The sequence below is a fragment of the Pleurodeles waltl genome, chromosome 7, assembly GCF_031143425.1.
Source record: "Pleurodeles waltl isolate 20211129_DDA chromosome 7, aPleWal1.hap1.20221129, whole genome shotgun sequence".
Lineage (NCBI taxonomy): Eukaryota > Metazoa > Chordata > Amphibia > Caudata > Salamandridae > Pleurodeles > Pleurodeles waltl.
The window spans coordinates 581,307,612-581,379,700 of NC_090446.1; positions in this window are offsets into that span (position 1 = coordinate 581,307,612).

Here is a 72,089-nt window from a genome sequence, read left to right on the forward strand (position 1 = left end):
AACTCTGGCAACTCACGTGGTTAGACGAAAGGGCTAGCTGATGGGTGCTGAGCCTCCGTCCTGATGGGGGCAACCCCATGAAGGACCCACAAGAAATCGTGAGCACTTTTGCGGCCTACTATGCCCACCTCTACTACCCCGTTTGTACGACTACAATGGACAAGTCTTGTAATCTCCTCCGAGACTTGCAACTTTCAATCCTCTCAGCGAAAGACAGATCCTTTATGGATAGTTACCTTACACAGGAGTAAATAGCCTCAGCGATTCATACAATAAACTCCAGCAAAGCAATGGGGCTCAACAGACTCCCCAGAGAACTTTTTGCACTCACTACACCCCTTGTAACACCGTATTTATTAGGGATGAATACGAAGAGTTGTGAGAAGGGTATGCTCCCCATGGACTGACTTCCACAGTTGTAATACACCAAGAAGGTAGACCTACAGGCCTGTTTCCCTCATTAATGTAGAGGCCAAAATCCTGGCCAAATTACTGGCTCTGCAACTTATGCAGATAATTGCCAAATTAATCCACCCTGATCAATCCGGCTTCATGCCGGGCAAAAACATGGCCCTGAATCTGTGTCGACTTTGTGGAGTATAGGGACGTGCGGGAAGGGTCTGGGAGGACGAAGTAATCCTATCACTTGATGCCTGTAGGGTATTTGACAGAGTTGAATAGCCTAACCTTTTTTAGTGTTAGAAAGTATGGGCTTCGACAATAAATTTCTAGCTTGGGTGCAGCTGTTGTATGCCGACCCCTTGGGGCAAGTAGTCGTAAATGCCAGAACCTCTCACATATTCCCCCACAGGCGAGGGACCAGACAGGGTTGCCCGCTGTCGCCACTCATATTTGCCCTAATTTTGGAATGACTTGCGGCCGGGGTCTGCAGAGACCCTTTGATTTGCGGATTGCACTAGACAGGAGAATGGTAAGACAGAATATCTCTGTACGCCGATGATATTCTTTTATACATTGCGTCTCTGCGCCGCTCTATTTGTAGACTACTCAACATACTCAACAGTTTTGGTGAATATTCAGGGTATGCTATTAACTGGTCTAAATCTACAGTATATGTCTTTCATGGGTGAGCTCCAAACCTGCCATCGAGTTTCGAGGCACAGGTGGTGTTTGACCGTTACCGTTATCTTGGGATCTATGTTACTACTGATCCTAATTTATTCAATAAAGCTAGCCTAAAGGGCCCTTTACACCGACTCAAGGGAGACTTCCAGCACTGGAAGACACTCCCACTCTTCCAGGTTGGGTGAGCGGCCTTGTTTAAAATTATGTCACTACCAAGATTCCTTTATGTGTTGCAAAACACACCATTCCTGGTCCCTGCCGCCTGATTCAAGACTATAGAGGGCAAAGTTAGAACCTTGCTGTGGGAGGGAGGAGCCCCACTTATAGCGTACAATAAATTGACACGGAACTGGTACGATGGAGGGATAGCCCTACCGGATATCCAAAAGTATTATTGGGCAGCGCAACTGGCAGTCATTAATCAATGGGTTCATCAACCCACAAATGAACCGGCATACTATATGGACCACTATACCCTGAGGCCTGGCGGCTACCGGCAAGCAATATACACTCCTCTGAAACACTTACCCCTCATGGGACCAATGGGCCTTACAATGCAGACCTGGCATACCGCACTTAAGTCACTGGGTTGGGGAGATAGGCTCACCCAGGCCACACCACTGTGGGACTCAGCAAAGTTGGGCAGGTTGGGGTTGCAACCAGGCTTTGATAAGGGATCCCTGGTCCCATTGAGCAGTTCTTTCATTTTCTGACTTCCAGAGGGAGTATGATCTTGCCACCATGGAGACTTTTCTATAGCTGCAGGTCCGACATGCTCTCCAGGTGGTGATCCCTAAAGGGGAGAAACTTCCAGAATCATCGCCACTGGAAGATAGATAGATAGATAGATAGATAGATAGATAGATAGATAGATACTGTATTGCTTGATTAATAAAAGACATTGCAATATAAAACGTGGTAAACATACTACAAAAATAAAATTGACTCTTAAAAAATGACAGAGGACAATTAAAAACTAAGGCTGCTGAAAGCCATTTTAAGGCTCATTACAGTCATTAATATATCTGCATCTACTATACTAGATGTGTTTTAAACAGATATAAATATAGAGTAGAAAACATATTAGCTTGTATTTATAACTTGAACAACTAGGACACTCTATTTTTTTTCAATGAGACTGCCTGTTCCAAGGGAAAAAATAAAAAAACATCCGTGAGCAGTATACTCATAGGTCATAGATAAAGGTTAAATCTACAATCTTGAAACATGATAAGGCATTTAAGCTGTTTCCTTATGAGCTGTCCTAAAGCAATTTTCCCTTGTCCACCTTATTCAGTTTCCTATGGAGCAGTTGTAAAAACTTTACCCCCCCCCTGCAGCAGAATGGAATTGCCTCACCCTTGAGCCAAATTATTACCGCCGGTCTACAAGAGCAGATATTATTGGCTAGAAAATCATGTTTTAGCAACTTCCTTCTTTCCAGACCAAGAGCTGGACAGATGCAAAAGGCGTGCAGCAATGATTCCTGATTGTAGACGCATAAGCTGCAATTTTGGTCGATTAGCTGATCTTTCCAGGATGGACGATCTTCTTTGGTGTCGAAGAATCCCATACCATAAAGCAGGAATTGATGTTTAATTTGAACAGAAAAGTGCTCAGCTAGATATCCCTGTGGGGACAAACTCAAATAAGACCCCAAGACTACCCAAGCATGCCGTCTTTTGGCCAAGACGGCTTTGTCTGTAATGAGCGAGAGGGAGTGAACAGCGATGTTGAGTAATCTATTAAATTCGGACTTCCCCATGCTGCATTTCCATACTTCTTCCATTCCCAGGCTAATAATAACCTGGTTTAGGTAGCTTCTCCAAGTTCCTTTCCTGTTACAGAGTTGTTGCGCCTGCACTTCTTGCCAGTAGTAGTGGAGTATGGCGGTATTCTCTGCCGCTCGTAGCCTCCATGATGCTTTAAGAAAGGCGCCCTGTCACTGGAAACTCAGATTTTTTAAGCCCATCTCCAATCTAACCTAGGCCGGGGAGGCACTTTTCGGGATTTTAAAAACAGCCTTATATGCTTTAACTTGACTGTTGTTTAATGCACGGATCTCCCGACCCTTCAATACTTCGGACCCATAAGAAATGGCTGGAAGCAGCTCTGCTGACATGATTTTTAAAAGATGGGACCAATTTGTACAATCCAGCTTCTTCTTAAGCAGCTTAAAACTATATGTTAATGAGTTGGCCTTTGCCTTGATCGACAATAGATGGTGCCTCCATTTCAGGTGTGGTTCGAGGTAGACTCCTAAGTATTTATATGACTGCACCATCTCCACTTTTTTCTGGAAGATAGATTATTAGACAATCATATGAGCCGAAAGGTGATTTCTTTAATGTATAAGAAATTAATTAACAATGCCCCTCATACTCTTCTCCTCTTACGCCAGCAGTGGGAGGTGGACCTGCAAGTCCTGATGGATGAGGACTGGTCGAAAGTACTCTCCTCCCCTAAGGAGGTAGTGATCCAAACAAAATTTAGATAGGTGTAAATTAAATTTCTACACAGAGCGTGCCTTTCTTGTAACACCATGGTCAAAATGGGTAAGAGACCAGACCCAGCTTGTAATCAAAAGTATGGGCTTGGGGGGTCCTTTTTCCACATTACATGGGGTTGTACAGTGATTCAGGCCTTCAGGAGACCAGTGGTGACCTGCATTAGCAGTGTCTTTGGTGGAGACCTGATTCCCTCACCAAAATTGTCTCTTCTGAATGTGTGGGCAGTCACAGACTTGGGACGCATGGAGCAGATTTGGGTTACCTTGGGAAAAATAGCCTGTGCATGGCCACACAGTCTGCATCGCTCCTCAATGAATGGAAGCGTGACATGGATTGGTGTATGGTGGCAGAGAAGGTGGTGTACGAGAGCAGGGGCTGCCTTGGCAAGTGGGGGTAAGATCTGGGGCCAGTGGAATGTTCCTGGAAGCAGTTCATGTGCTGCTCCACTGACAATGGTCTCGAACTTTGACACCCAACTTAATTTTACAAACTAAATACTCCCAAGAAATGGAGGGTTGGCAGCTTGGAACTGTACCTATGTGGGGCCGGTGCCCAAGGAGTATAGTGATGTACCTGTTCACTTAATTGATAATGGCTGTGGTAACTGTATTTTCTTGGATGATAACTATGTACCCAATAAAAAGATTTAAAAAAGAAAATTGGCTGCCATATTAAGAGCGGAAAAGGCACGAAGGCCCTGAGCTGGATGGTTCAGGAGAGTACCACAGGAATACAGAGCCTGGCACTGTTAGGACTAGATGACAGCCTGCGAAGGACTGAAGACCTCAGCACATGCAAAGGGCCTCAAGAAGCAGCAATGGTGTAGCACACACACCCATATTGCAGGCATCCTCTCCTTAGGACAGTAGACACCGGCAACAGGTCACAAGGCAAACGTCATCGAAAGGGAGAGGTTTCAGGAGTCACATGCTCATTGGTGAGCAGCCAGGTGTTCTGGCATTTGACCTAATCTGCTTAATTAATCTTTCTAAAACAACTTCTGAAGTCAATGTGTACTTGTATTTCAGTCAGTGCTTAATTTGAGCTGGTGGTTTCTGGTGCAGGGCACCGGCACTTATTTTTGAGGGCCAGCATTTATTTTGCTGCCTCAAGCATTTACTGCGAGCAAAAGCCTCATATGGGAAAGAAGGAGGAAGAGAAAAATTAAAAAGTTTCACAGAGGGAGAAAATGAAAAGCTGCAAGAGTGAGCTGCAGGGGCAGGTAGTGGCTGTAAATGAATTAAAGAGCCCCAAGATGGCTTCAGGTTTACACTGCCTCAGTATTCTGTACTCGCACATTTAATCAGTCGCGGCTCGTGGCAACCAGAAGGGGCGGGGCGGCGGACGGGGATAAATAACAATTGAATTAAAAAATAATTTTAAAAAACCACTTACCTTCTATGTTGCTGCCGCGCTGCTCCATCCGCTCTGCTCTCCTCCATTGCAGGCACAGGCTCCCAGCCTGCCCCGCGGCCAATCCTGATGCTGTTCAGAGCATACTGGGAGCCTGTACAGGATCTCTCCAGCCCGAGCCTACTGTGCATGTGTGTTTGGCCGGCCGGAGACGTACGGCTAAACACACATGGGCTCTCACTTCCCCCTCACTGCTCGTCACCCCCGTGGCCCAGCTGCTTTTACCAAAAAAACGATAATAAACAAAGGCCCATATTTATACTTTTTTAGTGCCGCATTTGCGTTGTTTTGTGACGCAAATTCAGCGCAAACTTACAAAATACAATCGTACTTTGTAAGTTGCACTGATTTTGCGTCAAAAAACGACGCAAATGCGGCGCTAAAAAAGTATAAATATGGCCCAAAGTTTATTATCGTTTTTTGGTAAAAGGTTTGCAGCTGCCGCCCTAATGGAGGAGCTGCCCCTGCATTTAATTGCAGCAGCTGCATGTTTCAGAGGAGAGCTTTGGGCACCGGCACGTTTTTATTTGCAAATTAAGTACTGACAGTCATTTCGTAATACAGCAGTCATTTAAACCTGTCTGCTAGTGCTACAACCGAAGCCACCATCATAAGCACAAGAAAACAGCTTTCTCGGTCTATGTTCCCAGGATCTGGAATAATATTCCCTCCGACCTCCGAACAGTAGCAACCCTCTTAAAATTCAGTAAAGAAAGAAAACTCCCATCTTCAAAGATCACTGCCTCAGATATGATGAATGTTCATCTACTTCCACTTCTTTTTACTATACCCAACCCTTTATCCCACTGGGGTCGGCCCAAGTACTGGACTCCGTTGCTATCATCTTGGTTTGCGCTTTTTAAATACCAAAACATACATACATATGAGCACTAGTCAGGGCCGTAACGTAGACCCCTTCAGCACCTTTGCCGCCGGTGCAACCCACTGCCAATAAATTCCTGGGAAATATGAGAGACTGGGGAGCCCATCATCACATTCTGCAGTGAGGTTCCTTCATTCTGCAAATTGTGCCCACTCCTACCCTGCCCAGGAACTTGTCTGTCAGCTGGTGGAAGCTACCAATGCAAAAATGTTAACAACTGGAGAAATAAAACTTGCCAAATGAGCACAAAAACACTTTTGCATGAGTTAAACGTTGCATTTTTTCATACAAGTGTAAGTCGGGTGGAAAAGCACTCCTGATACACAGCACAAATGTCATTTGTGCAGGACTGTTTTTACTGCATATTACACGTTGGCATGTTTTTAAAACTTGATGGCTCCAAATTAAGCTACAGTGACAGACTAGGGAATATATTTTATGAGAAGGGGACCTTGCATTCCATCCTAAGAGGCAGCCTCATGTTCTAACTAGTGACCACCGTTGCTAAATATTTAAACCACGCTAGACGGCACTGAAGTGTCTTAAAGCGTTCATTCTCCTTTGGCAACTCACACGGCTGTGAGCCTGCCACATTAATGTTTAACTGTTATTGTGGCAATTGGCTTGTGTTGGAGCGATCGGCCCCACAGACAGCCCCCACTGGGGTCTCAGCCCACGAGTTTAAGAAAATCACTATCAGGAGGATGCTTTTGTAAACAACAGTAGAACACAGGAGGCAAGTAGGATGTGCTGAGGGCAGCGACCCGGAACCGGAACACTCATTACAGGTGTGGGTGAGGCAATCCGAGAGACAGACGCAGCAGAAAGGACAAGATCTGGGTGGGCCCTGAAGAGGAGAGGAGTTTCTTAGCGCTTCCGAGATGCCTCAGAGCTGGGTGGGCTTGTAGGGGGATCAGCTACTCTTTCTGCCGACTGACGGGAGGTTGTGCCTGTGTTCCTTCTCTCTTATGCTCTCTTTGCCTCAGACTCCTTTGTTCTCTGTCTCACCCTGTTCTCCTGCCCATCGTACCCTATTCTCTCTCTCCACTTCACCTTTCTCTTTCTATGGCCCACCCTCCTCTCTCCCACTCTCCTCACCCTCCCGTCTCCTTTCAAGTGATCTCTTCTATTTCTCTCATCCTCATCTTTTATTCCTCACCCTCCTTCCTTCGTCACCGCTCTCTCTCTACACCTTGCCATCCTCTCACTGTGTATCAGCCTCCTCTCTCCACGTCAACCTTCTGCCTCCAGCTCACTGTTCTTTTTCCGCCTCACCTTGTCTTTCCTTCTCGCCCTACTTTCTTCTCTCCGCCTCACCGTCCTTCCTTAGTGTCCTCCTTACCCCCTGATCCTTCTGCCACCCTCCCTTCTCTTTGCTTCTTCTCCCCCCTCTCTCCAGCTCACCCTCTTCTGTCAGCCTGTAGTGTACAAGGCCTGAAGAGTCACAGAAAAGCTTTGTATTTCCTAAGAAGCCAACTCTGACACAGGGCTGCGCATCCACGGAGGTAGTGAGGTAGCCGAGTGATGCCACGGATGTCAACTTTACTGCTGAAAATGGTGGTCTGCTGAGTGCTCCTCAAAACAATCTTTACAAGAAGCAAGTCTCCATGCCTAACTCTAAGCTAGACACTAACAAACCCGTACTCCCCAGGTCACCGCCTCCTTCAACCTCCTTCAGTACAGTAACTAGGCCTGTACATTTGGACCTCCATGTGCAGCCTCTGTTGAGGTGACAACTAGCCCCGGAACCACCAGGTCCAACTGGTAGTGCAACAATATGCTAGGGCACTGTAAACCTCTGGGATACTCGCAAATGCATCAATAAACCAGTGTTCTAGAAACACCTGGATCGCCATCAGCAATCTGGTACTGCAGCCAGATATCAGTGTACTAGATTTACTTGGGCGAACATGTTCCACCAGCATATCCATGTATACGCCAGCATACTAAGATCACATGGACCATCGTGGTCACCTCACTTATGCATCTATATTCCCACAATGTATGCATCGGTACAGTGGCATTCTAAAACCCCATGTACCACCATGTCCAATCCGCTCATGGATCTCAATATTATTGCACGTGGACTTCCTGAATTAACCTTCTCCAGCCTTCTAATGCATCACAAACTTAATTTCTGGAGTAGCGAGGACCTCCATGTCCTCACTCTTGCATCACTATCACTGGACTGTGGCCTCATGGGCCACTATGTTCACCCCATTAACACATCTCTCTCTATAGTAATGCACTTTGACTCCCGGAACAGAATGTCGAGCCCGCTAATTCTCACTATATTAGTCTACTGCCACCCTCTATCTCGTCGTGGTATCAGGGTCTTGATATTCGTTTCCGGTAGTCAACTGGGACCCTCCCGATCATCCTACCCAGTCAGCTACAGTGGTATAAGACCAAGGCTATATAAAAGGAGGGTGGCTATTCGTCCAGCCCCAAACTCTCCCTTCTAGTCTTTCACGGTACGGGGGGGGGAGGTGCAGGGTACCTGAACTTTAACATTTACTGAAACCACACAACACTCTCCTTAATAGTCGATGTAGGCCCTGCTGCCAGCCGGTGCAGCCATCTTTTATGCATTTTGTGTGACCAGCTGTCAATGCACACTCAGTAGCTAATTGTTGGAAGTTTATTTAGTGACCAGACAATCATCGGGTTTTGTGAAATAACCCCTTATCATTGAAGAAACAGTGGTTTGGCTTGGAGATGCCCTTGCCGGGCCACTAAATGCAGGGGAGGTATTTGTCAGTTGGATGTTACATGTCTCCTGAAACTATAATCAAAGCATGGAAATAAGTCAGAAGATTTTCTGTTACAGACATTGCAATTTTTTTAAAGGAGATAATCATTTGTAAAGAACGTTCATTTTTTGGTGTCATCCATCATCTTGTTCTGTGTGTATGGATTACACACTAGGGTCATATATTCCACCAATTCACTACAACCATACATCCTTCGATTTCTATGAAACGAATTTATTATTGGTCAGGTTTGACTTATCGGAATAAAGTTTCACTAGACCTGGTCAGATTCAATCTAGTCCTAAGGACACATAATGCACAGAAAACTCACCCAGAGTCCAACACCAATGACCACGAGGAAGTAGACCACAATAACGCTGATGTCCGCTGGGTTTCTGATGGAGGCCTCCGACACATGATCAGTTTCATTCTTCATGTTCACTTGGGGACCTCTTCGGGTGTGGCTGCCCTGACTTCAGCTAGCCCTTCTTCAGGGGTTTGTGTATCAAGGTCTTGTTCTGTGGGTCTTGACCAAGTTAGGGCTCTTTGAGAGCTTTGATTCTTCTAGGGTCTTGTCTTTTCAGCGATCTCAAATCTATTGTACTCTCACATCTCATGGGGTCTTGATTTTGCGCGAGATGTCGGCTCCTCCTGAACACCCAGTGACTCTCAGGTTGATCGTTCTCTAAGACACTTTCCAACTCCCTCCCGAAGACATCCAGGTTAATGGTAAAGCTGTGAAGAGGCCAGCTCTAGTATTAATTATCCCTTTTCATTAATGGAAAAAAACATGGGGGACAGAGGCCAGTTCCAGTATTAACTATCCTATATTATTAACTGACCTGGTCAGCAGTTCTGAGGCAGGCACAAACAGTTCTGTGTGGAAGTCCTACTGAGTGTTCCCTAGTATCATCCCAGGTTGGAGTGAGTTTGAGGTTGTGGGAGGAGGCTGAGAGGTAGGTGAAGCCTAAAAACCGAGGGGCATATTTACAAGCCCCCTGTGCCGCCTGTGTGTCACTTTATGTGACACACTGGTGGCGCATAGTGCAGACTGATATCTACGAGGCCACGCAAAGCCACTTTGCGTGGCTTTTCATGGCCTCATAGATATGGGCCCAGATTCTGAAAGGTGCCACGCAGCACAGTGTTGCAGCCAAAAATCTAACTCTCTGCTGCGTGACAATGAGCTGGACAGTGCCATATTTGCAAAGAAATGGCACTCTCCTCCCCTCTCCCTTTCACCAGCACTGATTTCAGCTGTTGTGAGCCACACACACACCTTAGCGCCATAGTGCTAGGGTGGGTGCATGAGTCTAGCAAAAGTTTTGTACTGGAAGGGTACCCTTCCTGTAAAAAATACTCTGCCCAGACAAGTGGAAATGCTTTCCCTACTTTGTATGTGTGCTGTACAGTGCAGCACACATGCAAAGTCAGAAAAGCAAGGTGAAGTAAAAGCATTTCTCTGTTTAATGCCTTCTTTTCAGCTGTGTTAATTTTTGGCACTAAGCCCTTTCCTCTGATGTTTCAGAATAGGGCTTAGCGTCAGAAAGCATGGGTTGTAGCACGGGTACGCCCATGTACCACCCATGTAATGTCCCCTTGACGCAAAATAATCCAAAACAGCGTTTCGCACTGTTTTGCATTACTATGCCACACAAACCAACACAAATACCAATTTGCATTGGTTTGTGAATCCCTGAAAAAAAGTTTCACATGGGTTTAGCGTTACAAAAGTAACGTTAACCCGAAGCTAAACCTTTGAGAATCTGGTCCATGGTGTAAGGCAAAGCAGCTCAAGTTGCTACCTTGCCTTACACTGTGTCAGGGAGGCGTAGCATGTGCATTGCGGTGGGTGTTCCCACACAACACTCATGGATTTTGACGCATTCCCAGATTTACTAGAATCTGTAAGTCTGAGAATGGGTCAAAACTGAACGCCTCCCCAGGACAGGCGCAACAACGAGAAATATATTTTCTTCTCATTGTTTCCTCTTTCTACGAGTTTTCCATCTGCAGCACACATACAAAGAGGAAAATGCTTCCAAGGATTGTTTTTGTGCAGGAAGGTGTTCCTTCCTGCTCAAAAACAATCCTGCCAACAATGCAGACACCCTAACACAATGGTGCAGGGTTGGCAGTGTTGGCGCTCGGCAGCAATTTGTGCGCCAGTGCAAGGGAAAAGGACAGAAATGCACCGAACCTTGTAAATACAGGGACTTTTTCTGCCCTTTCGAATTGGCTCAGAGCAGCGCGGCAGAAAGGCTTTCGGCGCTGCCCTGCGACAGCTCCTAGAAAACATGCTGCTTACTTCGAAAAATTTCTCAGCAGAATTCCCGTCCTATCATGTGTCTATCCTGAGAACTTCCGTACACAGAACCTACCCTGTCCCCTGCTGGAGTGGCAGTCACTAGGGCTTCTTCTACTTCACAATAGACAGCGAGAAGTATCTACGCACTCACAACTTCTCCTCCTCCACTGGAAGTGGCTGTCTCCCACTTACCACAGAGCCCTCTGTGGCTGAAACTGGAGGTGGCTGACTCTTTCCTTCTCATCACCGAGCTTCCTCTGTCTGACACTGGAGGTGGTGGTCTCTTTCCCTCTCATCAGAGAGCCTCCTCTGTCTGACACTGGTGGTGGCTGTCTCTTTCCCTCTCATCAGAGAGCCTCCTCTGTCTGACACTGGAGGTGGCTGTCTCTTTCCTTCTAATCAGTGAGCTCCCTCTGTCTGACATTGACTGACTCTTTCCTTCTCATGCCTCCTTCTGAAATTTGCCGTCTTTATCCTTCTCATCACAGACCTCTCTATCTGACACTGGAGAAGGTGGTTCAATTCCTTCTCATCTGTGAGCTCCATCTGTCTGACACTGGACGTGGCTGTCTCTTTCCTTTACATCATGGAGCTCTCTGTTTGACAGAGGGGATGGCTGTCTCTCCTCATCAGTGACACCTGAGGTTGCAGTCTCTTTCTCGTAGGTGAGCTCCCTGTGCCTGACACTGCAGGTGGCTGTCTCTTTCTCGTAGGTGAGCTCCCTGTGTCTGACACTGGAGGTGGCTTTCTCTTTCCGTCTCATAGCAGAGGTCCCTGTGTCTGACACCGGAGGTGGCTGTCTCTTTCTTTCTCGTAGGTGAGTTCCCTGTGCCTGACATTGGGGGAGGCTGTCTCTTTCCATCTCATAGGAGAGCTCCCTTTATCTGACACTGGAGGAGGCTGTCTCTTTCTTTCGCGTAGGTGAGCTCCCTGTGTCTGATACTGGAGGTGGCTGTCTCTTTCTTTCTCGTAGGTGAGCTCCCTGTGTCTGACACCGGAGGTGGCTGTCTCTTGCTTTCTCGTAGGTGAGCTCCCTGTGCCTGACACCGGAGGAGGCTGTCTCTTTCTTTCTCGTAGGTGAGTTCCCTGTGCCTGACATTGGGGGAGGCTGTCTCTTTCCATCTCATAGGAGAGCTCCCTTTATCTGACACTGGAGGAGGCTGTCTCTTTCTTTCGCGTAGGTGAGCTCCCTGTGTCTGATACTGGAGGTGGCTGTCTCTTTCTTTCTCGTAGGTGAGCTCCCTGTGTCTGACACCGGAGGTGGCTGTCTCTTGCTTTCTCGTAGGTGAGCTCCCTGTGCCTGACACCGGAGGAGGCTGTCTCTTTCTTTCTCGTAGGTGAGTTCCCTGTGCCTGACATTGGGGGAGGCTGTCTCTTTCCATCTCATAGGAGAGCTCCCTTTATCTGACACTGGAGGAGGCTGTCTCTTTCTTTTGCGTAGGTGAGCTCCCTGTCTGATACTGGAGGTGGCTGTCTCTTTCTTTCTCGTAGGTGAGCTCCCTGTGCCTGACACCGGAGGAGGCTGTCTCTTTCCATCTCATAGGAGAGCTCCCTGTGTCTGACACTGAAGGAGGCTGTCTCTTTCTTTCTCCTAGCTGAGCTCCCTGTGTCTGACACTGGAGGAGGCTGTCTCTTTCTTTCTCCTAGGTCAGCTCCCTATGTCTGACACTGGAGGTGGCTGTCTCTTTCTTTCTCGTATGTGAGCTCCCTGGGCCTGACACTGGAGGAGGCTGTCTCTTTCCATCTCATAGGAGGGTTCCCTGTGTCTGACACTGGTGGTGGCTGTCACTTTCTTTCTCATAGGTGAGCTCCCTGTGCCTGACACTGGAGGTGGCTGTCTGTTTCCGTCTCAAAGCAGAGCTCCCTGTGTCTGAGACTGGAGGTGATTACATCTTTCCGTTTCATCCCACAGCTGCATCTTTCTCAGTGAAAGGGAGTGTTTGGGTCTCATATCTCCCTCTGACCCACACGAGGTGAATGTTTCTTTATCTCTCTGTATACCTCAGAAACCAGATGGTTCACTACAGAGACGTGCCCTGCACCTACCCAGAGACAAGTTCATTTATCAAAGGTAGAAGTGAGTGGGAACCTACGGGACCCGAATTCCATGCTTGTATTTTTACTACTTACTTGTTCCACGTCTTCTTACAACTGTTTTCATTGTTCTGATGCTATTCTTTTTTTAAATTGGTTTCGGAGCTTATCATTAAGCGTTATTGGTCTTCTGTCAGGGCTTTAACAGCAGTCGGTGTTATCTCCTGTACCGTTGCAAGCCCAAGCCGACGGCAAGGGCACTTAAGTGTGTGTGTGTGTGTGTCTTGGGGGGGGGGGGGGGGGAAGCGATACTGAACCATAACTTTGAGTGAATGCTTAAGGCCAGCTCTTCCCTCAAGCTGGTCTCTGTTGTGCTCACAAACCACAGCCCGGGGCAGCCTTGGAAAAACCCGTCTTGGAAGGAATCCGAGGCAGCCTGTCAGCCTCCAGCGGGGAGAACAACCAATGCTTAATTCGCTAACTACATTTATGAATGAATAAATAAGTGCAGGGTCCATGGCTTTTAATTCCAGGGCACCGATTCGTACTAAAACATTCCCAGTGCACTGGCAGAGACCCACACTGCCCAGAGAGCACCGGCCGATGTGTGCAGCTCTTCCAGTGCATGGCTCGTGCCTACAGCACTTTCAGCTCAATGAAATTGCCTGTAGAGTTTCCGGTGAACAACACATGACAGCAGCACTTCCAGATCACAGACTCATGACTTCACCACATCCAGTGCCCTGGCTCGTGCTTGCGGACTTTCATTCCACCTACTCAAGTCCACAGCACTTCAAGTGTTCCGACATAACTACAGCACTTCAAGTGCACAAACGCACGACCACAGCACTTCAAGTGCACAAACACACGACTACAGCACTTCAAGTGCACAAACACAGGACCACAGCACTTCAAGTGAACCGGCTCACACCCACAGCACTTCTAGCTCACCAAGTCATGCTCACAGCGTTTCCGATCCAGGAACTCCTGGCTTCAGCGCTTACAGTGGTCTGACGGATGCCTACACCACTTTCTTTGAGCCAAGCGATGGCTGCAGGGCTTCCAGTGCAGTGACTCAAGCCCACAGCAAGTCTAGTGCAGTAACTGGTATCTACAGTGAACAAGTGAACCTACTCATGCCTACTGCACTGCCTCCTGTACTGACTCATGCCGACAGGGGTTCAAGCGCGCATATAGTGCACCTACTGCACTGCCTCTGTACTAACTCATGCATACAGGGGTTCAAGTGCACAGACTCAGCATACAGTGCACCTACTCCACTGCCTCTGTGCTGACTCATGCCTACAGGGGTTCAAGTGCACAGACTCAGCATACAGTGCACCTACTCCACTGCCTCTGTGCTGACTCATGCCTACAGGGGTTCAAGTGCACGGACTCAGCATACAGTGCACCTACTCCACTGCCTTTGTGCTGACTCATGCCTACAGGGGTTCAAGTGCACAGACTCAGCATACAGTGCACCTACTCCACTGCCTTTGTACTGACTCATGCATACAGGGGTTCAAGTGCACAGACTCAGCATACAGTGCACCTACTCCACTCCCTCTGTGCTGACTCATGCCTACAAGGGTTCCAGCGCGCAGACAGCAAACAGTGCACCTACTGCAATGACTCATGCTTACAGGGGTTCAAGCGCGCATACAGTGCACCTACTGCACTGTCTCTGTACTGACTCATGCCTACAGGGATTCAAGCGTGCAGACAGCATTCAGTGCACCTACTGCAATGTCTCTGTACTGACTGATGCCTACAAGGATTCAAGTGCGCAGACAGCATACAGTGCACCTACTGCACTGTCTCTGACTAATGCCTACAGGGATTCAAGTGCGCAGACAGCATACAGTGCACCTACTGCACTGCCTCATGCCTACAGGGGTTCAATTGCACAGACTCAACATACAGTGCACCAACTCATGCCCACAGAGCTTCCGGGACACCGTCTCACGCATGCAGCCCTTCCATTGCCTCATTTCATGCTCACAGCGCTTCCAGCTCACTGACCCATGCCTACAGAGGTAGGCATACCCATCGCACTGAGAAGTGATGGGTGAAATGCTTAAATTATTACTCCTGGCGGCATCATAGCCCATTGTGTTTTTTTAATCTCTGTGCTCGTCACCCAAGGATGAACCTTATGCAAATTAAACTTAGGGGCATATTTATACTTAGTTTGCACCGTTTTAGCATCATTTATTTCGATGCTAAAACAGGGCAAACTTAGCTCCATATTTATATTTTGACACTATACCCGTCTAGCGTCAAAATACAGGGGTTAGCATCATATTGTAGATGCAGCAAACTACCTTGCACTAATTAGATGCAAGGTAGGCGTTCCGTCCACAATATCACACACACCCCCTACTGCCTTATTTATACTCTGGCGCAAAAACGCCACGCACGGAGTAGGCGGACCAAAATAATGGCACTAAGCCTGCTCAACACCATTATTTAACGCCTGGGTCTGACCAGGTGTTACAGGACATGTGGACCCATTTCAATGGCTAAACACCATGGAATGGGCCCATAGAACATTTTTTTTTTTTTTTTTTTTTTTACTGTGCCATTGTGGGCCCCTTACATGGGCTCCCTGCCTGGGACTGGGTAATATGGCCTTGCCCAGGGTGCACTGGTCCCCTGGGCTGGCCATTGGGTGGTGGGCATGACTCCTGTCTTTACTAAGACAGGAGTCATGTTTGGGTGGTAGTGCATCAGAAAATAACGCTAGGCTGGTTAGCAGCATATTTATTGCCGCTAACCAGACTAGCATCATTTCTGGCACACTAGCGCCTTTTCACCTGCACCACACCCCCCCCCCACTCCCCAGCTAGCATCTTTTCTTTAGACACTAGCCTGTCCTTTGCACCACTATGTGCGATTCTATAAATATGACGCCCAGCGGGTGCTATGGAACGGCGCTATGGATTTTGACACAGAACTGGGAGAGCACAGTTTTTGCAGCAAAATCCATAAATAAGGGCCTTAGTTATGTCACTATAGGAACAGTTTCTATCACATCACACATCCATGACAAAGGAGACCATACGGTGCAAAGAATGTAAGAGTCAAGGCAGTCAGCTCCATTCCTGAGACACCAAAACCATTCTATGGCTCCTAACGGTGTAGGACAATGCCTCACACTGCTGAAAGACAAGGAATTAGTAAGAGTCAACCCTTGCAGAGACACCCTCATCGCAAGAGGCCTATAAAGAACAGAAAGCAAACAAAAAGGGGCTAGGCACCACCCCCAGGTATTCAGGCTTCTTTGGCCCAAGTACAACTACTTTTTTAATGAAGCATCCTGAGTACCAGGTAAGATATCCGTGTAAAAGTTGATGGGAAGGCAGATGATTTCGTCTGGGAAATAGAAAGGCTGACCTTGTATCAATGAGTCCTTCAGAATATGAACAAGCATCGGCAAGCCAAAAGGTGATGCCTTTTGGCTTTGCCAGTGCAGACCAATTGGCTTTTTTAGATGCCTTTTGCCAATGCTGTTCATAGTTAGCAAAAAAACAAAAACAAATGAAAAGCACTGGCACAAAAAGTGCACTGATGTATTCATGTGCATGTGTTGTCATGTATGCAGACATATGTGTGATGATGCTACAGTGGCCCAGTGTGATGATGTATGCATGTGCCTGCATCGCCACTTTTGTGCACCTATAATTAATCTCCCTGGCGCCATTTTCTTTATACATGTATCATTCCAAGATGGCAGGCATCCACCTTAGAGGAGTAGATTTAAAAAATACATGTATAAAGTATGTGCAAAAGCACATTTTCAGAAAGGAGTAACCTGGTAGAAAATTGCAATTGCTGGGCCCTCCTAAGAAGTTAGAAAACGAAAACAATTAAAAAAAGAAACGGGACACGGAGAGGCAGAGGGGTATCAAGTAACCACTGTGACAGTGAGCAAGGAGGGACAGGGAGTAATGAAGGAGAAGATTAAAAAAAACAAAGTTGAAGGGGACGGAAGCTGTGATAAGCCACTGATGAGCTAGCTGTAGGGAGAGCACCCTGGAGAGTGCAGAGGAAGGACAGGGATGTGAAGGGAGACGCAGCACGCACAGGAGGTGGAAACGAGTAAGAAAGCTTGTTCCCGTGGAGTGCTAAAAAACAAAAGTAGCTCTCTAAATGTAAGCAGTGGAAGGATACATGTCACACAAATAAAAAAGGTTGGTAAAGAAGCTGTGATCCCTGGGAGGACTAAACACAGCAAGGGAAAGGAAAGTCATTGAATAAGAAGCAAGCACATGGGATTGACAAGAAAGACAACCCTTGATAAGCAATGGGCTGACCCAAAGCCCACTGAAGTATTGCTACTTCCCACAGAGAGATCTTTCACCAACAAATGCTAAAGCTGTCTGTAGGCAAGACTTAAAAGGACTAACGCCCCACTTGTAAGTGACTGCCCTCACCTAAAAATCCAAGAACACGGGCTCTGAAGAAAAACATCTGTAAACCACCCACCAAGAGTCACACAAGTTCGCCATGAAGGAATACGGACAGAATGCCAGTCGGGTGTTACTTGGTAAACTTTCTAAAACAAAATGAAAATTGGGGCCCATTTTCTGTCTTCTGGCTCTCAACAAATATATGAAAAAAGAAACTTCAAAACAGAATCCTTGACACACATTTTAACAGCTTCGCAGGCAAGAAGCTGGAGGATTTTCCTTTTATCCGCGGGATGATTATCCATTCTGCCGTCTTCAGCAAATTTCTGCTGTTTATCATAACTCGCGCATTACTAATTATGGGGTTCCATATTTTTGGTTTGAGTTCAAAACCACAAGTTTTTACCGAGGTGCGTGTGGATGCAACTGGTGAATTAGAGATGCAAGGAGTGCAAGAATATAGTGTTGGGAAGCAGGGAGACAGGAACTCTCAGAATCCACGAGCTTACTATATTGTATTATACTGTACTGGTATTTATACACCACTTTCCATACTCCTTGCAAGGGCTATAGTGCTTTCTGGGTGGTGCCATTGGATGTTGCTTCATACCTGCCACAAGGATGAGAGCTATGTAGAGTTTGCGCAGGAGTGATGATGGACTCATCCATTGGAGGTGAAGTTAAACCAACAAGGGGGTGGTAAGTGGAGTTCACCCAGGAGCAGCGGATGGCCTACCCAGTGAAGGCGCCCTGCAGTCAGAGAGGGAAGCAGAGCAAGGCACAGGTTAAACCCAAGGTCCCTCCAGGCCCTAATAGGCCCACAATGGGGTATATCACAGGGAGAAAACCTCTCCACCCTTTACATGGATGCCTGGGCTGGCCGACCACAGAGGGAGGGTTAAAGGGGCCCAGGGAAGGGGGCAACGGGAGCAGTGGGGGGGAAGGTGCAGCCATCCATCAATAATGGGGTAGAGGGGATTGTCCCAAGGCAGGAGGGGACAACCTGGGGGGGGGGGGCGCAGCCCACAGGTTGCCCATCATCCCTTGAACATTTAGGCTCGATTGGAAGAGTTCTTGCCATTTAACTTTGACCTTGCCAACAGATCGTCTTACTGGGTAGTTACTGCAAAGTGACTTAAATGAGGACCATTGTGAGATAGATAATAGGTGGTCTTCAGGAATAATAATACATTTATCACTGTGGTAAATATGCTGCATAACAGTATTAACTCGAGACCAATGATGCTATTGGCTTGGTAAATAGTATAGAAAAATGCTTTGAATTTGTAAACCTTTGAAGCTAAACAACTGGGTAAGGCGAACAGCATACATCATGTACAAAACAAGCATTTACAAAGCCTATAGGCCTCGTGTACAAGACAGAGATTGGCTTTGACAATGTGTTTTAGTCATGTTATACATCATTGTGGCTGTTGTGCAGCATGATTGAAAGTTTAAAAAAAATACGATGGCAGGGTCAGTGCTGGTAGCGTAATAGCGCTTAAATTATAGCTAGCGGGGGGGCAGGAGGCATCTTGGGGGATGGAGGTCAAACAACATGGAGAATGTGTAGGATTAAAAAAATGCTGTGTCTGCATCATAGCAATTCTTTTTTGCTACTTTTGTATGGTGAGTGGGTGGGCCAAGCAACGGCAAGGGAAGGGGTGGGGCAGTTGCATTTAAAAGTGCTGGCTGGGTCATAGCACCTTTTAAAAAAATATTTGGCGGGCTGGTGAGGAGTAACATGAACAGTGAGGGGGAGCAGGAAGGAGCACACAGATCAAGAGAGAGCAAGAAAGAACACGGTCGGGAGGGGGCAAACAACAACATGGAAGATGGAAAGGGGCAAGCAACAACAGGAAGGGCGGAAGGAGGCAAGCAACAACAGGAGAGCGGAAGGGGCCATGCAACAAAAGGGAGAGTTGGAGGAGGCAAGCAACTACAGGGAGGGCGAGTGGGGGCAAGCAACGACATTGCATCCAACAACATGGAGGGCTGATGGAGCTAAGCAACAACATGAAGGGAGACAAAAGCACATGGATAAGAGAGACTGACATATGGGGAAGAGAAAACACATGAGGGAGATGGCTAGCAAACACATACCCTCTTAAGGAGTGCCTCAACAAAATGAAAAAGGAGCTATGAAAGCACAAGCAGTGGAAGGACCCAAGTAATTGGGCAAGCTCCAGGGAAGAGCCAAACACAGGAGGAGGAAGTGAAGCTGGCACGTGCTTATCAAAGCAAATGAGAGTGACGATGGAGCCAAACAATGGTAAGCAAAGGGTGGGCTCTAACCTCACTGTAAGCTAACAAAATGTCTCCCAAGCGACAGAACATGCAATCTCAGGCGAGATCTAAAAAGGATAAAATCTATAGTAGTAGTAATGATAATAAGAGGTTACATTTCGTAGGCCAAGCCCTTCAGACTTGTGGCGTTTCACCATAAATACTGTTGGGGTGTGACCCCCAAAAGAAAATTCCAATTAGAGCATTAGGGGACCAAAAGAAGGCTGGTTAAATACTGAAAGATGATTTTGGAGTGCCTACACCAGTTTAGGGAACAAGAGCATCCTTTTGATCACCACCCTTCCCAAGAGAGATAGAGAGAGTCTCTACCAATGGTCTTGGTCCGTATGAAGTGAGTCAATAAAGGGAACATCACCCCCTGCCCAGCCCTTTACTACTGATGTGGAGACTGGATACCTAGGTAACTAAACCCGTCTCACTGTCTCTTGAGGTTAAGATCCCACAGGACCTATTGTATTGATCCCTCAACTAGTAAAAATTTAATTTGTATCAACTGACAGAGACCAGACAGTTGCTGAAACTGACCCAGTAGGAGCATTACACATGGTTTGGACATAAGGTGACTGTGGTATACTATACACATATAAGAAGAAGCAGTGATCTTTCTAGTCAATTGAAAGACACTGATCTCATTCTCCAGACTGCACACTTGCGTCAGGGGTTCTGCTGCAAGAGGGAAGAGTAGAGGAGAATTATGAACATCTCTGTCTAATGCCATTGTCAATGGTAAAGGATTAAGAGAGGACACCTTTAACACATATTCTCATTGCCAGCTTAGAATATCAGCGCTGTGCAAATGCCCAGATTCTCAACCCCAGGCTCACCCTTTCCAGCAATGCAAACATGTAATCCCATCCCATGGAGACGGCAGCCTTCTCAAAGTCCTATCCCTTTTGTATAACCTGTGTCTTGTGTAATAAACCTTATGAAAGTATTTAACATGAACGAGATTGAGAAGGACAGAAAGAACTGCTCTGTGTGGGGTCTTAAGTGCCTGTTTCTGACACTGGCCTGTGCTCTTCTATATAATTTTTCTAGACCTCTTGAAAAGAAGTGATTGTTAGTTGTTTCCATTGTATTTTCAGGATTCTGCTTTCAAAGCCTTTGTGTCCTGGGAATAACCAGCCAGTCTTATGTTGCTGGTGTGAAGATAAGAAGGTCTTGAAGAGAATCTGTTTCACATAGGCAGTGGAGACCTAGAAGCAGATCTGCTGAACTGTGGTCATACGACTGCATGGCATCGAACCTAGCAGCAATGAGTGGAGAACTTCGAGGTCAAGTTTCTTCCATGGTATGACAAGAATGTTGGTGTTTGAGGAGAGTGGAGTAAAGGGAGGAGAAGGGAGGTTAAGAATAAGGTTGGAATAAAAGATGTGGTGAACGCTCTAGCTGATGGCTTATTTTGAGCCACAGTCATTAGTCCTGATGGAGGGAAGACTGAATTAAGGGTGTATTCATGGTGCATGCATGGGAAGAAAGACCAGTTTGTGAAGTTCATGACTTCAAATTCAACACCAGGTTTCTGTTTGAGGCAAGTCCGCTTTGTCAACCTAGCTGTTGAGATTGCTCAACATGCATCAGTATGAAATGGTCGGTGGAGATATCAGCCATGACTTTGGGGAAGGTTTCTGTTTCAACTGGGTCGTCGGAGGTCTGTTGATCAGCAGTAAGGAAGAAGAGTAGCTAGATGACAGGTAACAGCGAGCAAGTAATAATTTTGATTCTGTGGCAAAAAATCTGGAAGCTGGCAGTGGCTGAAGCATTCTTGAAAACAACAGCTGCCTATCCATCAATCCTCTTGGTAGGATTGTTTATTATGATTTCATAGCGTGTTGAGATAGCCACATCTGATATGTGGGCTACGTCAACACCGGGCATAGATTCTGTAATAAAGAGAAGATCCACATTGGAGTCGAAGATCAGGGTGTGGGTGTTCACGCATGTTTTGTTTATAGAGGTATTGTTGATGGAGGTGCAGGTAGACCGTATTTGGACGATGACCATGGTGGTTGGTTAATGGTATGAAGGGAAGAGGAGAGATGAGAAGGGGAACAGATAGAAATTCATTGTCAAATCCCAGAAAACAGGAGTGATTTGATGATGCTAGAGTGGCAGTAATAATTTAGGGGATGGGATGCCGGTTAAAATGATGAGGGCAAAGAGCTGAAGAAGGAGGCAAGTGGAGGCGACAAAAGGAGAGGATAAGGGAAGTAAATCTAGAAGAGACAACCTGTAAAGGAAAAATGATAAAGTGCTTTTGTGACGTAGTTCAAATTATGGGCAATGGTAAGGAGAAAGGGAAGGTGGAAGAAAGAGGGGTGCTAGAAAGTTTTAAATGCCAAGATGGAAGAGATGTGGATTAGGTTTGAGTCGTGCATAGGAAACATAGGCTGAGGTGAAGATGCCAGAGGAGGGGAGCGGGCTCAGCATGAGGGAAAAGATAACAGGAGAGGTCATGCATAGGGGGAGAAGGGAGTAGATAAAGTGTGTATGAAGCCAGTCTCAGACGGTAACATTGTGGCTTAAGATGTACAGCACTAGAACAGAGGGCTGTGGTCAAGAGTATCATCAGAGCTGCACACCTACACAGGATGCGGGTAATCGAGGAGCAGGAGTCCATGTTTGCCAGAGGGCTGCCTCACTCCTATCTACACAATACGGTGGAAGCTGTACGGCGCTACTGCCACCAGAGAAACTAGAGTGACAGTGCATCTTTGGTACTTGATTGTCATGGAACTGTGCAATATCTGGAGGAAGATGTATGTCTGAAGGTTTTGTTTGTTCCAAAACTTTGGAGTCAACTTTAAATACCAGCAGTGGTCATTTGGTCTGGTACTAACAGCCACAATTGAATTCAGTTGACCCCGTTGGCCTATTCAGAGTATTTGTGTTTGCCTTTGTCAGAGAAATGCTGCTACCAGAGGCAAGACACTTTGGATGTCTCCCCTGAAATAGTAGGGGTCATATACTCTAAGACTGGGGAAATACGTGGCTGCTGCTGTAACCTGAAGAAAGAAGGAGGTAAACTGCTGGTGTACAGAAAGCCTGCTGTATTGACTCGAGCCAGAGTTAAGCTAGCCAGGGTGCTGCATGAAGAGATCTGAGTCGGAGACAGCTGCCCAGCATGAGGCAAGCTCTCGCTTGTCCTCCCGCGCCTCAAAGGAGTGTGCCACACCATGAATGCTTCCATCACTGCCCCTTCATCAACTCGTAGAGGCCCCAATGAGGCCTGAGTGCCTGCCAGCACCATTCCACCCAAAGGTTCATGAAAACAAAATGCTGGCATCATAGGAAGGCCAGAGTAGTTCCCTGCAAGCACCTGACGCACCAAGAGAACAAGGCCAGACGACTGTTGGCACCACTGCAGGGCATGTGAGCCTTTCCACCAGCAACCAATCACACCCAGGGTGCAGGACCACTGCTCCAAGCTAAGAAACTGAAGCCGTAGGACAAAGTCGGTTTTTGTGCACATGAATCCTCTACAGACTGCTGTGAGCTCGTGTTGTTGCACAGGCCTGTGCTGTAACCCTGTAGGCTGAGGAAACAGCTGTGCTCAGGGTGCATTCACCACACTCTAGTAGCTTTACCTACTTACTTGCTGTTATGGTATAGAACCTAGATTCAGAACGCGGGTAACACTTTAACCAAAGAAGACGTACAAAAGCCTCATTACGAGTGCCTGGCTGAGAAGGCGATTGTTATCAAACTTTTTAAAATTCGATACCACGGGGATCGGAATTGAAAAGGTGCAGTAATAATAGTGTTTTACAGGTTAAGCTCTTTAAAATGAGGCATAACATGGTGAATCGACACTGAACTCCAACGGTTTTGCGTTTTTTACAGGCCTTTCCACCCAGTATATTTCAGAAGGTTTGACCTGCTGGAAGTTATCAGGGGAAACTCTGAGAGTGTGCTAATTTTCACACAACTCGATCCCTGGCTATTGATGAAGATCACTAAGCAATATCTACATAATAGTAATAGTCGTGTTTCAGACTATATGATATGGGTATTTTTAGAGCGCGCAACTCACCCAGGAGGGTATTCGGGCACTGAAAGCAGTAGCTGCCTAGGCCGTGTCTAGGTGGAGGTTCAAAGCCAGGTCTTTAGTTTCTTGCAGAACTCCAGAACTGAGGACTGGCTCTGATGTAAAGGGCAGGTTGTTCCAGGCTGTGGGAGCGAGGCAGAAGAAGGCATGATCTCTGCCTCTGGTTTTACATATGTGGGGTGTGTGTGTGTAAGTAGGACTCCTGAGTTGTCTGGTGGGCGTGTGGAAGTTGATGCCGTTGTTGAGGTTGGCAGGTCACGATTGTGCAAGACTTTGTATGTGTGTGAGGAGTTTGAAGAGTGTGAGTTTGCGCACATGGAGCCAGTGGAGGTCTCTGAGGTGCAGGTTGATGTGAGTGGAAGCAGGAAGCCTGAGTGTGAGTCTGACTTCTGAGTTTTGAATGGTCTGGAGCTTCCTAGTCAGTTGGGTGTTGATTCCAACACAGAGCATGTGGAAGTAGTCTAACTAGCTGGTAATGAGGGCTGGGGAGACAGTTCTGCGTTTATTGACTATGAGACGCTTGAAGATTTTCTTGAACATTTTGAAGGTGTGGGAACAGGAGGCTAACCCAGCGTTCACTTGGCTGCTCATGGCGAGTTGTCAAGCATGCCAAGATTCTCTGCTTGGGTTGTTAGGTGGACTGCAGCTCATCAGGTGGAGTTCCATAGCAATGTGTTTCTTCTGAAGAGTACAACTTCTGTTTGTCAGAGTTCAGTTTTGGACAGTTGTTTTTTATCCAGCTGGTGACTTTGGACATGAAGAAAGTGAAGTTGGTCTGGGTGCTTGGTGTTTTCTGGGATGGGATGGGATGAGATGAGGTTTGTCTGCTTAGAAAAAGACATTGTTTCAGTGGGTGTGATTGATGCCGATGGGTAAGGCTACATAGGCATTGAAGAACAAGAGGCTGAGCAGTGTTCCTTGAGAAAATCTGTAGATGATGTTGCCGGTCGCCAAGGTGAAGGGAGTCAGGTTGATTAACGGAGTGTGGTTTGTTTAGAAGGAGCACATCCAGCAGAGTGCAGGATTCTGTTTGCCAGCTTCAGGGAGATGTGGAATAAGGATGGGGTGGGAGATGGTGTTGTAGACAGCGATAGGTCTAGTAGGATGAGCGCAGAGGTGTTTCATTTGTCCATGATTAGTCTAATGTCATCTGTGGTGGCAATGAAGGCAGTCTTGGTGCTGTAGTTCAGCCTGAATCCAGATTTGGGGGTGCTAAGTTGGTGGTTGTCATTTATTTTTTGCCAGGTAGGGTAGCAGGGAGATCACTCAGTAGCTGGCTGGCATCTTCCGATCTGCTGAGTGTCTCTACCGGAGTGAGAGTACTGTGGCATGTTTCCATGCTTCTGGGAAGGTGGTTGTGATGATTAAATCATTCAGTATTGGGATTAGGGCTGGGCTGAAGGGGTCCAGACTTTTGGACAGCATAGTAGATGAGGTTTCTTCTGTGGTAATGGTGTGCCACATAGTCAAGGTGGTTTCTTGCAGGCTAGTCTTAATGGGTAGGAGGGTTGAGAGGGTCTGGCCGAGGTTCAAAGTCGTTCTAGATGTTGCTAATCCTACTGCCTAATAAGAGGGGCAGTTTGGTGCAGTAGTCCTATGAGGGGGTAATGCGAGTGGAGCTAGCTGCATGAGAGCAGAAGTCCTTCACAATGGTGACAATTTCCTTGGTGCCGATTTCGATACTGTCAGAGCAGCTCTTTTGGTGGCTCTGATTTACTAATGGTATCGTCTGAGGGTTGACCTGTAGGTGCTCTTGTATGTGACGCTCAGCCTCCATCTGCATTAGAATTGCTTGCAGTGTGGTTCTCAGTTCTTCTTTATACCAACTTGCTTGCGGCCTGGTGGTCTAGATGGTTTTTAGTGAAACCATGGAAAGACCACAGGAGGTGATTCAGGTGTTGAAGTTGCAGAGGGATCGAGCATGGTTGTTAAGGGGTTGTAAGAGATGATGAGCTCTGAGACCCACATTTCTTCTGGGATCTTTTTTCAGTCTCGTCAAGTAGATTTCATTGATGTCGCTGTGGAGGATGAAATCACTGGAGTTGAGTGTATGATGGTATAGTGAATGTGTTCTTTAAAAATGACCACATGTCCTCCTCCGGGTCGGTTAGTCATGTCCCATCTCATGGTTTTGTATTTCAGGGGACAGAGTGGGGATCAGACAGGTTTCAGTCAAAAAAAGCAGGCCTGGTGAGAGGTTGTCCAAGAGGTCCCAGAATTTGGTGGTGTGTTTGGTGAGGGAACGAGTGCTGAGAAGGCAGGACAGGGAGAAAGGGGAAGTGTGGGGGGAGGTAAAGTGTGTTTGGTTATGTGTGTTGGGAAGAGAGAGGGTGGGGGCACACTGTGGGTGCAAGTGAGTGGGAGTGCAGGAGAAGAGGCATATTGCAAAGGAGAAAGACCCTTGAATGTCGGTCGCAAAGCCAAGCACCAACACTGGGAGGTGCCCCTTCAGTTCAGGGGGAGGAAATGTGAGGCAGGTTCGCAGCAGAGGAAGCCGTGAGTAGGATGAAGAACAGGGATCCTGGCACTGGGAGGGGGTGGGTCACAGACAGGCCTGCCTTTGGCACTCTAGCAGTGTGTCCAATGCGCATCCATGCAGCGGCCACCATTAAGTAGGAGGGGGAGGAGCTTCAGGGGCAGGGTTGGGGGAAATAGCGGGAGGGACCCGAGCATTTGAGAAAGAGGTGGGAAATGCTGCTGCAGGGAAAAAGGATGCAAGAGTGAGAGAAGCAAGGAAAGGGGTCAAAGGAGAAAGCAGTAAGAAAGGAGAAAGAGGCAAAAAGGAGAAAAAGGCTAAATGAATGAGCAGTAACAGCCAAAAGGGAAAAGAGAGGCAAAAAAGCAAGAGAGGCTAAAAGGAGAGAACGGTAAAGGGCAGCAGAGGCGTCTGAGCATCATGAAGCTTAGGAATGTCACAGAGAAGGAACAAAAAGGCAACATGAAAGAGAAAGGCCAGAGGAGCACAAAGCGAGTGTGCAGGCCAGAAGAGGCAACAAGATAGTGAGTGTGCCCAAGAGGCAAATAGGGAGTGAGAGAACACAAGAGTCCAAGAGAGCATGAGAAGGCAGAAAAAAGACGAAAAATCAGAGAAAAAGAGGCAAAATTTGAGCGAGCGAAGGAAATGGGGAAAATGGGAGAGTGATCAAGGGTGCAGGAGGGAGAGCAGAAGGTCCAAAGAAAGAGAAAGTGAGAGGAGGTCAAGGCAGGAGCCTTGAAATTGTGCTGTAGCTGAGCCCGAAAGGGCTAGGCCTGGTCGGAGGACCGGGTGACGGGCTCAGACGTAGGCAGGGACAAGCTGAGGCCTGCTTAGATAACACAGCCTTGGTAGTGATTTATAGGGAGTGACAGATGCGCTACTTGAACGTAACGTTCTACCCCACATCAACTTTCAGGAGTAAGCATTGTCCGTCCTACCTCACTATGCCTGATACTCAATGACCTAAATAGAAGATATTTAGCTATTAAGTGAACTCACAGTATTATTTGGCATCTGTGTCTCCAGGGCCGAGAGCAGTATCTGTCACGAGTTTTGCCAATTTGCCCTTAAGGTCCATGGACTCTTGAGAACTTGCTTGACAGAGAGGGAGAGATGCAACAGGGAAACATCCAACTGCTTTCAGGGAGAACAGGGTGGAATCTGAATAACAGGCTTTCAGTAACTTTTATTGCAATGGATCCAACCATATTGAACACAGTTAATCAATGGACCGAGATCACAAAGGCTATGCACAACGGGTAAGCCTTCATGTTTCCTCCAACAAAAAAGTTCCCATTCCCCCTTGGTATTCTAAACTAAACCCTTCTCTAAACTTTATCAATTGGCAAAAGAAACCACATAAAACTTGGACAAATCTATTATAGATCTACACACAGTCCAACAGCAAAAAGCCCTCAAATACTGTGCTGCAGACTTGGTGGAAGAACGACCACCTCCAAGTCCAGAGTTTTCAGAATGTGGTCGTCAAAGTGTGTAACTGCCTCAGTACTTTGTTTGGTCTGGGCCTGAAACGTGATCACATATGCTTAAGGTTTGTAGAATGCCCGCATAAGCCAGAAACAGCCCATCGTGAGGCAGGCATACAAGCTCCCACATTCCAGTAGGATCCAGGTGAGGAAGGCCTTATGGGTGTTCAAAGCCCTGAGAATCCACAAGCTTACGAATAATGAGATCACACAACAAAGGCATGCATCTCAACAATTTTTATGTAGTGTCAGTTTGGCTAAGGTGTGAACATGACAAGCACTCTGCAGAGTGTTTCTGCTGCAAAGTGTTTCAAAGTGAGCTGCGTAAAACATTGGTCTAAAGTACGGGTTCGGTGTCAAAGTTTTACAGGGGGCCAGAAAGAGAAGTTAGTCAATGTACATCTTGGCAGAGACATTCTGTAACAGCCTGAAAATCACGAGCATTCATATTTGTCTGGGTTTTGGGTAAATGCCACGTAGTTATGACCTCAGTCTGTCTTTAGACAGGCGGTGGGCCAAGACAAGCCTATGAAGTATTTCATCTACTTCACTTGCTTGTGATGCCAGTCTTGGGAATTGTCAAAAACCAGATCATATTCCAATCTGAAACAGAAAATGGATATCTAACCAGGTATGCCAAGTAGTACGATTCATTCCCGTGAAACACTTGCTTGGCACGGCATATACGAGTCCTAGGGCTGTTTGTATTCAAAGGGAAGTTCATTTGAAGTTTGTCAGTATGAAGGTTTAACTACTCCATTTTTAAACTGGGTGACTCGGAGAAGTTGTCAGCAGCCTCTGGTGAGGTCCAAATGAGAGATGAAGGTGGCTGTTCACGGCTGATCCAGAAGTTCCTCATTTCATGAAATGGCTGTTCAACAGTTACCATACTCAGTCAGACGTCATCTGGATAAAATCTCCAATATTCACTGTTTTGTATAATCACTATGAGGATCGTTTAGCGGCTTTTGGACAGCTGGATAATTCCAAGTTCCTAATTTGGGCCCTGTGAACCTGTCGTGACCTGGATGGAATTCCTGGGACTTGTGTTGGGCTGTGAGAGGGTAGTTTGGAAGAAGCCCCTCGTACTGCGCCCGAACCAATACACCACCTGGCCTCCTACCAGTAAGTTGCCATCAAGGTGGCTGCTTGCTTCTTAAGTCGCAGTGTTTTGACTCTGCTGCAATAGCCTTGAACTGATCTATGGAACAGTGGTAATTAGTCCTGGTGATGGCTGCACTGGTGCAGGATTTGACACAATGTCAATCGATAAAATCCATCGATTCCAATGTGATTTGGGAGCTGCGAAGCCCAATCTGAGACCAGGCAGCTTGTTAAAGTCATGCGGGTGACACCTCGAAGTCCAGGTAAACACGGCCTTCTCTACTGGCGCTCCCCATCTTACATAGCAAATGATACCATCTGAACTACAACAGCTGCACCACCGAGGCTTCGGGACGAGTGTCTGCAGAAAAGCAGATGGTAAATCTGGATCTTACAGTCAGGCACCGAGAAGACAAGGGCAACGGACAAAAGTTCCAAAAATTCATCCCTTACAACTCTCTACCAACAGTTCTCCGTCACATTCTCTTTTTGTTTCAAATAACTCGCTAGCACTGAAAATACCAGAGTTACTAAATTACTTAGCTTGTACCTAATGACCTGCACATAGTATTTCCTGCCTTGACCAGTGCAGCCGGGAGGCATGTGCCCATAGGCTCCATCCCCAGAAGATACGTGTTTGAGTACGTAACGATAATACACTCAATATTGTGAAACACATGTCCTAGGGCTGTCTTATAGTTAAGGAAATCGCCCCAAAACTACTGAGTGACGTTAATTCACTGCTTCTCTAGACTTGCGAAACAACCACTTTTTCACTTTAAGGGCTTTGGATGTTGACTGTTCTCCAGTGACTGTACACGGGACATTTTTAGGTCTAACTAGACAACACAGCTATCTGCGAGACTTAAGCCCATATTTATATTTTTTTTAGCGCTGCATTTGCGTCATTTTTTGACGCAAATCTGGAGCAAACCTTTAAAATACAATTGTATTTTGTAAATTTGCGCCATTTTTGCTTCAAAAAGCGGCGCTAAAAAAGTATAAATATGTGCCTTAGTGTCACCAGTTTGTTTAAATGTACATAAAGTGGGCTTTGGCTTCACTCAGATTGGTAAAACCCTTTCACCAGATGCTATTTGATGCATCATTCCAGGTATCAGGAAGCGCTTCTATTGGAATGCACGAGGGACTATTTTACATCCCAAAAGCAAGCTCAATTATCACACTGTTGCATTCAATTCAATTTTTCTATATACATTCGAAATAAAAAGCACTCAATTTTGCTGCTTTTTTTCACGGCACTGGCAAAGGCAGAAGGGCAGCTTCTAAAGCATAAACTGCATTTCTGCACGTGACACATCTAAAGAGCATTCGCGAATGCCTGTGCAACATGCGTTGGCACAATAAAGTCGGACCTATTGGCTTTGGCAGTGATTGTTTAACCCTAGTTATTTACTGTGAAGATTAAAAGAAGGTGGGTTTCGTTGTAAAAATGTAAGAATGACCGTGTTGTTGATAATCTACGCTGCAACTGCACACGCAGCCGAGCATGAGGTGATGTTATAAAAAGAAAACTGCAGTGTCTTGAGACATAAGTACACTGTTCCATTTGACTTCATGGCCTGACAACTAATTATAGCTGCTTACACATCAGTAATTATCCCAGCGATACACTGCTTTTCCAAGCATGACCCTGATTTGGCAGAAACCTGCTTGAACTATGGACTTTCAGTATGAGAGGGCTAACTCGGGCGAGCTCGATGCGCACGTGACCCTTCAAGCAAGAGAAGTCCCAAGCGGCCCTGTCTGGAAACTGTTTCTAGGTTAAGGGGAGAATGGTGAAAAACACTTTTTGAGCTTGAAAATGTAGAGGATTTTTTTTTACAGCGGATGATAACAAACGAACAGAATTGGAAAATACATATTCGACGGTACACAGAGAGTAGTAATAGCGGGGAGAGAGGCAGTGCATTGTATTATTTGTAGATCGCCAAATGACCTTGTCAGGGCCCCTTAGTACTTTCAGCTAAGTGAGCAAGAGGCCCTTCCGTGTTTTGCTGGCAACAGTATGAGGTTATATAGAGGGCTAGGTCCTGCGTGATGTTCAGATGTTTAGCTCAAAACATAGTGGGCTGAACCTGTAGCTGCTCTTGCACATGGTGTATAGAGATGGGTAAGAGAGGCAGTCACATTTGTTTACATCAGCTTCTGAGTCTGCATTTTTAGAGGTGTGTGCAGATGCAGTGGTCTATACCGTAGTGTTTTTGCTTGAGGTTTAGAGTGGTGCCCCATACAAACAAGGTATTTATCTTCGGTAACACTTTTTCTGGTGGATACTTTACCCAACCGCGTACTCGCCACCTCAATATAGCCCCTGTGAGCCATAGTGAGGCCAGAGTATTTTGTAGCAGTGCTACCGCACAGCTGTAGGTGGAGTAGTGTGGCCCCCGCTGACTCCATACCCTAGCGTAAGTGACAGGTTAAATGGCAAACTTGAACAATGAGGTCAGTTTCTTTTCTTCTACCTTCCGGTGCTTCCAGGTAGGGAGCTTGAACAATTGTTGGTGATAGTGTGCAAAGTAGTACTTGGGACGTTTTTAGATGTTAAAAAGAGGCTATTCCACAGAACGGGGGAGGGTGGGTGCAAGGACAGTGAGGAACTTGCAGTAGAGTACAAAACAGAAATAGTGCTAGCTTGTTCTTCTGATTGCTACTTTTGCAGATTCCATCAACTTAGAAAATACATCAAAGTACCACTTCCCCAAGGTGGAGGGTCTGTGGAGTCGTGGAGTGATGTTAGACCAAAAAGTCTTGCAGAAATGAGCAGACAGTGTCCTTCAGGCCAGACCTGGCTGTCCAAGTAGTAGTGCTTTGTGAAAGTATCCACTGATGCCCATGTAACAGCCTGGCACTCCTTGCACCAACAAAGTGGTAGTGGCGCTCCCCCTGCTGGAAGGGGCTCTCAGACCGTCAGGGTGTTGCTTCTTGGCCACCTTGGAGCAGACCTTAATGCAGACGACTCAACCTCAACAGGGTCCTCTTTTGCATAGTCCTCCCTTTCTTTGCTGCAGAAAAATGCATAAAATGTTGATCATCTACCCAACTGTCTTTCTTTATGACCAAAGTAAAACCTTTAGGATCGTTTGGGGTCCAACTGATGGAGCCTCTCCTATTTCGAAAGGTGAAGGGAAGCAAAGAAAGCTGGTAAAGTCACTGATTGCCCAACAAGGGAAGGAGTGATGACTTTCTGGAAGAAGGCCACCTGGGTCCTAGCACCAGTTTGTCTGGAAAAAAAAGTAGTGTAGGGCGATTGCACTTACAGTACCTTTGGTGTACTCACTCATGCAACAAGCTGACATAATCACAATCAGGAAGATAGGGGCAGCCTTCAAGTATACAATACAAATCTGGCCCAATGAACCTTGATGGTTTTGAACTTCAACTTTCACTGAATGCCAAGTCATTTAGATTTACTTGGGACACCAACCCCACCATCAAGAAACACACTACAAAGAAACCCATGTGACCTCCTAAAGAAATGAAAACAGTTTCTTCTAGGAAGTGACATCAGAACTGCTGATAAAGCTCTCTCATACTCTGACATCTGGATAGTGGTAATGCCATACTCCTGGCTCCCAGACCCACACTGGTACCACGTAGGAGCATCCTACATGTCACAGACGGTGCACACGCCTTCAAAACCAGCATCCCAGTTTCTCTTACAGACAAGCTCACCTTCTTTGGTGGTTTTTGGCACACCTGCAGCCTGAACACCATCGGACTGCAGACTAAGATGTAAAAACAAAAGCAAAAAACACCAAACCTGCTCCAAGGGGCTGGAAAAACAGACCCATATCCATCAGGACAGCCCAAACACTGCACCAATTTAGGAAAGAGCTGAAGACTCACCTCTTTAAAGAGCACTACATAACAATGCATGAACCATCCACAACCCAGCTTCCTCTACTAATATTGATTGACTTTATGCTTGCCTTTGACCATTTACAGTGCTCCGCAGCCCTTTGGGTAGGTTCATTCAATAGAAATACCATGTAAATACACACATAGATATTTTATATCCAGAGATGCAAAGCCTCCTGGCACAGGGCCCAATATTGAACTGCTTTTCACTGTACTGCATAGTGGTGGTGTTGTCTGTGAGACCATACACCAGTTTCTCCTTGATTGAAGGCAGGAAGACCTTCAGGGCCAGACAAGGAGCCCTAGAAGGTTGATGTGGAGGCTCTAGAAGGTTGATGTGGCATAGGCCCTTCTATGCAAACAAGAGGACTCTGATAGAGCACTACTTCCCCCATATGACCCCTCTTCCCCAGACCCAGCACTGATGCAGCCGTCACCACTGTCAGTTCTGAGTGGAGAAGAGAGAGTGGCCTTCTGCACAACAGACCGTTACCTGTCAGCCTCCACTGCAGATCATGGGCTGGCTTTTCTGTGACCTGGATAGTATCAAAAAGGCAGCCTTGATGCTGGATCCACTGTGATTTTCAGTTCCACTGCAGGTGCTTGCATGTGCCATCTGACATAGTTGATAGGCGGATACATGAAGTTAAGAGGCAAAGAATACTCACAGCCATCCTCATCTGGATAAAGAAAATCAAGATTTTAGTAAAGACAAGGAGGCTAGCACTATGTATAACCGTTATTTACTATAGAACCCAGAATAACTTAAGAACCAAATAAAAGCACACAATAACAACACCCCAGTCCCATATAAACACTCCATCCGCAATTTTCTTCCTCATTTGGATGCTGCCAGTAACCTTTTCCTATAGTTTGACAATTCTTCAACATCTCTTTCATCAAAATCATGCTACTTCACTGAGTCTCTAAGAATGAAATAATATAATTATAAACTTAAATAACACAGACTAGTCTAATATTTTAAATCACCAAATTTAGTTAGATTGACCCAGTCAGAAATTAATTTAAAATAATAATCCCATCTCTTTCCTTCCACATAAGCTATCTGGGTGCAGATGGATGGAGGCGTCATGCCAGGGTTCTTGTCCTTAATAAAATATTTATTCTTTCTACACTCAGGCTTGGATAATTGGCAAGACAGGAGGCTGGAATTATGCATATGCACAGTCCTTCAAACCAAAGCCTGATATGTGCTCTACAGGCCCAATGAAAACCCTACTAAAAAATCCTGCACCAAACCAATCTGCTTTAAAAAAAATATCTTCTAATCTATGTCCTACAATAAAAAGTTTACTTGCCATTGCTGCTATGTAAGAAATTTAGATATAAGTTGAGGGGCTTAAGTACCTACATCAAGTAATAATCAAAATCCTTGTCAGGGTGAACCACTAAAGTCACAAAATAAACCAGTTTAAACATAACACACTAGGGTAACCCAGTAAATCCCCAGGAGACTGGGTATAAACCAGATATCGGGCTGAGCCCTGAGATGCCTGCACTTCTCCTCATGTTCTATGATGATACGGAGGAGTTGCATACTGATTAAATCTGTTGTTGGACTGTTAAATAATTCACATTGTTGGGATCTAGTGACCAGCTTTACTTATCATTATCCTTTTGGGTGCTCATTGTTTCTTTATTCAACAAGGATTTATATGTTTACAAAATTTGACACTTCGTCCTGAGGATGGTCCTCTGTAATTTCTAATTGATTGGGGACCAAAACGTCGACACAGCGATCACCACAATTATTTAATTATAAGAAGGTGCAAATCCCTCTCCTCAAAGTAACCTCCTCAACTACAAGGAGGACCCCAGTGGCACCTCGGATTAAAATTTCTGACTTTTAAGTATTGATCTGAGTGTTACCACAAGAAATTGCAAATAATTGATTCATCTGTTTTGACCCTGTGCTTATAACGAACTTTCTGTGTGTGATCAATACCCTTATGTAATTAATAAACTACACTGAATATTTATACATACAGAAGTACGCCTCACACCTGATATAATATATAACTGATTTGCTATTCATTGCATGCAGCAAGGTTAGCAGATATAGGTGGTCATTACAACCCTGGCGGACGGTGTTAAAGCGTCGGTAAGACCGCCAACAGGCTGGCGGTAAAAAATTTGCAATTACGACCGTGGCGGAAACCGGCAACAAAGACAGCCACTTTAACACTCAGACCACCACGGCGGTACAAACAAACAGCACGGCGGTCACCGCCAACAGACAGGCGGAGGACAGTGTACCGCCCACACTATTATGACAGGCCAATCCGCCACCTTTTCCGGGGCGGATTCACCGCGGATAAAAACACGGCGGAAACAGTCATTTCGAAGGGAAAACGCTCACCTCTACACACTCCACGAGGAACGACGACACCAAGGAGACGGAACTCCATATTCTTCCTGCACTAGTCTTCCTGCTCCTGTACCAGGAGCACCAACGCCGGGAGCGAAGACCACGGTGAGTACTGCACCTACGACATAGGGGAGGGGGGAGGCAAAAAACAGGGACACACACATGCAACACCCCAACCCCCACCCCCACCCTCACCCTCACCCACTACAACACACACACCAATGCATATCCAAACATTACAGTAACACCCCCACCCCCCCCCGGAAGAATGCAAAGACAAAAGGAAATGAGTGGAACCATTGTAATATTTCAAAATTCAGTTAGCAAATATATACATATATACACTATTAACAAAATATACATCACGAATAGTAGTCCAGGTATTGCACCATTCATAGTCCGTGGACCACTGGGCCCAAAATGCATGGGCGAGGCCCACACAAGATACCCGAACATGGTGGAGAGAACACTGCAGGGGCATCAGATAGAAATACAACAGGCACCTCAGGGGGAACGGAAGGGGGGGCACCTCAGCCGGATGAGTGCACAACGCCAGATCCATGAGGGGGCTCCATGCCCACTGCTGTATCCTGGGGAGTGCAAAGCCACAGTTTCTCAAGTCTCTCCAGTGGGTGGTTTGCCCACTGTACCATCCTGGGGAATGCAAAGCCACAGTCTCTCAAGTCTCTACAGTGGGTGGTTTGCCCACTGTACCATCCTGGGGAGTGCAAAGCCACAGTCTCCCAAGTCTCTACAGTGGGTGGTTTGCCCACTGTACCATCCTGGGGAGTGCAAAGCCACAGGCTCTCAAGTCTCTACAGTGGATGGTTTGCTCACTGGACCATCCTGGGGAGTGCAAAGCCACAGTCTCTCAAGTCTCTACAGTGGGTGGGTTGCCCACTGCTATATCCTGGGGAGTGCAAAGCCACAGTCTCTCAAGTGGATAACAGTCTCCACTGGTTCTGGAGGGGGACTGGTGCCCAGAGTGCTTCATCCTGTGCAGGACAGACAGAGTGGATGCAGGTCTCCACTGGTTCTGGAGGGGGACTGGTGCCCAGAGTGCTTCATCCTGTGCAGGACAGACGGAGTGGATGCAGGTCTCCACTGGTTCTGAAGGGGGACTGGTGCCCAGAGTGCATCACTCACCCCGTGACGGTCCCTGTTGCGTCACTGCCCCTGCCACTCATGGGCTAGCGGTGCTTGAGTTGGCGGTGCTTGCCCTGTTCAGCGGTCCTTGCCCTGTTCAGCGGTGCTTGCCTTGGCGGTCCTTGCCCTGTTCAGCGGTGCTTGAGTTGGCGGTCCTTGCCCTGTTCAGTGGTGCTTGCCCTGTTCAGCTGTGCGTGCCTTGGCGGTCCTTGCCCTGTTCAGCGGTCCTTGCCCTGTTCAGCGGTGCTTGAGTTGGCGGTCCTTCATTGCCCAGCTGGGCTGTGGCTGGCGGTCCTTCATTGCCCAGCTGGGCTGTGGCTGGCGGGGCCCTCCTGGGCAGCTGGGCTGTGGATGGCGGGGCCCTCCTGGGCAGCTGGGCTGTGGATGGCAGGGCCCTCCTGGGCAGCTGGGCTGGGGCTGGCAGGGCCCTCCTGGGCAGCGACAATGGGGCTGGCGGGGCCCTCCTGGGCAACGACGATGGGGCTGGCGGTGGCATCCTGGGCAGCAACAATGGGGCTGGCGGTGGCGTCCTGGGCAGCGACGATGGGGCTGGCGGTGGCGTCCTGGGCAGCGACGATGGGGCTGGCGGTGGCGTCCTGGGCAGCGACGATGGGGCTGGCGGTGCCCTCTTGCCCAGCGGGGATGATGGCGGACTTGTCCGCCGTGCTGCTCCTCCCAGACTTTGCGGGTTTCTTTGGGAGGAGTCACAGCTGAGTCCACACTCCCCCTGGGTCCCCTGTGAGCAGCTTGGATGGTTGGAGTCTTTCCCCTCTCCCGCCGGGCACTGGCCAACGTCTGGAGCTTCACAGGGGGGAGGGACTGGCTGTGTTCTGGCTCCGTGATACACTGGCTGGCCTGGTGGCCGGTGCTCTCCACATACCTGTGACAACAGGCACCACTGGTCCCTGTAATTTTGTGGCTGAGGTGCTAGTATGGGACCTATGAGTTGGACGGGGGGTGGTGGGAAATAGGTTAAGGGTGGACAGGAAAAGTTGTTTGGAGACACTGGGACGGGTAGCTGGAGGGGGTTTGGGAGTGGAGGAAGAGGAGGTGGTTGTAGGAGGTGTAACTTTTGTGGTTTTGGGTGCAGGTGCATGCGCTGGAGGCTGTCGTGAGGTGGATGAATGTTGGGTGGGTGTGTGCCTGCGTTTGTGTATCTTGGGAGGGGGCATCACAGACACACTGGGAGAGGACACAGGGGACGTGTGGATGGTAGTGGGGGTGGTGACTGCACATGAGTGGGGTGTGCTGGTGGGTGTGCTGGTGCGGGACGTAGTGGCTGTAGTGGTAGTGCATGCCGGTGTGAGTGTATACGAGACTGGGAGGGAGGAGGGAGATGAGGAGGAGGGGGACACAGTGGAGGCAGTGGTGTGTCTGTATGTGTGTGATGCTTGCGTGAGTGCCTGTGGGATGTGTGGTGCTTATGTTTGCCTGAGCTTCCCTTGTGTGGTGAGGTGTGTGCAGGCTGGTCTGATAGTGTGCTTGGGATAGGCAGAGGTACAGGGGATTGGGTCTGGGTGGAGGAAGTAGGAGGGGGAGGCTAGACACAGGGACAATGGCTGCCATCAGTGCTGAGGCCAGAGTTTGAACAGTTCGATGAAGGGCAGCCTGACCAGAATGAATGCCCTCCAGGAATGCATTTGTGTGTTGCAACTCCCTTTATACACCCTGGATGGCATTCAAAATGGTAGACTGCCCAACAGTGAAGGACCTGAGGAGGTCAATGGCCTCCTCACTGAGGGCAGCAGAGGTGGCAGGGGCTGAGGTGCCTGGGGCGAAGGTGATGCCCACCCTCCTGGGTGAGCGGGCACGGGGTGAAGGCTGAGGGGATGCTGGGAGGGCGGTGCTGGTAGGGGGGTGGCGGCTGTACCTGTTGAAGTGGGGGGCACAGATGTTGCCGCCACCACAAGGGAGCTCCCATCGGAGGACGAGTCTGTGTCGCTGGTTGCAGATCCTGTGACCGCCGTGGTGCTCCCCTCCGTCCCACTGGTGTATTCAGAGTCCGTAGTGTGGGCCTCCCTGCCCATGTGGGATGCAGCTCCCTCGTGCTCCGGTGCCACTGCACCTCCGCCTGATGATGCTAATGCACACAAGAACAGGGAGACCGCAAAAAAAAGGGGGGGGGGAACAGAAGAAAGACATGTTGAGTACATGCATTACCGCTACCGTTGGCAGACAAGACAGACACAGCAGCCCCCTGCACTACATCGCGCTGTTGGGCTCTACAGTGCAATTCCTGGGAAATGGCCTACAAGGCTATAAACGACATCTGCACACATAAATGACACAGGTGCATGAATAGCTGTACTTGGCACTCTACAGAGGTGGGGTTGGGGGCCACAGAGCCATGCTTTACGAAGGGGCCTAGCCTACGGAACTCGCCCTGGCCTAGGGAAACCCACAGCCCTCCTCCCTAACCCAGACCCCTCCACTGCGCGCAAAGTCAGCTGAATGAGAGTGTACTCACCCCCTTGTGACTGCTGTGATGCCCTCAAGCGCCCATCCAACTCAGGGTAGGCCACCGCCCGGATCCGGAACATCAGGGTGGTCATGGTTCAACGGGCACCCCTCCCACGTTGGGAGGCCATCCCCAGATGAGCCTCCGCCGTCTTCTTGCTCCAGCGGCGAATGTCCTCCCATCTCTTCCGGCAGTGGGTGCTCCGTCTGTGGTGGACCCCCAGGGTCCGGACGTCCTTGACGATGGCACGCCAAATATCCTTCTTCTGGTGGGCGCTGACCTACATGAAATGTACAGGGGAAGAAGAGAAGTCATTACCAACTGCGTTGTCAAAGTGAGTGGCCCCCATCCCTACCCTTGCCATGTGGCACATGCACCCACCGTCTTTCATGCACGCAGAACTCTGCCCCCTTCCTTCTTACAACCAGCCCTCTCCACACAGGCATAGCCCATTCAACATGCTCCCTGTGTACTTACCTGTTGGTCTGGAGGACCGTAAAGTAGCGTGTACTGGGGGAGGACCCTGTTGACAAGCTTCTCCAACTCCTCCGCAGTGAAGGCAGCGGCCCTTTCCCCAGACGCACGAGACATTGTCTCTTCCAGACCGAGGTCACAGCAGAACTTGCAGTGTAGGTCCTCTCCTGTAGAAGATCAGGTATCGAGTGATTCAACAGATAGAAAATGGCGGTCACGTCCGCGGCGGTGTGTACCATTACTGCCGGCGTACATCGTCATTGGCTCCTGGGACCCATAGGGTCCAATGTTAACCAGTGCAGCATTGCGCCGCTGTCTTCGACCGCCTACCGCGACGGTGTCCAACGCCAGCGCAGTTACCTCACATCCCATTGTCCCGCTTTAGAGGTCAGGCAGCTGCCATTTCAGGGGCCCACATGGCCTAATTACCAACTGCGTCACACATAACTAGGCCTACTCTCAACACACATACAGGCCAGATTTTGTGTATGAATCGTGTTCTGTCTAGACTGTGGGTACATACCTCTGAGTTGTTTGACTCTGTGGTCGCTGTTGTCCTTCATAGGCACCGTCCGCTGGGACATGTGAGGAGATGGCGGAATCCTCCGGTGTACCGACCGCTGGTGGACCTGTCACTTTCCCTTACGGTTTCACAGGTGTGGGTCCCAACGTGTGTCATCTGCTTAGATTCCTCATGGACTAGAGCTGTGTGACATAGGTATGTTGACATTACTATTTCCTGGAAATTTTGTCACTGAAATTGCAAATACACTATTTCAAAATCACAGACAGACTCCAGGTCTTTTGGTGTTTTAGGTGTGTTTATTTACATACAAAATATTGGAGGGGGAAGTTAAATGGTGAGGGGTGATGGCGGAGGAGTGTCCATGGCAGAGTCCAGTCTATTCGTCTCATAGGTGCATTGCCCATATGGGCATAGGAAGTGAAGCTGGGGCAGTTCCAATATGGACAGGGTGACAAAGTGGGACAGTGGGTTGACAATCAGAGTGGTCTCATTTCTTGGCGGGGTCTTGGCATCATGCTCTGTCTTGTTCCTGGATCTCAGGGACCGCTTGCGGGGTGGTTCTCCATCTGCAGGGGGTGGGGTGCTGGTGTGGTGGTCCTGTGGTGGTCCTCCTGTCCACTAGCGCCGGCGGAGGTGGTGGGCAGTTCATCGTCCATGGTAGTGTCAGGGGCCCCTTGGAGTGCCACAGTGTCCCTCCTGGTGTTGAGTATTTCCTTCCGGACCCCTACGATGGTGCCCAGGGCAGAGCTGATGGTTCTGAGTTCCTCCCTGAACCCCAAATACTGTTCCTCCTGCATGCGCTGGGTCTCCTGAAACTTGGCCAGGGCTGTTGCCATCGTCTCCTGGGAGTGGTGGTATGCTCCCATGATGGAGGAGAGGGCCTCGTGGAGAGTGGGTTCCCTTGGCCTGTCCGACCCCTGTCGCACAGCAGCCCTCCCAGTTCCCCTGTGTTCCTGGGCCTCCGTCCCCTGGACCGGGTGCCCACTGCCACTGCCCCCAGGTCCCTGTTGTTGTTGGGGTGGTGGGTTATCCTGGGTTCCCTGTAGTGGTGGACACACAGCTGATTGATGTGTCCTGGGGACGGAGGTATGGGCCCGCTGGGTGGGTGCTGTGCTGGTGTTACCAGAGGGTGGAAGGTCTGTGGTGGCCTGTGCCTGTGTGAGGGGAACCAACTGTCCCGAGGCCCACGATGGTCCGGGCTGGTCATCTAGATCCAGTTGGACAGAGCTGCTGTCATCACTGTGGGCCTCTTCTGTGGGTGGGGTGGAGATGTCTGGACCCTCCTGTCTGGTGACGTTGGGTAGTGGTCCTGCAGGGGTGGAAAAGCATAATTATTGCATCTGTGTGTGTCATGGTGTGCAATGGGTGGGTGACCGTGTACCCCAGTGCTGGCATTCCTGTGTGGGGGCTTGTGTGATGATGGTTTAGGGGGGTGTATGGGTATGTGCAGTGGGCATGCTTTAGTGATGGGTGTCCATGCTTTGGTGTTGCATGCAGGGCTTGGTGTTGGGATGTGTGGTCTGTGATATTGGGACATTTGTGAGGAGTTGGAGTGATGGGGGTGAGGGTGAGGGTGGGGGTATGTGATGGCATGCAGGTAGGGTGGGGGATGTAATAGTTAAGATTTGTCTTACCAGAGTCCATTCCTCCACCGACTCCTGCGAGGCCCTCAGGATGCAGAATCGCCAAGACCTGCTCCTCCCATGTTGTTAGTTGTGGGTGAGGAGGTGGGGGTCCGTTCAGTCCTCTGAACCGCCTGGTGGTGTCTTGAGACCACGGAACTCACCTTCCCCCGTAGGTCGTTCTACCTCTTCCTGATGGTCCCGATTTCTTGGGTGTTGTCCCACTGCGTTGACCCTATCGACTATTCTTCGCCATAGCTCCATCTTCCTTGCAATGGAGGTGTGCTGCACCTGTACTCCAAATAGCTGTGGCTCTACCCGGACGATTTCCTCCACCATGACCCTGAGCTCCTCCTCCGAGAACCTGGGGTGTCTTTGCCGTGCCCTGGGGTGTCTTTGCCGTGCCATGGGGTGGTGTAGGTGATGTGTGGGGTGGTGTGTGTGGTGATAAGTGTGGTGATATGTAGTGGTATTTGGTGTTTTGTGCGTGGAAGTTGTGTGGGTGATGGTGTTGAGTGCCTGTGGATGCTAGTTTGTGGATGGTGGTGTCTCTCTCTGGCCTTCTTTCGGAATTTTTGGTCGTAGGGTTTTGTGGGTGATGTGGGTGTCTGTTTTATATTGTATTGGGTGTATGGGAGTGGTGTGTGTATGTGTATCAGGTGTGTGTATTTTGAATTGTCCAAAGTGGCGGTGTTTTGTAGAAGTGTGTGTATTTTGAGCGCGGCGGTGTGTACTTTGAATACCGCGGTTGAAAGACCGCCGTGTGGATTCATGTGTCGTAATAGTATGGGCGTATTTCTGTTCGCGTGACGGTGGGGGTTTTGTTTTCACCAGTTTAGCACTGACCTTTGGTGTGGCGGACTTGTGTGGGTTTCTGAATTTTGTCGGATTTCAAGATGTGAGTCATAATAGCTGTGGTGGAATTCTGCGGCCGCGGCGGTGTGTTGGCGGTCTTCTGCTCGGCGGTAAGGCCTTTTACCGCCAATGTTGTAATGACCCCCATATTCTTTACTGCTATTCCATAAGCAAGATATGGTACAGAAATCTCCTTCAGGGCATTTTATTGTGTATTCACAAAATAAGCCAGAGCTCAACTCCCTGGTAACTATGGCACAGAGCAAACAAGTTTAACTTAGAGGCAATGTGTAAAGTATTCATGCAGAAGTAAAACAGTAATAAAGTTGAAACGTAAAACAATGAAAATCCAAAAATGCAATAGAAAACTAGACTAAAATTTAATAAAAAGTATGGCACCAAAATGACAAAAATCTATTAAGGAGAAGGTGGAGATGTGCATTTTTAAAGTTTTAAGTAGAGATAGTTCCAAGAAGCACCAACTGCGTATGATATGACACTAACCAGGTTTGCTCTGGTTAAAGATTTTACCTTCTGACTTTTGTTCTTTAAATCCGAATTCACTAAAGAAGTACACTTCTAAAGCACCCCCTCCTCCCAGGCAAGGCACTAAGAGACTCGCAGGGTGGCAGGCATAGGCCACAGCAAGGTCCAGTCAATCCCCAGTTGCTACTGGTCCACTGGGCAGTGTCAGAGTAAGGCCTCTTTTAGTTTGTGTGTCCCTGTAGCTTGAACAGGAGGTCAAGCCTTATGATCCTTGGAGCTCACTTCTTTACCTGGGGTAATTGAGGAAGAGCAGGTCCAGTCTTCTAGGCTCTTCTCAGGTCTCAGACAGGAGGTTCAGTCCTCTTCTGATCTTCCACAGGTCCAGGAGTGTTCTGAATTAGGTGCCTGGAGATGACACATTTATGTCTGACAATAGCTAGTGTGTAGGAATGAACACTGGGTGTGCCTTAACCAATGGGGTAAATACCCTTGGGGTATCCTAACCAATCTATAGACGGTCCCGGGTGATAAGCCATCCCATTTTGGGCATTTTCAAGATGGCTGAAAAAGTCTTTGGCCACACTAAACTTGGGCTCTGAGGGCTAGGGTTGTTTGTGGGGAGTGTTCTATGGTAACAATTTTGTTGTCTCACACTTAAACCTAATATCCAGTATAAGGAAGTCCCTGTACCCCTCACCAAACTCAGAGACTGAATTCTGGTAAGACAAAGCAAAGCTGTTTTGGAAGTCTGTTTCCATCTAATGTCATATGAAAAACCCCAGCACCGGTGTCAAGAGAGTCTTGATACTCCAGTAGGATCTGACACTGTCATGTCAACAAGAGACTCGTTTTTATTGAGGCCAGTCTAGCTGAAAATACAAAAGAAGGGTGTGGGTACTAGCTACATTTGCTTGGAGCAAATAATTTTAACAAATCCTATCCACCAGTGAATTGGGCTTGGAATAAAAAATTCAAAATGTCCACAAATGACATTTGTAGCTGTTTCCTAGGCAGAAATAACACGTATTGAATGTAATATTGTTCCCCCAAGCTTTTCTTTGGAACAGTCAACCCTACTACAGTGAAAAAAGCTATGAGGTGTTAGTCACTGTAAAGACATGGTTAACATTAACCTTTACATGGCCTACTTTTAAATACCATGGGTTATACATATTTTAAATTAAAAGAAAGGTTTTAGACTTGTCAAAAGGGTTACTTTGAAAGGTCGAATTTGGAGTTTAAACCTGCACAGCCAGGCTACTGGTGGCAGGCTTGCAGGCATGTTCACATTGTCACTGTACTGGATGTCATAATGAGTGCTGCAGTCCTCTTGTGGTTTTTAACTTAAAGGCCCTGGGTACACCTTGGTACCATATTCTAACTAGGGACTTATAGGTAAGGTAAATATGCCAATTAGATTTATACCAATTTCATCATTGTAGGAAGCTGGCCTGGTGTCTGGTGGACACTTATAGTGTTTGCACCTTATGCCAGGTCCCGGCAACCCCTATTAGTGAATGAAGACAGTGTCTAGGAAGCCAGGGCTCTCTAGTGGTAGCTGTGATGAGCAGTCAAGACTTATCTATAATTAGTGTAAAACACTTACAATACCACATCAGTCACACAGCAACTTACCAAACCTGAAAGGAACCACACAGTGTTACAAAAATAAAGGTACTTTATAGCACTGAATTAGATTACTTATAGGCCGTCCCCTAGCTGGATGTAAGTACACTACATATATACACACACAGTAATTGTTAGGAATTAGAATAAGAACCAACAAGCATTGGTAAAAAAAAACTGCAGAAAATAGCTAGGGCCCTAGGGGAGGACAAAGCCATATACTAAAATAGTGGAATGCAAAGTGAGGTCCCAAGGATGTGGAATAGTTAGGAGAACTTAGGACCCCTGGAGGTGAGTACCTAGATGTCCCCCAGTGACCAGGAGACCAGAGGTAAGTAACTTGGTATTCCCAAAGACTAACAAGGAGACTTGGAAAAGGAAGATTGCAAGACCAGGACCAGTCTGGTAGAACCCAACAGTGGATTCTAGAAGAAAATGACCTGCAAAAGAAGGAGACAGAGTCCAGTTCACACAGGAGTGTCCAGACGGGGCAGGAGCCACTACCCACCCTTCTGTGGATGAAGATCCAGGTCGATGAGGGAAGATGAAGATCAGCTGTGGAGCCCAGGAGCTGCAGAGAGGTCCTTGGAGTTGTGCAGATGATGTCCCACGCCAGTCGCTGAGTCGTCAGGAGGAGCACCAACGAGCCTTGGCAAATGCAAATCAGACCAGAAGAGGACTTATAGAGAAGAAGGGGACCAGCAAGGTCCAAGAGACTCGACCCTTGGAGGGGATCCTAGGGTGACCCTCAGCAGTCGGGAGAGCCAGCAGAAGCAGCCGCAGCCCCCACAGGCAACCCACTGGCAGCAGGCACAGTAAGTTGAAGTGAGGCCCAGTCAGCACAAATGGAGAGGAGTCCTACATCACTGGAGCAGCAGAGAAGAGACTGTTCTTGCAAGGATTAAGTGCTGGAGGCCAGGGCTACTTGGAGCCTGAAAATACCTTGGAGCAAGAGTCAACAAGCCTTGATTGCTGCAAGAGTTGCGGTGCACAGTGGTACTGTCCTGCAAGGAGAGACAAGGCTCACCATCTCCTAGGTTGGACAGCAGGTAGAGAGGACCAAGGGGATCACTGAGACCCCCACCACCTGTGTTGGAGATTCTTTCTGGAGCCAGATGGCAGAAGATCCCAGCAGCTGGTTATCTTTGCTTTAGGTGCCTACGGATGCTGGGGAGTGACTCCTTCACTCCAAGGGAGATTCCGTCTTGCTTCTTTGGTGCAGTTGAAGTCTCGCTGACACCAGAGGATACAAAGCTGTGGAAATGTTGCAAATTCTGGAAGGAGCCAGTGAAACAATGTTTCAGGGCAAGGTCATCTCAGGAGTTACAGATTTGTTTGGGTCCTGTGAAATCCAGCAGCAGTTCCGGTGGCCAGTAGCAAGGGAGGTTATTACAGAGGAGTCCTGGTGGAGTCATAGCCCTACCAGGGGGCTTGGTCAGTCTGCAGGGTGACCAACTATCAGAGGGTGTCACTGACATCAGTCACCTGTCCTGACCAACCAGATGCTCCAGGGGCCTCTGCACATTTTGTTTTCAAGATGGCAGAATCAAGTGGCCACGTGGAGGAGGTCTGGGCACCACCCCTGGGGTGATGATAGACTGGGGAGTGGCCACTCCCCTTTCCTTTGTGTGCTTTTGCGGCAGAGCAGGGATTGGGGGCCCTGGACTGGTGCAAACTGGATTATGCAAGGAGGGCACCAAATGTGCCCTTCGAAGCATGCCGGTGGCACAGGGAGGCTATTCCTCTCCAGCCTTGTAACACCTATGTGGTTGTTGCCTCCCTTTCCCACAGGAAATTCTTTGTTCTGCCTTCCCCTTCTTGTGCTGGTCAAGCAGCAGGAAGGTAGAAACTTGACTGAGGAGCTGCAGCAGCAAGGGCTGCCCGCAAACCCCTGGAAGACTGGTAGGAGCAAATCTGGGGGGTCCTCTTAGGAGCCCTCAGAGTGCATGGAATCATGCCACCAATACTGGTATTACTATTGGGGTATGATTTGAAATGTTTGACACCAAACATGCCCAGGTTCGGAGTTACCATCATGTAGCTGGATCACGGATAGTATGACTTGTGGCCAGTACACAGGAAAAATGGCTTCTCCGCACTTACGAATTCCAGTGCATTGGAATTGGAATTCATAGGGGTACCTCTGCTCATGCAGGGGTGCCCTCACACACAGGGACCTGCACCCTGCCCTCTGGGCTAGGAGGGCCTACCATAGGGGTGACTTACAGTGACCTGGTGCAGTGACCAGCAGTGAATGGGTGCATGCACCTTTTCACGTAGGTTGGAATGACAGGCCTTCTGATACAGTTTGCATGGGCTCCCATGGGTGCCATAATACAAGCTGCATCCCATGGTTGAAACTTAGTGTACCAATGCCCTGGGTACCTAAGTACCATATACTAGGGACTTACAGGGGTACACCAGTATGCCAACTGTGGGGTGTAAAGGGCACCAATGCAACCAAATTTAGAGGAGAGGGCACAATCACTGAGGTCCTGGTTAGCACGATCCCAGTGAAAACAGTCTACACACACTGATAAACAGGCAAAAATAGGGGGTAACCATGCCAAAAAGAGTGACCTTTCTACAGCCCCCCCCCAAAAGAAATGAAGGACAATAAGAATAACCTTGCCCAGTTGAGACTTCATTGTCTAAGTGGAATTATCTGGAGAGTCCATCTGCCTTGGAGTCGTTACTCCCAGGTCTATGTTCCACTGTATAGTCCATTCCCTATAGGGAGATGGACCACTTTAACAATTTAAGATTTTCTCCTTCCATCTGTTTAAGTCATAGGAGGGGTTTGTGATCTGCCTGAACAAGGAAGTAATTGGCAAACAGGTATGGCCTCTGCTTCTGCAAGGCCCAGACAACAGCAAAGGCCTCCCTCTCAATGGCTGACCAACACTTCTCTCTGGGGGAGGCCATCCTTCTACTTTTAAAAGCAACAGGTTGATCCTGACCCTCTTCCTTTAGTTGTGAAAGAACTGCCCCTATCTCTACCTCAGAAGCATCTGCTTGGACAATGAATTGATTGGAGTAATTAGGGCTTCTTAGAATGGGAGCAGAGCGCATGGCTTGTTTCAGGTCATCAAAGGCCTTCTGACAGCTAGCTGTCCACAAGACTTTCTTTTGCATCCTTTTGGATGTGAGGTCATTTAAGGGATCTACAATGGAGCCATACCCTTTACTGAACCTCCTGTAGTACCCAGTCAGACTTAAGAAGGCCCTGACTTGGGTTTCACTGGTAGGTGCAACCTAATCCAAGATTGTCTGGATTTTGCAGTGGAGTGGCTGGATTTGGCCTCCACCTACCAGGTGGCCCAAATAACAACTCTGCCTTGCCCTATCTGGCATTTTGATGCCTTGATAGTGAGGCCTGTCTTTTTCAAGGCCTCAAGTACATTTCCAAGGTGGAGCAGGTGATTCTCCCAGGTGGAGTTGAAGACAGCTATATAATCAAGATATGCTGCACTAAAGCTTTGCAGGCCTTGGAGAACTTTGCTCACCAACCTCTGAAATGTTACAGGTGCATTCTTCAAACCAAAGGGCATCACTGTGCAGTGATAATGCCCACTAGGTGTTGAGAATGCTGTTTGGCATCCTCTGATAACTCGATCTGTCAGTTGCCAGCAGCTATATATATCAGCTGCCCTAGGGATTGGATCAGCATCAGTCCTGGTGACTGTAGTGTTGCCACCGTAGTCAACACAGAACCTCATCTCTCTCTTACCATTTTGAGAGCGGTGCTTGGGCACTAAGACTACAGGACTAGCCCAAGGGCTGTCTGAAAGCTCATTGACTCCTAAGTCAAACATCTTTTGCACTTCAGCTTTGATGCATTCGCAGCTATGACCAGGCTGCCTCTATAATTTGCTTTTTATAGGCAGATTATCACCTGTGTCAATGGTGTGTTCACACCAGGATTGAGGGAAAACAGTTCAGAGACTTGACCCAGGAGATTTCTACTGTCATCCTTTTGCTGGTCAGAGAGGCAGAACTACTCCCTCTACTGAGCCATCTACTGGGTTGTGGGAGAAGACGTCAGGGAGAGGTTCACGCTCTTCTCCTGACATTCATCAGTGTCCATGAGCAATGTAATGTCAGTCCTGTCAAAGTAAGGCTTCAGGAGAGTCACATGAAGCACCCTGTGGGGGCTTCTGGGAGTATCTAGGTCCACCAAGTTAGTGACCTCACCTTTCTTCTCACAATAGCGTGAGGGCCACTCCACTTATCCAGTAGTACCCTGGGAGCCACAGGCTCCAGGACCCACACCTTTTGTCCTGGCTGGTAAACAGTCAGTACAGCGTTTTGGTCATGCCACTACTTTTGCAGTTCTTGGCTGGCCTAAAGCGTTTTAGATGCCCTCTTCATGTACTCAGCCATCCTGGATCAGCACATAATCTACTATGTCCGGTTGGGAGGCTTGAGAGGTTGCTCCCAACCTTTCCTCACAAGGGCAAGTGGACCCCTAACTGGATGTCCAAACAAAAGCTCAAAGGGGCTGTAGACCACTCCCTTTTGTGGAACTTCCCTGTAGGCGAAGAGGAGGCAAAGCAATAGGAAATCCCATTTCCTCCTGAGTTTTTCTGAGAGTCCCATCATCATGGACTTAAGGGTTTTGTTGAATCTCTCAACTAACCCATTTGTTTGTGGATGATAAGGAGGGGTGCGTTTATATGTTACACCACATTCCTTCCACATGGCTTTATGGTAGGCAGACATGAAATTTGCATCTCTGTCTGACCCCACCTCCTTAGGAAAACCCACACTGGAAAAGATTCCCAGGAGGGCCTTAGCCACTGCAGGAGCTGTAGTGGTTCCAAGGGGAATTGCTTCTGGGTACCCGGTGGGATGGTCCACCACCACCAGTATAAATCTGTTCCCAGAGGCAGTTGGATGGTCCAGGGTGCCAACACTGTCTATCCCTACTCTGTCAAAGTGTACCCCAACCACTGGTAGTAGAATTATGGGAGAGGGGATTTGGGGTGCCACCTGTCTTGTCACTGGCTTGACAGGTTACATAGGAGCCACAAAGCTCCTTTGTATCCTCAGACATGTGCGGCAAGTGAAAGTGAGGGACAAGTCTGTCCCAAGTTTTGCATTGCCCCAAATAGACTGCAAGGGGAATGTCATGTGCCAGAGTCAATAAAAGTTCTCTAAATTTCTGAGGAATGACCGACCTCCTAGTGGCACCAGCTTTGGGGTGTCCTGCCTCACAATAAGGTAGGGAATTGTCCCAGTAGACCATATGGGTCCAACTGACATCCCCTGCTTCCTGAGCTGTAGTCTGCTGTCTCAGGCTTTCTACAGTAGGACAGGACTTCTGCTCTAGACTAAGGACCATATTTATACTTTTTGATGCAAAACTGCACTGGCGCAGTTTAGCGTAAAAAATAATACCACGGTTAATGCTATTTTGGTGCGCTCTGCGGGCGTCAAATTTGATGCACGGCGGCGCAAACCACAGGTGTGAGTCATTTTATTTGACGCACACCGCCGCGTCAAGTCGTAAAGCAAACCGACGTTAATGCGGCGGAAATGACTGTGGGTCGATTTACGACCCCGCAAACCGGATATGCATCGTTTTTTTACGCAATAGCGTAAAAAAAAAAAAACGCAAACTCTGCCATTTCAGCAGAGGAGAGCCAAAATGGATCCCAGATGCCTCTACAGACCCCAGTAAGATGACAACAGACCAGGAACCAGCCAGGAGGACCCACACAAGAACCAGGACACTTTTAAGAAGAAAAGAAAGTGTTGCATCAGTGCAGAGGAGCAGGAAATTCTGGTGAAAGAGGTGACGGAATACCAGCACCAACTGTTTGTCACCTCAAAATTGCCAATTTGTAGGAGAGAGGCTATATGGCAACAAATTATCGACAAGATCAACAGTGTGGCAGAAGTTCGTAGAACAGTCATCGAGTGCAAGAAACGCTGGCATGACTGCAAGCGCAGGACCAAGGAAAAGATGGCCTGGAACAGGAAGGCAGCACTGCAGACTGGAGGTGGGAGTCCAGCACACCAGGAGGCCCTGGACCACATGGAGGAGATGGTCGCAGCCGTCATCCCTGAGGAGATCGTCAGAGGGATTCAAGGACAGGACAGCGCAAGACTACCAGGAGACAACACACATGCAGGGTAAGTGCATGGGGAATTATAATGCACTAATGTCAACTACAACTGGGGGGGGATACCGACCACAAAATTCATGGAAGCCATGATATACATGGAGTGGCATGGGTAAAGGGAGATGGCATGGTGGCATGGCCTGCACAGACAGAAGCTGGGGCACACCATAACACTACACCAACAACAGTCCCATGGGGGCATGCTGCCATGGCAACGATGGAGCAAAGGGAAAGCCACGCCAGGAGGGAAGGGCACAACGTCAAACTGACATCCCGGCACACGTCAGCCACCACACCCCCTACATTAACTAGGGCCCTATTAACAACCTCTAGCCATACCGACAACTGGAATGTAACTGCGACAACAGTTGCCATTACCACCGCCGCTCTGGGTGCATCTCAAGTAGCCAATGGCAGTAACCTCCCCATGGATCATACACACCTAAATTAGAGGGTTGAGGATGACAGCTCCAGTAATCCCCTGAAAAAAGACAAATGCCCCAGTACTGTCAAATGTCAATGCCCATAGTTGTCGCAAACATCAGCCAATGTCAACAACAATAGGAGCTACACAGCACTAAGGACCTACCCATGCTGCATATGTCAGGGTCCATCCTGTGCCTGGGTCACAATGTAACCTTCCAAATGTCACACTGCTCAGACAACAGCATTGAGGGGGAGGACACATGTAACTGGTCACTGACATACACCTGCACAGTCAGAGGAGGAAATAGGACACTGATACGATTATCAGGGCAATCCAATGTACCACACATTCCCAACATCAGCTGTACACATTACCAATGCCAACATCCATAGCGTGCCATAACAATGCTGTAGGAAGTTGGCTCTGTATGTGCTATTTCAAAGTAAGGAATAGCATGCACAGAGTCCAAGGGTTCCCCTTAGAGGTAAAATAGTGGTAAAAATAGATAATACTAATGCTCTATTTTGTGGTAGTGTGGTCGAGCAGTAGGCTTATCCAAGGAGTAGTGTTAAGCATTTGTTGTACATACACATAGACAATAAATGAGGTACACACACTCAGAGACAAATCCAGCCAATAGGTTTTTGTATAGAAAAATATCTTTTCTTAGTTTATTTTAAGAACCACAGGTTCAAATTCTACATGTAATATCTCATTCGAAAGGTATTGCAGGTAAGTACTTTAGGAACTTCAAATCATCACAATTGCATGTATACTTTTCAAGTTATTCACAAATAGCTGTTTTAAAAGTGGACACTTAGTGCAATTTTCACAGTTCCTAGGGGAGGTAAGTATTTGTTAGGTTAATCAGGTAAGTAAGACACTTTCAGGGCTTAGTTCTTGGTCCAAGGTAGCCCACCGTTGGGGGTTCAGAGCAACCCCAAAGTCACCACACCAGCAGCTCAGGGCCGGTCAGGTGCAGAGTTCAAAGTGGTGCCCAAAACACATAGGCTAGAATGGAGAGAAGGGGGTGCCCCGGTTCCGGTCTGCTTGCAGGTAAGTACCCGCGTCTTCGGAGGGCAGACCAGGGGGGTTTTGTAGGGCACCGGGGGGGACACAAGCCCACACAGAAATTTCACCCTCAGCAGCGCGGGGGCGGCCGGGTGCAGTGTAGAAACAAGCGTCGGGTTTGTAATGGAAGTCAATGGGAGATCTCGGGATCTCTTCAGCGCTGCAGGCAGGCAAGGGGGGGATTCCTCGGGGAAACCTCCACTTGGGCAAGGGAGAGGGACTCCTGGGGGTCACTTCTCCAGTGAAAGTCCGGTCCTTCAGGTCCTGGGGGCTGCGGGTGCAGGGTCTCTCCCAGGCGTCGGGACTTTAGGTTCAAAGAGTCGCGGTCAGGGGAAGCCTCGGGATTCCCTCTGCAGGCGGCGCTGTGGGGGCTCAGGGGGGACAGGTTTTGGTACTCACAGTCGTAGAGTAGTCCGGGGGTCCTCCCTGAGGTGTTGGATCGCCACCAGCCGAGTCGGGGTCGCCGGGTGCAGTGTTGCAAGTCTCACGCTTCTTGCGGGGAGCTTGCAGGGTTCTTTAAAGTTGCTGGAAACAAAGTTGCAGCTTTTCTTGGAGCAGGTCCGCTGTCCTCGGGAGTTTCTTGTCTTTTCGAAGCAGGGGCAGTCCTCAGAGGATGTCGAGGTCGCTGGTCCCTTTGGAAGGCGTCGCTGGAGCAGGATTTTTGGAAGGCAGGAGACAGGCCGGTGAGTTTCTGGAGCCAAGGCAGTTGTCGTCTTCTGGTCTTCCTCTGCAGGGGTTTTCAGCTAGGCAGTCCTTCTTCTTGTAGTTGCAGGAATCTAATTTTCTAGGGTTCAGGGTAGCCCTTAAATACTAAATTTAAGGGCGTGTTTAGGTCTGGGGGGTTAGTAGCCAATGGCTACTAGCCCTGAGGGTGGGTACACCCTCTTTGTGCCTCCTCCCAAGGGGAGGGGGACACAATCCTAACCCTATTGGGGGAATCCTCCATCTGCAAGATGGAGGATTTCTAAAAGTTAGAGTCACCTCAGCTCAGGACACCTTAGGGGCTGTCCTGACTGGCCAGTGACTCCTCCTTGTTTTTCTCATTATCTTCTCCGGCCTTGCCGCCAAAAGTGGGGGCCTGGCCGGAGGGGGCGGGCAACTCCACTAGCTGGAGTGTCCTGCTGGGTTGGCACAAAGGAGGTGGGCCTTTGAGGCTCACCGCCAGGTGTGACAATTCCTGCCTGGGGGAGGTGTTAGCATCTCCACCCAGTGCAGGCTTTGTTACTGGCCTCAGAGTGACAAAGGCACTCTCCCCATGGGGCCAGCAACATGTCTCGGTTTGTGGCAGGCTGCTAGAACTAGTCAGCCTACACAGACAGTCGGTTAAGTTTCAGGGGGCACCTCTAAGGTGCCCTCTGTGGTGTATTTTACAATAAAATGTACACTGGCATCAGTGTGCATTTATTGTGCTGAGAAGTTTGATACCAAACTTCCCAGTTTTCAGTGTAGCCATTATGGTGCTGTGGAGTTCGTGTTTGACAGACTCCCAGACCATATACTCTTATGGCTACCCTGCACTTACAATGTCTAAGGTTTTGTTTAGACACTGTAGGGGTACCATGCTCATGCACTGGTACCCTCACCTATGGTATAGTGCACCCTGCCTTAGGGCTGTAAGGCCTGCTAGAGGGGTGGCTTACCTATACTGCATAGGCAGTGAGAGGTTGGCATGGCACCCTGAGGGGAGTGCCATGTCGACTTACTCGTTTTGTCCTCACTAGCACACACAAGCTGGCAAGCAGTGTGTCTGTGCTGAGTGAGAGGTCTCCAGGGTGGCATAAGACATGCTGCAGCCCTTAGAGACCTTCCTTGGCATCAGGGCCCTTGGTACTAGAAGTACCAGTTACAAGGGACTTATCTGGATGCCAGGGTCTGCCAATTGTGGATACAAAAGTACAGGTTAGGGAAAGAACACTGGTGCTGGGGCCTGGTTAGCAGGCCTCAGCACACTTTCAATTGTAAACATAGCATCAGCAAAGGCAAAAAGTCAGGGGGCAACCATGCCAAGGAGGCATTTCCTTACACAACCCCCCCCCAAACGAAAGAGGATGAGACTAACCTTTCCCAAGAGAGTCTTCATTTTCTAAGTGGAAGAACCTGGAAAGGCCATCTGCATTGGCATGGGCAGTCCCAGGTCTGTGTTCCACTATAAAGTCCATTCCCTGTAGGGAGATGGACCACCTCAACAGTTTAGGATTTTCACCTTTCATTTGCATCAGCCATTTGAGAGGTCTGTGGTCAGTTTGAACTAGGAAGTGAGTCCCAAAGAGGTATGGTCTCAGCTTCTTCAGGGACCAAACCACAGCAAAGGCCTCCCTCTCAATGGCACTCCAACGCTGCTCCCTGGGGAGTAACCTCCTGCTAATGAAAGCAACAGGCTGGTCAAGGCCATCATCATTTGTTTGGGACAAAACGGCCCCTATCCCATGTTCAGAGGCATCAGTCTGCACAATGAACTGCTTAGAATAATCTGGAGCTTTTAGAACTGGTGCTGAGCACATTGCCTGTTTCAGGGTGTCAAAGGCCTGTTGGCATTCTACAGTCCAGTTCACTTTCTTGGGCATTTTCTTGGAGGTGAGTTCAGTGAGGGCTGTCACAATGGATCCATATCCCTTCACAAACCTCCTGTAATACCCAGTCAAGCCAAGGAATGCCCTGACTTGAGTCTGGGTTTTTGGAGCTACCCAGTCCAGAATAGTCTGGATCTTGGGTTGGAGTGGCTGAACTTGGCCTCCACCTACAAGGTGTCCCAAGTAAACCACAGTTCCCTGCCCTATCTGGCATTTGGATGCCTTGATAGAGAGGCCTGCAGATTGCAGAGCCTTCAAAACCTTCTTCAGGTGGACCAGGTGATCCTGCCAGGTGGAGCTAAAGACAGCAATATCATCAAGATAAGCTGTGCTAAAGGACTCCAAGCCAGCAAGGACTTGATTCACCAACCTTTGGAAGGTGGCAGGGGCATTCTTTAAACCAAAGGGCATAACAGTAAACTGATAATGCCCATCAGGTGTGGAGAATGCTGTTTTCTCTTTTGCTCCAGGTGCCTTTTTTATTTGCCAGTACCCTGCTGTCAAGTCAAAGGTACTTAAGAATTTGGCAGCACCTAATTTGTCTATGAGCTCATCAGCTCTTGGAATTGGATGAGCATCTGTCTTGGTGACAGAATTGAGCCCTCTGTAGTCCACACAAAACCTCATCTCTTTCTTTCCATCTTTGGTGTGAGGTTTGGGGACTAAGAACACTGGGCTAGCCCAGGGGCTGTCAGAGCGCTCAATTACTCCCAATTCCAGCATCTTGTGGACTTCCACCTTGATGCTTTCCTTAACATGGTCAGATTGTCTAAAGATTTTGTTCTTGACAGGCATGCTGTCTCCTGTGTCCACATCATGGGTACACAGGTGTGTCTGACCAGGGGTTTAGGAGAAGAGTTCAGGAAACTGTTGTAGGACTCTCCTACAATCAGCTTGCTGTTGGCCAGAGAGGGTGTCTGAGTAGATCACTCCATCTACTGTGCCATCTTTTGGGTCTGATGACAGAAGATCAGGGAGAGGTTCACTCTCTGCCTCCTGATCCTCATCTGTTACCATCAACAGATTGACATCAGCCCTGTCGTGGAAGAGCTTAAGGCGGTTTACATGGATCACCCTCTTGGGGCTCCTGCTTGTGCCCAGGTCCACCAGGTAGGTGACCTGACTCTTCCTTTCTAGTACTGGGTAAGGGCCACTCCATTTGTCCTGGAGTGCCCTGGGAGCCACAGGCTCCAGAACCCAGACTTTCTGCCCTGGTTGGAACTCAACCAGTGCAGCCTTTTGGTCATACCAAAACTTCTGGAGCTGTTGGCTGGCCTCAAGGTTTTTGGTTGCCTTTTCCATGTACTCTGCCATTCTAGAGCGAAGGCCAAGTACATAGTCCACTATGTCTTGCTTAGGCTCATGGAGAGGTCTCTCCCAGCCTTCTTTAACAAGAGCAAGTGGTCCTCTTACAGGATGACCAAACAGAAGTTCAAAGGGTGAGAATCCTACTTCCTTCTGTGGCACCTCTCTGTAAGCGAAAAGCAGACATGGCAAGAGGACATCCCATCTCCTTTTGAGTTTTTCTGGGAGCCCCATGATCATGCCCTTTAATGTCTTGTTGAATCTCTCAACTAAGCCATTAGTTTGTGGATGGTATGGTGTAGTGAATTTATAAGTCACCCCACACTCATTCCACATGTGCTTTAGGTATGCTGACATGAAGTTGGTACCTCTGTCAGACACCACCTCCTTAGGGAAACCCACTCTGGTAAAGATACCAATGAGGGCCTTGGCTACTGCAGGGGCAGTAGTCGACCTAAGGGGAATAGCTTCAGGATACCTGGTAGCATGATCCACTACTACCAGGATATACATATTTCCTGAGGCTGTGGGAGGTTCCAGTGGACCAACTATGTCCACACCCACTCTTTCAAAGGGAACCCTCACCACTGGAAGTGGAATGAGGGGGGCCTTTGGATGCCCACCTGTCTTACCACTGGCTTGACAGGTGGGGCAGGAGAGGCAAAACTCCTTAACCATGTTGGACATATTGGGCCAGTAGAAGTGGTTGACTAACCTCTCCCACGTCTTGGTTTGTCCCAAATGTCCAGCAAGGGGAATGTCATGGGCCAATGTTAGGATGAACTTCCTGAACAGCTGAGGCACTACCACTCTCCTAGTGGCACCAGGTTTGGGGTCTCTGGCCTCAGTGTACAGGAGTCCATCTTCCCAATAGACCCTATGCGTTCCATTTTTCTTGCCTTTGGACTCTTCAGCAGCTTGCTGCCTAAGGCCTTCAAGAGAGGGACAGGTTTCTTGTCCCTTACACAGCTCCTCCCTTGAGGGTCCCCCTGGGCCTAAGAGCTCAACCTGATAAGGTTCAAGCTCCAAAGGCTCAGTTCCCTCAGAGGGCAGAACTTCTTCCTGAGAAGAGAGGTTCCCTTTCTTTTGCTGTGTTGCAGTTGGTTTCCCAGCTGACTTTCCTGTTCTCTTGGTAGGCTGGGCCATTCTTCCAGACTCCAGCTCTACTTGTTCACCCTGTGCCTTGCACTGTGCTCTTGTTTTCACACACACCAGTTCAGGGATACCCAGCATTGCTGCATGGGTTTTTAGTTCTACCTCAGCCCATGCTGAGGACTCCAGGTCATTTCCAAGCAGACAGTCCACTGGGATATTTGAGGAGACCACCACCTGTTTCAGGCCATTGACCCCTCCCCATTCTAAAGTAACCATTGCCATGGGATGTACTTTTCTCTGATTGTCAGCGTTGGTGACTGTGTAAGTTTTTCCAGTCAGGTATTGGCCAGGGGAAACCAGTTTCTCTGTCACCATGGTGACACTGGCACCTGTATCCCTCAGGCCCTCTATTCTAGTCCCATTAATTAAGAGTTGCTGTCTGTATTTTTGCATGTTAGGCGGCCAGACAGCTAGTGTGGCTAAATCCACCCCACCCTCAGAAACTAGAGTAGCTTCAGTGTGGACCCTGATTTGCTCTGGGCACACTGTTGATCCCACTTGGAGACTAGCCATACCAGTGTTACCTGGATGGGAGTTTGGAGTGGAACCTTTCTTGGGACAGGCCTTGTCTCCAGTTTGGTGTCCATGCTGTTTACAGCTATGACACCAGGCCTTTTTGGGATCAAAGTTTTTACCCTTGTACCCATTGTTTTGTGAAGAGGCTCTGGGCCCACCCTCCTGTGCAGGTTTTTGGGGGCCTGTAGAAGACTCTTTACTATTTTTAGTTTTGGTTGTCTCATCACCCTTCCCCTGGGGAGTCTTTGTGACCCCTTTCTTTTGGTCACCCCCTGTTGAAGTCTTGGACACCCTTGTCTTGACCCAATGGTCCGCCTTCTTTCCCAATTCTTGGGGAGAAATTGGTCCTAGGTCTACCAGATGCTGATGCAGTTTATCATTGAAACAATTACTTAACAGGTGTTCTTTCACAAATAAATTGTACAGCCCATCATAATTACTTACACCACTGCCTTGAATCCAACCATCTAGTGTTTTCACTGAGTAGTCTACAAAGTCAACCCAGGTCTGGCTCGAGGATTTTTGAGCCCCCCTGAATCTAATCCTATACTCCTCAGTGGAGAATCCAAAGCCCTCAATCAGGGTACCCTTCATGAGGTCATAAGATTCTGCATCTTGTCCAGAGAGTGTGAGGAGTCTATCCCTACACTTTCCTGTGAACATTTCCCAAAGGAGAGCACCCCAGTGAGATCTGTTCACTTTTCTGGTTACACAAGCCCTCTCAAAAGCTGTGAACCATTTGGTGATGTCATCACCATCTTCATATTTAGTTACAATCCCTTTAGGGATTTTCAACATGTCAGGAGAATCTCTGACCCTATTTATGTTGCTGCCACCATTGATGGGTCCTAGGCCCATCTCTTGTCTTTCCCTCTCTATGGCTAGGATCTGTCTTTCCAAAGCCAATCTTTTGGCCATCCTGGCTAACTGGATGTCCTCTTCACTGGGGTTATCCTCAGTGATTTCAGAGGTGTTGGTCTCTCCTGTGAGGGAACCAGCATCTCTGACTATTATTTTAGGAGTCAGGGTTTGAGGGACCCTGTTCTCCCTAGATAGGACTGGTAGGGGGGAATTTTCCTCCAAGTCACTATCCTCTTCCTCTGAGTTGCCACCCTCAGAGGGGTTGGCCTTTTCAAACTCTGCCAAAAGCTCCTGGAGCTGTATTTTGGTAGGTTTGGGGCCCATTGTTATTTTCTTTATCTTACAGAGTGACCTTAGCTCCCTCATCTTAAGATGGAGGTAAGGTGTGGTGTCGAGTTCCACCACAGTCACATCTGTGCTAGACATTTTGCTTCTAAAAGTTGGAATACTTTTTAAGAATCTACAACTGGTTCTAGAATCTAATTCAAACTTTTACAAACTTTTAAACTCTAAAAGAAATGCTAAACAGGATCTAACACAAGGCCCTAGCAGGTCTTTTAAGAATTTAGAAAACTTTTCAAATTGCAAAAATCAATTTCTAATGACAATTTTGGAATTTGTCGTGTGATCAGGTATTGGCTGAGTAGTCCAGCAAATGCAAAGTCTTGTACCCCACCGCTGATCCACCAATGTAGGAAGTTGGCTCTGTATGTGCTATTTCAAAGTAAGGAATAGCATGCACAGAGTCCAAGGGTTCCCCTTAGAGGTAAAATAGTGGTAAAAATAGATAATACTAATGCTCTATTTTGTGGTAGTGTGGTCGAGCAGTAGGCTTATCCAAGGAGTAGTGTTAAGCATTTGTTGTACATACACATAGACAATAAATGAGGTACACACACTCAGAGACAAATCCAGCCAATAGGTTTTTGTATAGAAAAATATCTTTTCTTAGTTTATTTTAAGAACCACAGGTTCAAATTCTACATGTAATATCTCATTCGAAAGGTATTGCAGGTAAGTACTTTAGGAACTTCAAATCATCAAAATTGCATGTATACTTTTCAAGTTATTCACAAATAGCTGTTTTAAAAGTGGACACTTAGTGCAATTTTCACAGTTCCTAGGGGAGGTAAGTATTTGTTAGGTTAATCAGGTAAGTAAGACACTTTCAGGGCTTAGTTCTTGGTCCAAGGTAGCCCACCGTTGGGGGTTCAGAGCAACCCCAAAGTCACCACACCAGCAGCTCAGGGCCGGTCAGGTGCAGAGTTCAAAGTGGTGCCCAAAACACATAGGCTAGAATGGAGAGAAGGGGGTGCCCCGGTTCCGGTCTGCTTGCAGGTAAGTACCCGCGTCTTCGGAGGGCAGACCAGGGGGGTTTTGTAGGGCACCGGGGGGGACACAAGCCCACACAGAAATTTCACCCTCAGCAGCGCGGGGGCGGCCGGGTGCAGTGTAGAAACAAGCGTCGGGTTTGTAATGGAAGTCAATGGGAGATCTCGGGATCTCTTCAGCGCTGCAGGCAGGCAAGGGGGGGATTCCTCGGGGAAACCTCCACTTGGGCAAGGGAGAGGGACTCCTGGGGGTCACTTCTCCAGTGAAAGTCCGGTCCTTCAGGTCCTGGGGGCTGCGGGTGCAGGGTCTCTCCCAGGCGTCGGGACTTTAGGTTCAAAGAGTCGCGGTCAGGGGAAGCCTCGGGATTCCCTCTGCAGGCGGCGCTGTGGGGGCTCAGGGGGGACAGGTTTTGGTACTCACAGTCGTAGAGTAGTCCGGGGGTCCTCCCTGAGGTGTTGGATCGCCACCAGCCGAGTCGGGGTCGCCGGGTGCAGTGTTGCAAGTCTCACGCTTCTTGCGGGGAGCTTGCAGGGTTCTTTAAAGTTGCTGGAAACAAAGTTGCAGCTTTTCTTGGAGCAGGTCCGCTGTCCTCGGGAGTTTCTTGTCTTTTCGAAGCAGGGGCAGTCCTCAGAGGATGTCGAGGTCGCTGGTCCCTTTGGAAGGCGTCGCTGGAGCAGGATCTTTGGAAGGCAGGAGACAGGCCGGTGAGTTTCTGGAGCCAAGGCAGTTGTCGTCTTCTGGTCTTCCTCTGCAGGGGTTTTCAGCTAGGCAGTCCTTCTTCTTGTAGTTGCAGGAATCTAATTTTCTAGGGTTCAGGGTAGCCCTTAAATACTAAATTTAAGGGCGTGTTTAGGTCTGGGGGGTTAGTAGCCAATGGCTACTAGCCCTGAGGGTGGGTACACCCTCTTTGTGCCTCCTCCCAAGGGGAGGGGGACACAATCCTAACCCTATTGGGGGAATCCTCCATCTGCAAGATGGAGGATTTCTAAAAGTTAGAGTCACCTCAGCTCAGGACACCTTAGGGGCTGTCCTGACTGGCCAGTGACTCCTCCTTGTTTTTCTCATTATCTTCTCCGGCCTTGCCGCCAAAAGTGGGGGCCTGGCCGGAGGGGGCGGGCAACTCCACTAGCTGGAGTGTCCTGCTGGGTTGGCACAAAGGAGGTGGGCCTTTGAGGCTCACCGCCAGGTGTGACAATTCCTGCCTGGGGGAGGTGTTAGCATCTCCACCCAGTGCAGGCTTTGTTACTGGCCTCAGAGTGACAAAGGCACTCTCCCCATGGGGCCAGCAACATGTCTCGGTTTGTGGCAGGCTGCTAGAACTAGTCAGCCTACACAGACAGTCGGTTAAGTTTCAGGGGGCACCTCTAAGGTGCCCTCTGTGGTGTATTTTACAATAAAATGTACACTGGCATCAGTGTGCATTTATTGTGCTGAGAAGTTTGATACCAAACTTCCCAGTTTTCAGTGTAGCCATTATGGTGCTGTGGAGTTCGTGTTTGACAGACTCCCAGACCATATACTCTTATGGCTACCCTGCACTTACAATGTCTAAGGTTTTGTTTAGACACTGTAGGGGTACCATGCTCATGCACTGGTACCCTCACCTATGGTATAGTGCACCCTGCCTTAGGGCTGTAAGGCCTGCTAGAGGGGTGGCTTACCTATACTGCATAGGCAGTGAGAGGTTGGCATGGCACCCTGAGGGGAGTGCCATGTCGACTTACTCGTTTTGTCCTCACTAGCACACACAAGCTGGCAAGCAGTGTGTCTGTGCTGAGTGAGAGGTCTCCAGGGTGGCATAAGACATGCTGCAGCCCTTAGAGACCTTCCTTGGCATCAGGGCCCTTGGTACTAGAAGTACCAGTTACAAGGGACTTATCTGGATGCCAGGGTCTGCCAATTGTGGATACAAAAGTACAGGTTAGGGAAAGAACACTGGTGCTGGGGCCTGGTTAGCAGGCCTCAGCACACTTTCAATTGTAAACATAGCATCAGCAAAGGCAAAAAGTCAGGGGGCAACCATGCCAAGGAGGCATTTCCTTACAAATGCTATGCATAGGATATGCTACATGTCAACTACATTTAAGTGGATGTGAAAGATGAGAGACTGGGGCACGTCCAGATTGTTAAGTGTGCTGCCAGTGCCATCAGAACACCCACTGCCAGTGAAAGGCCTCACCATGAGAATAGAAGTAGACGGAGGGTTGAGTAGGACAAGAAGGTGGCAATTCACTATTTGGCCTAAAACAATACTAGAGGAGATGATGCAGAGAAGTCCAATAACTTAATACTATACATGTGACATGCAGGTGGGCCATAGGCCTGGGAGAATGCCCATCTGAAAGACTGGAGCAATAAACACGAAACAAGATCACAATGTGAATTCATCACAAGGCAGGCATGTCACATCACTAATGCCACAACAAAGACCCACTAATTGTACCCAGTTTCATTGCAGAGGAAGATGGATCCCCTGCGGATATGCCTGTCCCAGAATACCCTGATGACATGGATGACGAGCTGACAAACATTTCCCAGGAGACCATCCAAGAGGTCCTTGGAACCCTCCAGATCCCACCTTCAGTCACAAGGAGGAGCACAGAACAAGCAGCCATCACAGAGGAAGCAATTGTAAGACCTGCCAGCTCCAATACAGCTGAGGACTCAGACGACACAGGCACCAGCTTTGAGAGAACTGTAGTCGGAGTACAGCGGGAGCTGGCCAATGAGGTGCGGGTAGGGATGCAAACTATGGCAGCCAGCCTTGAGGGGGTGCACCAGTGCATGATGTCATCTCCAGATCAGGCAGCAACTATGCAAGCGCTAACATCATTCTTGCAGGAACAACAAAAAAGCCTGAAGGAAATCAGCACAGCTGTAATACAGTTGACCCAACACCTACAACCGCAATTCTGTCAACGCGTGCACAAATGTAACATTGAACCCCTCAGGGCCAACCTGGCTGCCTACCATCCTGATGTGGCTGCTATTCTGAAGAATCAGCAGATCCTCCTTGCAGCAGTACTGCCCTTAAGACCTTCACAGGTAGCAGCGACCGGGATGTCTGACGCCACGTCTTCTAACACTGAGGTGTGTGTTGCCCGTTCACAACCACCACCAACAAGGACAGAGCAGGCAACACACACATCAGAAGAAGAAGACATGGAACAGATCACATTCACACGGAAAAGTACTCTGAAGCACTAGTCCCTGCCACATGGCCAACTATTACCAAGGTCCTGCGTTTTGTAACATGCCAGTCTTACAACAACTCTACTTAATGACTGTTCTGCTAACCACTGTATATCTTGTCAGCCTGCCCAGTGATTGTCTCTCTCTTACTCATTGGCAAATACTGTCCCTCTGCACTGTCTGAAACTTCACCCCAGCATGTCAAAAGCATTTCCTTAACCCCTTGTGTAGGATCACAATGTAAGCTGTTACTATAATGGACTCACAATCATGGACAATGTACATATAGCACTACAGCACTTTTCAATAAATAGCACTTACACAACCACTTTGTCTCTGTGTAATGTGACATATCAACTGTGCAGTAGATAACTGAAATGTGCCTACTGTCAAATTACGTAGCTTGTCAATACAACTGTCCTGATATTATGTAGTCAGATAAATCTGCACAGTGGCCAGGATTGCATCATATTCTGCCCTTCCTGAGGGTAATATCTGATGAAGTGAGAAACCATACACCATCATGCTGTGTTGGACAGAATAATGTTTCCTCAAGGGATATCTAAGTCATCAAATAGTGGCAGCAAAATGTTGTCACCATGCAATACTAACACATATAACACTGCACACAAATCTAAGCAAACACTACAAAAACTGCATGAATGAAGCTGTCCGAGTTTACATCCAAATAGGTAATCATGCTGAACTGTGTCACAAATGATCTATGTGAGTCATGAAGACAAGAATACAAGAGTGCTTCTCATCTTATAAGCGTGTCCTTGATCATCACACTGCAGTCAGACCTAAAACTGTTCCCCCAATACCAAGTCTGGAAGCACTGTTAGTGATGTCGAAAACATACTTATTGACAGAAACACGTTGGGATCCATATAAACTGTGATTGGTGGTTGCAACGAATGGTGGAAACTTTGCAAGGTAGCCCTGGGGTAGCTGCCAATCTTACAGCTCAGTTTGGATTTGTTTGTAGCATAGAACACAAATGTTATAGAACAAAATTCATATTCACTAATGCCAAGGCCATGATCAAGTAGCATTTAACACATACTGTAAAGAGTTAACTATATATTTATTAAATGGTATTCACAGAAGAGGAAACTGAGGGAAAGGTCTTACCTACGCTAATCTACTCTGACTACTCATTACCCACAACTGTCCCTAACTAACCTAAGCTAAACTTACTTATCACATGTAACGAAACGTTCTAAACATCAACCCCCCACCCCCTTTATAAACGGGACACATGGAGGACAACACATACTAACCTAAACACATACTATACTATCCTAAACTATATATATATATATATTTTTTTTTTCTTCTATTTTTTATTTTTATTTTTTATTTTATTAAACACGCAAGAACCCCAACATAGCCCCCCACACACTTAAGTAAAAATAGAAAGAATCAGGACCCCCCAACCCCGACCCACTAACACTAACTAAACTAACAGACTATACTAACCTAACACTAAGCCCCCTAAGCCCACTAAGTAAGAGAACATGGAAAGAGGAGGGAGGGAATCATGTCCCTTGTCACTAAAGTCTAGAGGTTGGCCCTCCGGAGGGTCTGCTTTATGGACTTCACACGCCTGTTAATGTGGCGAACATCCCGGCTCAGATTGCTTATCTTCCTCAATACACGGTCCATCTTCCGTTCCATTTCGTGGAATGCTGCAGGGTCAACTGATGGAGCTGGGGCAGTCTGGGTACCGGCAGAGGAGGTCTGTGCGCGTGTGGAGCCAAGGCCAGTGGGCTGTCCTGCAGCTGTTGCAATGCTGGGACCTGGAAGTACAGCAGACGTAGGAACAACAGTCCCAGCTGTGGGTGGGGCCACCTGGGTAGAACTGGTGGTTGTGCTGGTGGTGGCTGTGGTGGGCAAAGTAGGGCCACCCTGTGGGAAGGCCCTCCATGCCCCGGAGGCCCGTTCATGGCGGTATCGACGAGCCATCCTCCTGAGCCCCGACTCTACCAGAAGGATATGCTGGTATCTCATGGCCCGCCGCTGGAACTCACGGACCTGGTCAGGAGTCATGTTTGCAGCTGTGAAGACAAATGCAAATAATTTACATTAGGAACTGCATTGTGTGTAATGGCACAAGAATTCAATCAGACAATACATCTACTGTACTTGTAACAGCTCATATCACCATACAGATCATTGAATGTCCCTGAGGAAGTACATGGCAGGTCAGCCTTCAAAGGTCACATCATACATAGCACATCCACAACCTACAAGACGGGTAACAACTGGCATTGACATGCCATCTGAGTTCTCACAGTTATCAGCTAACAATCATGCTGCATATCCTCCGCCAATACCTGGGCTACAAATGTCAGTGTACGGAATGCAAAACTAAAGCCACATGGTCTGCAAGTTGTAACAGGACTTGCAAGTATAGTACCCATGTGCCAAACCTGAGTGTGTATACTAGGTTCTGACCAAACAGTCACTTATTCACATGTATGTGTAACATACTGGTAGCATCAGTCCTAGGTACCCTATTCACAAACCCATGCCTGTGTTTGAGGGGGGTGGAGAAACAACTAACAATTCCAAACAACATGGACACCGAAGAGTGTATAGAAAATTCCACACGTGTTTGGCTCTACACACACACCACAGGTAAGGTCTATCAACAATTAGGAGTCTGCAAACCCTTGACCAATCATAGCGCCACACATGTCAGGAAATGCAGAGCTTGGTACACAACATATACTTCCAGTAAGGCATGACTTACACCAGACACAGAGTTGCAAGAACACCCATGATCATGATTAGCATGCACACCTAGGCCATTGCACTCAAGTTCCACATACATGTAGCACTACATGTGGAAGTACATACTGCTAGGAAGTTCTACCTACAGTTTAATAAGTACCTTGGTAAATAGGGAAGCAGAAGTCTGTTGGAAAGCAATTTGCAGTACCAATCTGGGAGAATGTGGGTCTGACAGGCTGACTAACTCTGAGCTGACTTCCAGTGCGACTCTTGTTGATACAAGTGTCATCCACATGACTCACCCCAGTACTCATTGTGGGGCCTACAGGAATGACCTACAATCCCTAGATAATACAATAGGATAAGCATTGGCCAACTCAAATCTTTTGAGAAACTGAAATCCCACTCATGGAATATGACAAATGATTGGCCAACGCATCACTCCTTGCTAAGCATTCAACACACACGAGTCCATCAAACATCACCAGCAAACACAACATATAACAGACATATCAACACTTACTGGAGTGGTCGGGGTCCTCAAATGTAGCCACCTCTCCCACAGTGTAGGGTGCCGGTCTACCTGTAAGGCATGGAAGGAAGAAATGTGCTCAAAATCTGTGCACTGACCAACAATTTCAAAGACATATACAATGTGTAAGCTGAATAAGGAAATGACAGCCATTCAGACATGATGTTACTGCATCTGATATATCACGGCCAACATGTACATAGCATGGGTCTCCTGTGACAGTTACACAAATATCTGCACACATTCATTGGCCCTAACTATCATGTGGTGGCAAACATGCCCTGTCATTAGTGATCAGAAAAAATTATGGAGAGTAATCGTTTCATCATGTGCATCCAAGAGAGTCATCCAAAGCTTGGTTACTTGAGGACTGCATTACCAGTCAAAAAGGCCATGACACATTTCATACACATAGGTACAATGTACAGAGGGGCAGGGACTTTTATAAGCCCTCCGTTTGTTACAGTTTCTTCATTTGATGTGGCCCTGCAATGGTGATTTGCACCAACCATGGAGATGTGAAGCCATGTGTATACCTTTGGACCTGCCATCCCTAATTGAAATGTGGCACAACTAACTCCAAATACCAGTCTAAGATGTTAGCTGAGGGCACCTTACACCTTTTCACAATGTTTTCAAATCCAGATCTGACATGTATCCAAAAAGATGAAGGACCAAAATAATCCCTAACATTCATAGAACTTCCATTAACGCTTTCCTTTCACATTCACCAGACTCACATGAGACATATGTCTGGGCCACTTTGCTATCTTCAATTGACGTGAAGCCAGCACTTATTTTCTGCATCATGTAGTGTTTCTAAAGTCAGTCTAGCTATTGCGTCAACAAAGTTAGCCAATATTTTAGCAAATGTGGCCTATATAGACATGATTGGCTCCTATTTTGTTTGGTTGTCTGACACAAAGGCAGCACCAATTTACTTAACAGAAAAGTATCCTGTAAGTTTGCAGAGCACGTGCTACCTGACAGCTAGCAATTGTGATCCTTCCCATAGTGCATCAAGTACTCTGTATGTTTCCACAGCATTACACACAGTCAGCAAGTTAGCTGGCAGATATTGTACAAATCATCTGATGTCACTACAGATCATTTAATCGTGCACATTTACATGATTAGTACTCACCAACAGTGCCCCCAACTCCTTCACCCATCCTGCCAAGACGTGGCCTACCAGACATTGTGCAAGTGAGAAGGGGAATAGGGGCTAAAGAAATAGAAAGGGGAAAAGGGGGAAAGTAGGGGTACAAAAACAGATGAAAAGTAAACTTAACCACTAAAAGAGCCCAACTATCCCCAAACTAGCACTACCCACAACAGACTCCCACAAACAACAAAAACACTAGAAAACTGGACAAATGTAAACAAAACACAGTAGTACACTATACACCAACAATATTTATTTCACAAATTGACAATTGAGACACCATACAGGACACAAAAGCAGAAAATCACTGGACACCACTCTCAACACAGCCACACAGTCTAGAAGATTCACAGACTGCAAAGTGAAAGTGAAAGTACACCCACTGTACATGATCTGTAAACAGGATATCCTATTACATCACTTCCTGCATAAAATGTCAACCGTTTTTCGCGTTAAGCGTCATATTTTTTCACGCATACAGTTTGTGCGTCATAATTTTCAACGCACAGGAGTGAAAATTAGCCCGCATCCAAATAATAGTAAATAGTCTGTACAATTATTTGGATGCAGCCTAATTTTCACTCCTGTGCGTCAAAAAATATGACGCACAAACAGTATTTGTGGGGGGAAAATGACACATGACGCTAGCAACGTCAAAATTTCAGTGCATGAACTGGTTTTGGGCATTTTTTTCTGTTTTTCTGTTATGTTACATTTGGGACACATCAGAGATAGGCTGATGGCACCCACTATGGTGTTGATGGTGTGTGTTCACATGTGAGACATCATACTGCAGCAGACCATGACCCGCTACTTCCTTCACAGTATTTTGAAGGTTGGCTGACGCACTAGTTGGCCATATGTGTGGCCTACATATATGTATTGCACAAATTGGGCATGTTTGGCACAGGAGAGGATAGCAATGTGACGCACATATGTACAATACCTTAATGCCTATGGCTCAATGTGTGTGCAGTGGCAACTAATGTATTTGTTGACCAAGTGTGTGTGCATCACATGATGCATTATTGCACATATGCTTGTATGAATGTGAAGTCAATGTGTCCAAACCTTAGATGCAAGTCATTGTGGAACTGAGAGAGGACATGTGTTAGTGATACAAGTAGCAACATCCGTTATGTGCACTTCCAAGATTTAGGGTGACGTAGACACCACATATGACAAAGCATGCACCAGATAGATGGCAGATGCTTGTTCATGTCAATGGTCCACATTTTCACCATCCTATGTCCTAGATTTTTGGTAACAGCTTCCTAGGCACTTGTTGGTGAATCCCACAGTGAGTCAGACACATGCATTGAGGAAGTGGGTACCATGTAGTTGGCCCAGACAGCCAAAGGTGAACCACAAATGTATGATGACGCCACAGTTGAGGTCATATAACTGAGCCACAACTCTCCAGTGGCTGTGGTGGACCAGCAGACGAGGCAGCACGTGTCCACATATTTCCAGTGATCAATTGCACATAGGTGTCTTGTTCATGTGTGTGGTCCAATGTTGAGCCTGTATATTTTTTGGGGTGTAATTTGTCACAGTTAGGTCCAGGTCTCATCATGAGTCAGTGGCAGCTATTCCTGTATTTACTTAGTATCCTTTGTTGATCAATGTGAGTAAAGTGGATGTGGACATAAGAACCTACATGGGGATGGTCCCTCCCTGTCACTGAAGACGTGTAATGAGACAGTCAACAGGGCAACCTTGGTGTGCTGAGTGAGATAATGTCTCAGGTGTCATGTTCCGGCAGGTGTCATTACAACATTTGTACACAGGTTAGCCTCTGCAATTCCCACTGCATCTGGGAACATCATAGCCTCTGTGCTGATTATTCTCACAGCTATTCACCACACACGGCCCATCAAAATGTTGTGAGCAATGTAATTCTGTGTGTGAACTGTCAGGGTCCTGACATGTGTGGATTTTTCATGGACATTATCAGGAGGTTGCGGGTTCTGCTGAAGGCCCGTACCCAATCCCTGCATACGGCCCTGGGACACTGTCACACTTTGTCATTCATGCATAAATGAGACCCAGACGAGGGATGGGCCAGGAATTTTGGTTTTCACAGAGGATTTAACTCATATGGTACAGTTAAAAGGCAGATGATGCTATACAATGTATTTGGGTATGCATTGATGAAGCACATGCCCAAATACCCTCTGAGGAATGAGAGGTTTGCTAACGCAAGTGTGGTACATATGTAGCCACAGGGAAAGTTTAGGGTGACGCATAGACAGATGCCAGTCAGGCTGACAGGATGGAGGGTGAATCAGGATCCAGCAATTTAACAAGTTACATAATCAGTGGTCTGAGTAAGACTGTTTGGAGGACAAACTAGACAGTTGACATGTAAAACTGTGTATGTCCTGTGTTTTTGAAGGTGACAAATGAACCCAAGGGCTGTGTTACACTGCTTAATTAGTAGCAATGCTTAACGGTGTATTTGACAAAATGGCAACTCCTATGCTGTTCCAGGCATCAGCAGGGGCAGTGCTTGTTGCATGGAGGTGATCACAGGTGTGGGCTCAATGTTTCTCACAAGTCCTGTAGGTGAGATTTGCATTCTAATGGCCAACAGACATTTTCACACAGGAAGCAATCTACAGGTGCTAACAGGGCTTGGAAACTAGAAGCCAGTGTATTAATTGGTATTATTTGACCTGACGTCCATGCAGTCAGATGTTCTATGACAATGGTATACCATAGGAAAGGGTGTATCACACTGGATTACTATTGACAAGCTGTGTGTGTGTAGAGGAGGGAATATCAGGGTACACATCTTACTATTCCAGGGACCTCTTCAGACAGGTGGGTTGTGACCAGGTGCATGGGTGTGTCAGGAGTTCGGAAATGGGCTGACATGTACATGGAATGTCATGTGCGCAATGCTGCTCATATGTGTGGCACCTGTGCTGTCTATGTTCTGCTTCTATGGAACTCTGGTCACAGATAGTCCTTGCAAACATTGGTTGCAGTTGGACTTACTGCTGTCAAGGGTCTGGTCAGACATTCCTGTTACTGATGCAAAAACACATCCACTGCCTCATGTATGAGGCTTGTTTTCCCCTTATTGAGTGATAGTGTCTTAATTGTGAGCCATATGCTGCGATGAACCATGTTTTCAACACGTATGTGTGAAATAGGTGTGGTCCTCTGCTATTGCCCTTCAATGGTGAAATGTACAGGATATATGTCATTTACTGTGTTTGTGTATGTGACCGTTGTATGGTACGCGTCACATTTGCTCTGGGATTTTCAGTGTCCTAATCGGTATATCAGCAATGCTCCATGAGGCAACACTCTTAATCTGATAGTTAGAGATGAAGGTGTGCAAAAATGAATAGCCAAACAATGATCTGGTGATTTTTATAGGTGTTTATTTAAATTAGTTCATAAAGTGGTGATGGTGATTATATTTAAAAGAAATTGTTCACAATATGTTGCCGCCTACGTAAACCAGCAGCCGTGTTTTGTTGTTCCCCCTCATGTTGCAGGCCACCATCATCCTCCTCCTCCTCCTCTTCAGGCACGTGTGGCTCGGGTTCCAGGAGGGGAATTTTCCTTTTTATGCAAATGTTGTGCAGAATAGCACATGTTAGGATGATCTTACAGACCATTTCCGGGGAATATAGGAGGCTACCACCAGTGATGTTGAGGCACCTGAACCTTGACTTGAGGATGCCGAAGGTCCTCTCGACTATGGTGTGTGTCCTCCTATGTGCGTCATTGTAGGCACGCTCTGCTGCAGTACTCGGGTTGCCAATAGGTGTAATTATCCATGGCTGGATGCCATACGCCTGATCAGCTACAAGAGAAAATGAATGGGATCATGTTGATGTAGCTAGCCCCATTGAAATCACCTTTCATGGCAGTAGTTGTCTTGTGTTGTCTGTGACTCTTTTGTGTTATTATGTCGCATCCTAGGCTAGTACGATGTACCATCTACATTGTGTTTTCTTGGCTGAACGAGTGTTTAGCTGCTAACCAGTTGTCAGCAGTATGTTTTGGGATTTGCAGTACAGTGTGCCCTCCCTAGCATGTGACTTGTGAATCAGGTGTCCCTGTGTCTTCACTGGGGGTGAGATGATAGGTCCATACACAGGTTAAAATTGACAGTGGTGGTAACACGTTCATATCAATGTACCCTGGACATCACATACCTTTAGACTTATGCAATGGATTAATGTAAACATAATTGAGACACTTACAATTTGCAAGGTGACATTTATGCAACCCACTCCAAATGTTGTGATCATTGACGTCTTAACATTAGGCTGTACAGTTATTTCAGATGTGTGACAGGTTCAATGGTGACCTAAGAAACATGGCTAGTGATGTCACGACCTCAGTGCGTTCCTGTCGACATGTTGCTGTTGTGGTGTGTGTCCTAGAGGGTTGCTGTGCAGTGTGTGTATATAAGTAGGTTTTTGTACTTACCAACAAGTAGTCCATTGCTATACCGTCCATCCTGGAAGTGTTCATTGATGGTGCTGTGACGGAAGATGAATGAGTCATGGACACTCCCAGGATATTTAGCCACGATGTTGGTGATCAATCCTTGGTGATCGAAAATGGCCTGCACATTGATGGAATGTGTGTGCTTCCTGTTGCGGTAGAGGTGTTCAGTTGCAGCAGGTGGCACAAGGCGTACATGTGTGCAGTCGATTGCACCAAGGATGTGTGAGAAGCTACTAATGAGGTAGAACCCCTGTTTTGTTTCCTGCTGCTTCTGCAGTGTGTTAGGAAAGCCGATGTGGCTGTGTGTGAGTCCAATGATGGCATCCAGTACTTTG